Consider the following 72,089-nt stretch of genomic DNA (forward strand, 5'->3'; position numbering starts at 1 on the left):
TCTGGCTTTGCAATAATAAATAAACTTTTTTGAAAGTTTCTTTCTTATTGGTTTCCTCACTGACTCATCTGTCACACAACAGCATTGTTTGCTTTGTGAAGGTCTTTTTCATTTCTTCAGTGTAATTCTACCATGTTATTTAATTTCATGTTGTAAATTTTCTTGTTTTCTCTTATTGATTTGTTTTATGGCTTTTCATTAAAGGGAATGTACTGTAATGGTGTAGTAGATACTATCATGTACAGATGTAAGGATACAATGCAGTGTGTATCTCTACTTGCAAATCAAAGATGGACTCCCAATGAAATTGCTGGATGTATCTTGACAAAAGGATGCTGGACACTCTGCCATTGTCCATGCCTACAATGTCAGGATACACTTAAATAGCAGAATGATGGACTGAGGACTGATTGTGATGGACTAGAGTATTGTAATGACATGGAAGACATTAGTGGAAGGGAAGGGACTTGGGAGGTGGGAAGGAAAACCCTGGAGGCTATGAAACTGTATTATGGAAAATAAATAAAAAAGTTTAAGAAATGAAATGAGTGGTTAAAAGATCACAGACCTAATCTGAAACCATGTCTGGCAAAATCTTTTGTATGATTCAGAGTAAGACTTCTAGATCATGAACAAACCATAGAAATCCCTCTCTGCCTTCTCATGTTATAACTGGGAAAACTGTGGTCCAGAGGAGGATGTAAGAGCCAAGTTTCTTTCGCAGAAGGGCACATCAGGCCAGACCACATTGAGAACAGAACACTTGGCATTATATCACCTGGTGCCCGCAGGTGCACGATCTTCACATCTTTTCAAGTGCTTCTCTTTGGATTAACAGGCAGCAAAATCAGGACATCTCATTTGCCCCTAAGCATTCAAATCTCAAAGGCAGCCCCTAAAATTCTTAACTTCATTTACTCATTCATGGGAGAATATTTGCAAGTAAAATTTTTGTAGATATTTTTTTCTCATTTGTTCTTACTCCATGCAATTTTGAACAGGTTGACCAAGAACATGCAAGCTGCCAAAGAACACATATGCTACAGCTAGTTTTTTTTTTTCCTTTGTATAATGTTTGAGACAGTAACTGTGCTTAGTTATGTTAACCAAACTGTTCCTGCCTTCCAGTCACAGCTGAAGAGGGATTTGGTGAGTCCTCAGGCAATCACCATAGACTGAACTCTTATATTTTCTTCCCTTCTAAAATACTCAGTTTTAGGTAGGACAGTCACCATAGCCTGTGCACTTAAACTATCAGGTGCCAGGCATTGAAGCTGAAAAGCAGGAGTGAGCCCTCCATTTAGTATTTCTACTTCACATCCGGTTTATGGAAATCCTATTTTTTTAAAAAATCTTTTAACCTCCAGAAAAACCAGTAGTCTGTTTAATTACCACAGCTACATTTTAAAGGGTCTCTTAACTTTGACCCTAACCTTCCATATGGCTTATTTTTAACACAGCTCACACCGCCTTTTTTATCAGGCTATATTCTGTGTAAAATGTTTCAGAGCTCCTCCAGGTCAATTACAAGAGCCATTTAGTTTCTTCAACAGCAGTCTTCCTACTCCCGTGGAGCTCACTGTTGCCCACTTCCTTGTGCAGGAATGTTCTTTGTCCAATGTCCAAGTTATCTCCCTTTCCTCACTGTTCACATATCACCCCAGGGCAGGTGTATCCTGACTATCCTTTTAAATATCCATACACCTACACACACCAAATGCTCACCTATACAGTGCTCCAGTTAACTCTACAGAATATAACACTAATGCTAGATTTTCCAGGGTGTGACCCCTAGAACTTTCCAGCAAATTGCCAGGTGATGACTATGTAGTGGCCCAGGGACTGCATCTTTTTATGAAGTTTATCATTTCTTCGCATTAGAATGCAAACTGCATGAGACAGGGATTGCTTTCATGCAAAGAATAACTCAGGCATCTTGCAGCTCAACAAAGCCCCACAGAGCGAATCGATGAGAACGGCTTATGCTTGGGCTATATCAGAAAATGTCTCCTAGCTTTCTCATCATTTTTGTAGAAAGAAGTACACACGAGAGTCAAAAATCATGATTCAGCTCCATCTTTTCATGCAAGAAAGCATTCTAGAGTGTTGGACCAGAGACAATGGAGATCTGCTGATGTCTGAGGAATAAATTATTAATAATAATTAACATTACAGCATTAAAGCGAACTATAAATATTTATGGAATACTATTATCATGAAATCTGTTTCATTTATCATGTCAATCACTGACCTGGTTAGGTGGTATCACTTCTGAAGAGGACTTCCTGAAGTTCACGCAGCCTACTAATCATGGACTTGGTGGCTTCCACATGTCTCCTTCCATCAATAAGCTCTCCCAGTGAGCAGCTAAGGGGAAAGGCATAAAAAGGGCTGGCACCTTTACCCTTCAGTGTTCAGACCTGATCAGGTTTGAACTACAATGTGCTGACCTGCACTTTCCTCTTGTAATACTAGATAATCCTAGTCAAAGTTCCTATGAGAATAATACTGGAGAGTTATACCAGAAAACTAGATGCAAATGCTGAACCTCACCAATAAACGTGCAAATATTTTGTCAAAGGAGGAAATGATTTTTTAGAAGGCATGTTTTCTGCACTGATTTACAACAGTTCATTTGGTCTATAGATTTGCTCTACTAAACCCTATGCAAACAACAACACATTGATGCAGAGAAAACCTAGTACAAATGATTATGGAGTTAGCATTACTTTCTTCCAAACAGCCTGTTAAGGAAATGTTAGTAAACATTTTAAGGAAATGTTAGTAAACATTTCCTTAAAGGGCCAGACAGTATTTTAGACTTGCAAGACACAATTCTGCCATTGGGGAAAGTAATGATGGATAAAATATAAGCAAATGGGTATGATTCTATTCCAATGAAACGTCACAGAACATGTGGCCAGACAATTGGTTGCTGGCCCCTATGGTAAAGGATTCCAATCTCAGTGGCATGAATGACAGGAACCAGATACACCCAGGGTAAGTCGCCTCATTTACCTCTGTTTAAAAAATTCTTTCTTATTACAGAACTTTATATTTTCTTAATGACACTGACATAAAATACTGACAATTTTACCATGCAAATCAAAATAGACATTTGGCTCTGTAACAAGTTTGAACAAAAAAAGAATCCTTGTATTTATTTATTTATTTTTACACAACACAAATGCAGGTGACATGGTGAGTCCATCGTTTCTCACACATTTATGAATTGAACAACTGAGAATCTAAAGGCCTGTCCATCCTCTCGCTCAGTGGCAGCTGTGCACTCTATGGATCCGACGCAGCAGCAGAGGAGAACCTCAGCTTAAAGCACCAAGTGTCCAGGCATCCCTATGGACATGCTTTCTCTCCCTAAGACATGCAGCTAGACTGCTGATGCAGCAAATACCAGCTCACCTTAAGCTTCAGTGGATAAGGAAAGACATCTGGGAAACCAACATTATTCTTTTAATGTTATTAGGCCTGGAAGCCACTCTACCTCTTTATCAGATTATTATTCCTTCAATGAATTTTAAACTTTTATGTAGTTATATCTGATGAATAAATTGACTTTTGAACACAATGTTTTTTGGTTAATCTAACAGTTTAGGACATTCATTTGTTTTATATCTTGAAGAAAACAAAAAAATCTCTTATGTAGACTATTCTGGAATCTTTATCCAATTTAGAATATTATAGCAAAGTATTACGATCCGTTTATCCAAACATTATGTATTCTAAAAAAATTCCCTCAGGGTATGTAAATTCAAAAAGCTTATTTCCCATATGTATTTCCTGGAAGGGTGTTTTCACCTTTTGAAACAGGATTCAAAGGGTATTTTGAGGTTCTTGCTAATATCAGCCCTAATATTAACCAGCCATTACTGGATCCACTAAGTAGACAATAAAAACTGGTTGAACTGCAGATGAATGCTTCAAAACGAATCTGACACAATATTCACTGTCAAATTCAAAGCAACTGAAGTCTTTCTTAAAACTGTACTCCAGATAGGCTGAAGAGAGAGAGAGAGAGACTGTTAGTCCCTTATGGTAAAAACGCTTGGATCTGCTGTGCCAGGCTTCATTCTCTGCCCGTCGTCAGGAGCCTGAGGGCTTTCTGCAGGTTCTCCACGGCAGTGCTTACATCTTCATACTGCAAAGCACTGCCTGCGTACTTGCAGTACTTCTGAGCTCTGGCAAAGTCCTCAGGGGTGAGGCGGGTATCGCCTAGAAAAAGAGACGAATTATAATATGTATAGACCTACAGACAGCATTATGTTAGGTAAACGCTTACACTCAAGATTAGAGAAAATACTTAAGGTTCATAAAAACACAGGATTTTTCAATTTCCTACGCATTTTGATATTTTCTCTTTTATATTTTATTACTAATACAAGCATAAGACGTCAAGACATAATAATTTATATGAGTAAGATTTTCCTTCAAGAGCAATAAACTATCTTTTCTATTTCAACAAATTAATAGCAATAAAAAATTACTTGTATGAAAACAAGAGCAGTGGCTTGGGATTTATGCCAGTCACAGACTCTCTTCATGGAATAATACACACAGACTAAATGGTTCAGCCCTTACTTGAGTTGCAATATAAATGCAACCCTTAGGATAAAAAGATGAATAAAAAGGTTTATGTTAAAAGTTACAAGTTATTTAATTTTTATATGCTGAAAATATTTCGCATTTTTGCTCCACTATGTAAGAAAATTTTTAAGGTTTATTAATATTTCAACATTTTATAATACTAAAATATACAATGAAATAAGTAAAACTTCACACAAATTTATGCATGTGCCCAATTAAATAATTTGAATACAAAAAAAGCAACAGTATTTAACTAAATCTCACATACAAATATATTTGAATACATACTTTGAAAGAAAGAGTTGAAAACTAACAATGTTAGTTAGAAATAACCATTTTTTTAAATATTTTTGACAATCTTTACATTGTTAATTAGGGTAAAAAGGTACAAGGGCTATAGGAAAGTGGGTAAGACTATTATTTCCATATTGTTTCCTTCATATATCCGAGGTAAAGGGAATATTGAGGGAGGAGCCCCACCCAGTCTCCCACCCATCCCAGGTCCCCGATGTGGGGCATGCTCTGAGATCCTTGTTCAAGTGGTTTTGATAGTTCACCAGTTCTGAATCGCTGCCAAGCTTGCCAGTCCAGGCATGATGAGGCTGTTGAAGAATCCATTGATTGACATAGTCCATCATAGAGTTTCCATTTGTCCAGTATTTTGCTGCCAACAAACGGAGACTCTAAGGTGGACCATGTCAGCCAATGGACACTCAAAGTGTTCCTTCATCTTTGGATCGGTGAGATCGACAACATTTTAGAACTATAAAACCACCTGGGCAGAACTGTTGGAGTGTACGTGACATCAGGAGCTTGGCTCGATACTGCTGGCCATTTCCCATCCCAGGGAAGTTTTTCCTTCTGGGGCGGCTGGGAGGCTGGGTGCGGCCTTTCTCCTGGTCTCCTGCCTCCCCCCAGATATAGTAAAAAGAAATGGAAAACTTGGAAACAATAATCACACCCACTTTCCCCAGACCTTTGATCCATCCCATCCTGATCAATTATTTAAACATTATCTAAAAAAATTTTTAAAAATAAAAAGACATAAAAATAACAATACCCAGTCTGAAGAAAAAAAATCACAAAATAGTAGGCCAACTTACCCTGGGAAATTGTGTTGAAAAGTGCAGGATCAATGGTTGGAATAGTCTGTGGAGTAGGCTGGATAGTATTACTTGTTACACCTGCAAATCAGAAAACAATACACGGGCATTACGTAGCATACTTCTCAAATATATGCTAGGCAAGAACTTTAAAGAATCAAGAAGGAATTTCATCACTTGTTTTCCCGGATAAAACTTTATAATGTAGAGGCTGCCACACAAGACATGTAGGCTATGCAGTCATATGTTACACGCCTGAGGTTCTACTACCACCCTATCATCATTTCTGTTCAAGGCAGAAGTCGTTCCTAGGCAAGTGGCTTAAATGAGACCCAAGATGGCTGCCCACGTGACCTCAGCTTCTCGAACATCTCATTTCTATGCTAAAAAGCACTACCACTGGTGGTTCATGACAGTTAAAGATCACCACTACAGCCAGCAGAGGGGACAAAAAAGGCAGAAAAAGAAGGAAGTGTCTGAATTTCAAGAATTAAGACTCCATCCTAGAAAAGCTATAAACATTGCCCTCATTTATTAGCAGATTCCTGCCCTGCCCCTCATTCTGCTTCCATGCCTGCAGCCTCCAGCAGCTGACAGGTTGACTTGCCAACTAGATTCCTCATTCTCCACCTGCTGGCTACCGAAGAGTTTGGCTGTTGCTGCTCAGCTTGTTTTGTTACTACATTTTTCACACATGACAAACAACCCAATTTTGAGGTCCTCTGCTCCTGAAAAAGGAGATAGTATTACATGCATATTTTGACCACACATTTCCTACTTTGTGTTTTATTCCTCACAATTGATATTTCAATTTTTTTCTTAATTAAAAGTTAGCAATGTCTGTACAGATAATCTCTCTTTCCACTCTTTAAGTTCTTAGCCAATAAAATTACTTTGGGAAGTGGTAATTTAGCTTATAGAATGAGTTCCATTTTAATTGCACATGAAATTTCAAATTATACAGCCAAAATTTTCCAATTTCTGTGTTTCTTAACTTGAAAGAGACACAGCATGAGACACAGTGAGAGGAAGGAGCATAGGTTCTATGTGCTGTCCAGTGCCCTTATGCTGGTGATGACTTGAGTAGGCCCTAAGCAGGAGCCAGAGCTCCATCCAGATGTCAGGGTGGGTGGCAGGAACTCCTCACCCTGAGCCTTCACCTTTGCTTTTAAGATTGCATATATGTTTAAAGGTTTATCTATTTGTTTGAAAGGCAGTGCGACAAAGAAGGAGAGAGGTGAAGAAAGGAAAGGGAGAAGGAAAAGTAAAGGGGGTGGGACACACACACACCATACACAGATCCAGCCATGTTCATTCACTGGTTCATTGCCTGCAAATGCCTGCAACAACCAAGATAGCCAGGCTTGATGTGAGGAGCCTGGAACTCCATCCAGGTTTATGCAAGCGGCAGGGGCCCATGTACTGAGCCATCATATGTGTAGCCCATGCTTGGGTATTGCAGGCACAAGTAGAAGGCATCAAATGGATGAAGGATTTATGTCTTTATCAAATAAGCTGAACAAATATATATATATATGTATATACATACACACATATACATATATATAAAGTAAAGGTTACCCTCAAAAAGTAGGATTTAGAGCACAGAGAAAATTGGAAAAAAACACATGAGGAATACACAAATAACAATAGTAACATAATAGGAGAATGGGGCTGAATAAAATTTAAATATCAACAACTGAACAGCAAAGATTAACACAAGAATTAAAATACGGTGTATAACGCAGGTTAGTTTTTGATTTATGTATGCGATGAGATACATTTACATTGACAAGATTAGAATTAACACAATCTAATTACACGTGCCATTAAGATCTTTTTCCATAATAATTTTCCATTCCATGTAAAAATGTTTCAAGAGAAATCAACACACTCGTGTACTGTTACTGCCCATGTCAGACGTGTGCATGGCAAAACACAAGGAGCAAACACTTTGCCTTGGACAGTCTACACTTGCCCTCCGCTGGCTTTTCTTCAGGAAGAACTAAAAAGTGTAAATTAGTAAATACTATTCTTTCAGCTATCTTGAGGATTTCCCTTTGATAAAACTGCATCCTGGACCTTTATAAGAGAGAAAGTAAATCATTTTTAAAGTGAGTAAGAGGGGAAACACCTGCTATATTTATAAACGATGAATGTCATTCTGTTTTTTTTTTTCTGTTTCAAATATAATGGAAAAAGAATTTAGGTGCTAACTGAAAAGTCCAACATTCAAAATAAATTTTACAGGGAAATAAAGTTTATTTCATTGAAAAAAGAACAGAAGTGGCAAATAAACTGAGCCAGAGAGATTTGGATGCAAATTCTGCTCTTATGACTTTAGTGAGTATGTTTGCTCTCTTAGGATAATGATTTAATCTATTCAGACTCTCTAAACTACAGACAGTGATATTTAATATTGCTGCAATTGTAAGTGTATAAACTGGTTGCAATAATTGCTGAGATGCCACATGTGTGACCATTTAAAGTTAACAAGATAGTATGTCATCCTACTAAAGTTACAAGGTTCTTTCTTACTTATTCTTCCTTCTGAGGAGTGGGGGGCATAGAAGAAAAAAAAAAGAGACAAAGATAAGCTTATACTTAGTTAACTGAATCAAAATGAACTGCTTATGCCTGAGCATTCCTGAATGGCGCACAGCCTCCTGATAGCTACCATTATGTCATGAGTATGTATGTATTAAACACAGGAAATTATCTATTTTATCATGTTTGTTGTTCAATAAAAAAGCAATTTCATGTGGATCAACTTAATTTTGCCTTTCTACTAAAAGCAATTTCCTCTTTCATACAAATATACATAGATGCAAATATTTCTGTGTAAGTATACATATATACCTATGCAGCTACCTGCCTTAAATAATGTCCCCTGGGTAATCTTTCTGAGAAGTGAGCATCCTTTTCTCCAGATGTGATACCTCATTGAGCCACAGCATGACTTCAAATAGTTATTAACTTGCCATTAAGTGTCTTCTCCTTGGCACATAAATAGAAAAAAAGGGGGAAAAAAATAAAAGGAAAGGAAGCATATTTGCTGAAAACTAATTTTCTGTTAGTCAATTTTTTATAGTTTTTTACAAATTAAAATAATCATGAAACAATTATTTTCATTTAAGAAAGAGGAAAATCTATTCCAAAGGAGTTATCAGTTAAGTTTATGGTTTAGTAATGGATAGAAGTAAAAAATCAATACTACTTGATTAAAAAATATGTTGTATTTTCACTTGACCTTTTTTTTGAGAATGACTGTGTTTGAACTCCCGATTAAAGTTAAACTTTCAAATATAACCAAACAGTATCATCCAAGGCAAACACACTCAATTAGCTAGTTTTGCTTACATTACTCTACATTGGAAATATCAAGCATTTCTAAAGATAATTAAAATCGTACAGGTTTACTTGTAAAGATAACACACATCTCTTCCTTTTCTTTAAATCCATATGTCTGTCATGTTAACAAAACTAACTTGAGGCTTCTTTTATTGTCTGTGACTTCACTGCTACTGAGATTATAAGCTTGAAGGTTCCACTTCTGCACAGGAATGCTGACACGGAGGGCAGAGGCAGGGACCCAAGGGAATGAAGCAAGAAAAAGTCCAACCTTGCTTTTACAGCGGGATTCTGACACATCCCAAAACCTCAGTGCTCTGGAACAACTGAGGGAAGATGAAAGATAAAGAAAAAGAAAACAGAACCCAGATATACTAAAAAAGCACCTACTCTTATTACTCAAATATGAAGTTACCTATAAATTGATACATATAAATACATCTCAAACCTAAAAGGCAACTGACATTAAAATTTCGATTAAAAGAATTAAATATTTTCAGTGGGATCAAATGATTTAAGATTTTTTGCTGCATGAACATTATTAATAAGACACACATACAATAAGTCGTGCAGTTTACAACTGTACAGGGAAGCCCAGAAGCGGTCAGGTTGCAGTGTCCCACCTGTGCTATGAGGCATTTCTGCTGGAGTGTTGGCTGGAGCATGTGCACCTGGAGGAATCTGTATTCCACTATAGTTGCCTGCCGGCACACTGCCTGGGTCAAACGCCGAAGAGGTGGATGGCTGAGGTGGCTGAGTGGGCAGGGAGGCTGCTCCAGCAGCTTCACCTTCTTCACCATCTATTACATAGAAATACCATATATGATAGGTATATATAATATACATCTACACATACGCACACAGTGCCAAGTATTCTTATTGTATACACATAATAGATTTCATATGCAATTCTATTTCATGAATCTAATGAGGTTTTATCTTAATGGTTTCCATTTTTCCATATTAAAAATTTAATTGTTCCTGACATTATGATTACAATTCTTTTAGGTTTCCACTTTTTAATTACATAAATTCTTTGCAAGCAGAATTATTTTTCTTTAAATAACAACTCTATTTTATGACTGCTGCCTTTTAGTCAATAGTTACTTTGTACTTGCTATTAAATTATTATGAATGTGTGTTCAAAGTATAGTGGACAAAAGTAGAAGAATGTAATTTCACATTAAGATAACTCTTGGTATGTTCTGAAAAACACATTTTTAAAATACATCATATTATTAGGTAAATTTGAAAACCACTTTAAGAAAATTAAATTTTGATCATACATTTAATATTATATATAAGCTATTTGGAATTCATAGCGATTTAAAAATGAAGAAAAATCAAATTTGGGATATAGATTTTACTGGCTCCCATTCATTTCAACATACCATTTTCTGGTGATTATAACATTACATATTCTATGCATGTAACTGTAAATAAAAACAAGGTTACATATTCTTAAAGATGGTTATTTTGCTAGGAAATCTTGTGGACACATTTATACTCATTTTAATTTAAATAATTTTCCCCTCTGTTGGAGAATTTTAGAACTGTGAAAAAGAAGAGATTTGTTTCTTTCCAGCATAGCAAGAAGGTGGTCATTTCCAAATTACAAAAATAGCACAGAGCAGAAATCAACTCCGCCATACCTTAACTGAGAAGTTTGGCCACAAAACTGAGAAACTGTGTAAGGTACCCAGCATATAATATTTTCTGGAAGCCAAAGAAAAGGCATATTTTGTTACTGTGAAGTGTGGTGCTGCTATAATAAATTCCCAAAAATGTGGAAGTGGTTTTAAGACTGGGTAGAGGCTCAAGCATATGCTCAAAATCCAACTGTTCGAGGTGATTTTGGTGAGGTCTTACATTAGGGGGTACATCACTGGAAACTAGGGAAAAGATGACTTTGTATCCATATGCTGGCGAAGATTTTGCCTGAATTACATTCTAGTGCTGTGTGGAAATCTGAGATAAAACTGGTCATGTTTTTTAAAAAATATGTATTTATTTGTGAAAGCCCAGATTCAGGGAGAGACAGAGAGATCTTCCATCTGCTGGTTCACTCCCCAGATGGTGGCAATGGCCAGGACTGAGCCAGGGCGAAACCAAGAGGTAAGATCATCTTCCAGGTTTTCCATTTGAGTAGCAGAAAACCAAGCATTTGGTCCATCCCACATTGCTTTTCCCAAGCATGAGCACACTGCTGGGTCAGAAGTGGAACAGCGGGAATGGACTGGTGCCCATATGGGATGCCAGCACTGGAGGCACCAGCTTTATTTCTTATGCCACAATTCATGCCCCCAAACTGTGTCTTTTAGTAGAGATTCAGCAAAATACTGAAGGGACAGCTTAGTCATTATTGCTTATAGTAAAATGGAAGAAAAGTGAAGACGGGATTACTAGATAAAAGGTGTCAGAACTTGAATATCTGAAAAATGGTTAGTCCATTCGTATTGGCAAAAATCAAAAAGTCTGAAGAAAACACTAATGATGTAACTGAACAACAATATAATAGATATGATGGGTGAGATTCAAAGATTTAGTCATCTCAGCAAGAGCCAGAAATTTATATGGGAATACACAGCAGCAAAAATACTGCAGGGACTCCAGTGGACAGAAAACAAACAATAGTAGTATCACCACCCCAGTGAGTCCAGAGAGTAGAGCACTGACTCAGAGAATTATTTTCAAAACTTCACCGCTAATGAAACTTGCCCTGCTTGGAATGTGTCATGCTTTTTTTTTCCTTTCTGATTTTTCTCTTTCAAAACGGGAATGTCGACCCAGCCTATCCCTACTGAGCAACTGTGATTCTGTATTTCAGCAGCACATAATGCTCTGCACTCACAGGTTCACAGCTGGAGGGCAATTTGCCTCAGACTGAATGGTACCCACAATTCTTATCACTTACTCGAGGAAGCTATTTTGAGGCTGTTTACAGATTTGATCTTTAGACTTTAGAATTGATGTGGGAATGAACACTTCTGGGATTAACAAACTGGAGACAATGCCTTTTGTAGGAAATAAAGATATGAATTTTGGAGGGTTAAGTATGGAATAATATAGTCTGAAACACACTCCTCCAAAAATTCACAGGTCATCTAATTGTAACGTTATTACAAAAGAAGTTATTTAGAAAATAACTAAATTTAAGTCGTTTAATAAGGATAAACTGAGCTGAGTAAAATGACTGCCTCTAAGGAGAGGAAGGTAGAGGATTTGTTTCACCATTTGAGTTTAGAAATACATGAATTAAAAAGACATACAAAAGAAACATAGTGTTCTTTGTGGCTTGAAAATGCTTTATAAATTACATATTGATTGTGATGGTAGGTAGGAATGAAATATGACTGACTCCAGGAAGTATCAGGCCCTGTTCTGAAATGGACAGACTTTTCAGCAGTTTGGTTTTGATACCTCACTGTCTTACGTTTAAATTTTACCCTTCTCTTAGATTTTAGATCTGACGAAAACAAATTATACTGTTCCCTCTAATATTTTTGAGTAATGATCTACTGAATACTGATGATAGTACTAAGTCATTTCCCTTGGAACAAATACATACCATTATCTTCGTCAATTCCAACAGGGCCTGCTTGAGGTGTCTCCCCATTCTTCAAACAGTTATGGATATATGTGGCCTTCCACCTTGCATATTTTCTGTGTTTCACATTCTAAAAAGGAATACCCTCACATCAACATTAGGTATTACAAAAGAAGTGAAAACCAAGTATTTTAGATGACCAATATTCATATTTAAAAAGTTTCCCATTCTATTATGGCATCTACACACTTCTTAAGGCTTGAGGGGCTTCATGAAAAGACATTTTACTGAAGAAACAATTCTTTCCTTTATGTTTTCATATGAAAGTTTGGCAACAGAAGTAAGACAGTATTCATTCAGTAAAAATGACAATTCATCCCTAGTTGTCTTCCCTGTGGAAGAACTAAATTTAGTGGAATTGTAAAAACAACATACAGAAGATGGTAATAAGATATTGAGTTATTTTCACCAACAATGAAAAAGAAACTACGCTGTACAGTTCTAGAAAAACAAAAAGAGGAAATAATTAGTGGTAAAAACAAACAATAGATGGCAGCCAGACAAACCTGATTTTATAGGTATTTAGCAGGTCTGGATTCCACTTACTCATTTTTTAGAAAGGAGAAAATAATATCACATTGGGCTGTTACTAGCAGAATTGAAAATGTTAAAGAACTTGCTAGCTGACTCTTCTTCTATGCATTGACTTATGATACATGCTGTAAAATGAGACCAAAATTAATCTAAAAATAAGAGTAAATTTTCTTGGAGTTTTGGATGAGCCCGTAACTATTAGTTCATATTTTCCATTAATCTTCATAATCATCATCTAGATATCACCTGGGAGCATGCCCGCAATGCATAATATTCATATCTATCTTAGATCTACTGAGCAAGAGTCTGCTAGAGTAACGATTTCTAGGTGATTATTCTGAACAATGGCATTTGAGAAAACAGTTTTACTATGTTGAAAGCACCTGTATTGGAATTGGAGCAGCTTTCTGCAAAGATTCACAAGTGGTCATTCATTCTAAATATATATCACAGCACACAGACAGTTGAGTACTCTTTTAATGTGAATGCAGACACCAGTACAGACAACTTCTACATAGAAGTCTTTAAAAAGCAACACCCAAATTACTAATTTTGCCTCCCATGTCATTTTCCTATTCTTATCAAACATTTCCTTTAAAGTCAGAGGCTTGACAGAGTTCATGGGTAAAAATGAGTACTTTTTTAAAGGCATTTTTAATTTATGTACTTGAAAGGTAGAGAGACAGGGGAAGGAAGGGCAAGATATTGAGATCTTCCACCTACTGGTTTACTCCCTAAAAGACCACAACAGCTGAGAGCGGACCACACCAAAGCCAGGAGCCAGAAACTCCATACTCGGATCATGTCTGGGTGGGAAATATATCTAGGTCTAATAGCTGTGCGGTGGGGACTCAATGACTTGAGTCATTACTTAAGCTGCTCCTTGGGTGTTCACTATTAGGAAGCTGTAATTGGGAATGGAGCTGGAGTTAATTCCATGCAATATAATGGAAGGAGGCTGTGCCTCAACTGACAGCTTAACTGACAGACCAAATGCCTGTCCTTTAACCAGAACCTTCTGAGTCATGCTTGTACTCAATTTTAAAAACTCGCTCTACACATTGATGCATCCTTTTCCCAAGTTCAACTATACCCTGTGCTGCTTTCCAACCAAGCTTCTGAAAGGACGTGGTCACATACAAAGTCTTAAGCTCTTTATAATTTAGTTCACTTGTGGGTGGAGTCCAGTTTATTTCTAGTCTGTTTATTTAATATTATTATATCACAAAAAAGGCTAGAGAATTTGAATATATCTGTATTTTCTAATGGGAAAAAAAGCCAACATTTCCTAGTCTGTACCACTCTTGTCAGTTCAACTGAGAAAATGCCAAGCTCAGAGTTAACTGAGGAATACATGAGAAAATGGGGGATACAGAAGTCAAAACATTTGTTATAAAACTTCTAACCAACAACAAGAAGCACGTAAAGCAGGCAGTCAAGGAATTTAATATGTCACACTGGAAATGAATCAAATGAAAGCTGATATATCAGAAATGAAGAATACAGTGGAGCAAATTAAAAGTACAGTGCAGAGTCTCCAAAATAGAATGAAGGAGGCAGGAGAAAGAATTTCAGAATTGGAAGATATTTCCTGTCACCAGGGAAAAACAAACAAAAAGCTGGAAGCAGAGCTGGATCAGGCTAAGAAAGTATTCAAGAATATAAGAGTTATGGGAGTTGCAGAAGGTGCAGAAAAGAGAAGCTGGGTTTACAAATGTAGTTAATGAAATAATAAGGGAAAATTTCCCTAATGTAAAGAAAGAATTGGGCAACAACATGTAGGAGGGGTCCAGAACTCCCAACAGGGTTGACCAAAAGCGATCTTCACCAAGACACATGATAATCAAGCTCTCTTCAATTGAACCTAAGGAAAAGATCCTTAAATGTGCACGTGAAAAAAATCAACTGACATATAAAGGAATGCCAATTAAACTCACAGGAGACATCTCACAGGAAACTTTACAGGCCAGAAGAGAATGGAGCAACATATTTAGAAAAGCAAACAATTGTCGGCTCAGGATAATGTACCCAACAAAATCTCCTTTGTCTTTGAAAATGAAATAAAATTCTTTCACAGTAAAGAAAAGTTAAAAGAATATGCCTCTTCTAAACCTGCCCTACAAAGGATACTTAAAGATGTTCTCTTGACAGATGGAAGGAGTGGCACCCACCAAAACCAAGGGTCAGATACGAGGAACATCCCAGTAGAATAACAGCACAAGACTGAATCAACGAACAGCCCATTGCTAAAATGACAGAACCAAATTATCATACATTCATGTTAACCCTAAATGTAAACGGCTTAAACTCATCAGTTGTCATGGATTGGTGGAGGGGATTCAAGGACAAAATCCATCGAATTGTTGCCTGCAGCAGACACATGTCACTGGTGAGGATCAGCAGAAACTATAACTGTTTTTGATGTTTTTTGTTGGTTTCGTCTCTTCAAAACACTTTCTTCTGATTAAATTCTTCAATGACTTATGGATCATACAGTAGCATCATTTTTTTAGGAAGGTGCTTGATTTTCTTTTTTGTTTCTTAAGCAACATTGATTATTCAGTGGCATGTTCTTTAGCTTCATGGTGCTGTTAATTTCTTTTTTTTTTCTTCCTGTTGTTGATTTGGTTTTGTGGCTTTTCTTTTGGGGGGATGTATAGTGGCTGTGTAATGGAGACTATCATATCCAGATGTGAGGATACAATGCATTTGCATCTCTGCTTCCAGACAAAGATGGACTCCCACTGAAACCGTTTACTGTGTCTTGACAGTGGGATGCTGGACTCTGCCATTGTCCATGCCCGCAATGATGGACATATGACCGTATATTAAGAACTATGCTGTGGGAGTGATATGGGGGAAAACTCGGTGAGGGAGGAGGGAGTTGGGGAGGGGATGGGCAAAATTTCAGGGCCTATGGAACTTTATCATATAATGATAATAATAAAAAGATGTCAAATTAAAAAAGCTAAAAAAGAAAATATCATGAGTTGACCTTCATCTGAAATATGCTGAAATATGGCCATGCTCTGAAATATCTCCCAAATCCATCTTACTTCTATTCTTGTCCTGCCCCTACCATTTTCCCTATATAGTACTCCTAACTGCTGTTTCTAAAACACAAATCCACTCAAGTCAATCTTTGCCTGGTTTCTTGATGTACTTAGAAAACAATACAAACTCTAACGTTTTTCTTGACTGTTCAATATCCACTTACTGTCTATATCCCAGTCACCTCTGCCTTCCTCCTTTTCCCTCAATAAGTAAACTGACCACTACTCACTATGTGAAGTACCAGGGGTAAAAGAAGCAAACAAGTCAGACATGATGAGCATTACAGTTCAATGTGACAAAAAGGCAGTAAGTACCCTCCCTAAAATGATCCTGTTTAAGTCCCATAATCTTTCTTTGTTTTTAATCTCTTAGAGTTTATTATTTTACCATTATGAGATGGCAACATGTCCTGCTAAAAGTAAGATGACTTACTCTGGGTCACACTACCTTAGAGGTAAAGTCACCAAATTCAGGACTTTACCACACTACAATTTTCAATCCAGAGGAAATATGTATGATAATGGAAACTGGACTTGAAAAGATCAGTTACATAATGTGTATTAACAAAATATATATTTAGTAGATATACAGGGTCATTTTGAAAATAAGTGAATAAATAGCTTAGGAAGTTTTAAATTGCCTTCTTTGGTGATCTTTAAAAAATAAGCCAAATACTCCTTGATTTGAAATAATTTAATCCTAAAGACATAACGGTAAAATATTTATTCAAGCACATTAAAAAAAGTCCCCGTTGGAGATAAACCAGTGAAGTATTTTTCACTGTACCGTTTCTATGACACCCTTATTTCTGCAAGCATGTGCATATATTTATAACAAACATAATTTCTGGTAGTTGTCACTTAAAACTAACTCATGTTTTAATATGTTTTAGACTAAAGAAACATGTTTTAAGTGGAAAATTTTAAGATGTCAATATTTTTGAAATCTGCTAAATTCCTTCTGGCTGACTGGACATCCTTTTTGGGAAACAGGAATTATAAGGAGAACTTTCACTTTTGTGCCTGGCCTCTAAGTTCCTGTTTTGTAACAGGTCTTGACGAAAATCACTGACACCTGCAAGTTTCAGCAAGTGGAGTCAGCAGTGGAGTACAGGACCTTTCCTTGACATTGATTTTTACTTGGTACACTGATGAATGACAGCAATGATAGGCTATAACAGGCATTTTCAACATCAGTGTATATAAGAATCACATGAGAGCATAATAAAAATTATTTCTGACTGAAATGAGGGAAACTCTCATTTAAATCATTCTCCATTAGCAAACCAAAAAAGTTACCTTAAAAGGAATTTTTATATAAAGTGAACAAATTTCACGTATGTGAGAACAGAGTCAGGGCGCAGAGATAACTTCTTAGCCTGCGCTCCCTCTGCCTGTGCTCCCCAATGACTTCCTTCCTTCTAACTTCATTTTTTTTTCCAATTTTTATAATGGCATATTATTAGTTCATGTCACAATTACAGACTTAATACTCCATTAGGTAAAAAAAATTCAACAACTAAGAATCAGAAAACAAACAAAAAACAAAACCTCTGTTGCACCTCAAGAGTATAGACAAAGGGTGCAAACAATAATCAAATTTCAAAATGTCAATTGTGCTCATATAGGCTGCATTCACATTGCTTCCTAAGCATGTTTTACATTAGCTATCGTAATTTCTGCCTGTTCAATTTTCTGTTAAACTCACCCTGCTCTAGATTTTATCCTCATTACTCATTGCAAATACTTGAGTCCATCACTTCTACACTGGGAAATCTAATGCTTAAACCTTACTTTCCTCAATAATTCCCATCAGCATGCAGTGGTGATCGCTAGGATTCCTGCTTACTGAGGTCTACTGGCTAGCCTTTCAGCTCCTCACGCTCCTTCAAGGGTTTACACTGGCTTTTCCATGGCTCATGGCCTGGACTTCCACTTCAGTTAAGACTCCTTATCTTCTCTTTCTGCATTTTACCATCATCATCATGCTGTCAACTACAAAATTTCTTTCCTGACTTTAGGACTTATACTGAACTCAACATTTATTTCTTGTGCTTGATATAGCCAATAGCCTGCTTAACTTCAAGCCACCTACTGATCTCCCTGCACCTGACAATGAAAGACAACTCCATTTTAAAATGGATGTTCAACCTCAAACTCCTAGAGTCCTATATTACTCTCATATTCTAACAGCTAATCTCTTGGATTCTACATTCAAAGTACATTTGCAGTCCATTTTTTCCATTGTTCCTCCAGTGCAAATGCTGGTTTCAGCCAACATTATTCTTCACCCTGATTATTTAATAATGAATGCACTAAAGAAGCTCCTTTTCCCCCCACTTTTATCCATTTTAGTGAAGGGAATATTTTAAAAGCACAAGTCAAATCTTACCAATTCTGTTCATACTCATTTCCTATCAATCTCTTTCCCTCTTCCGTTTCAGGTACAAAGTCTGTTTTTTCTTGAACCAGAAAGGGCAGCAGATTATGATCTCAAAACTTTGTACTTTGGGGCCCAGCGCTGTAACACAGCATGTAAAACTGCTGTGATACTGACTTCCCAAAGAGGTGCTGGTTGGGTCCTGGCTGCAGCAATTCCAATCCAGCTTCCTGTTAGAGGCTCAGAAAAGCCAGTGTTTGGGCTCCTGCCCTCTATGCAGGAGACCTGGATGGAGATTCTGGCAGCTCGATTTGGCTTGGCTCAGCCTGGGCCACTGGGGAGTGAATCAGTGCGTGGAAGGTTTCTTTCCATCTTTCCCTGTAATTCTCACTTCCAAATAAATAAATAAATTGTTAGAAATAAGCTTAAAAAGTTGTACTTTACCTTATCTGACTGAAACCTTTGTTGGTTTCAGTATTATATCTTCTTCAAGTTTTTGCTAAAGTTGCCTTCTTAGTTGAGTTCTAAATAAGTTCAGTACCTTAGTAAAAGGTTGATTTTTATTCCTGACCAGAATTTCTACATGAAATTTTATTATTTAAACAGTACAGGCTTTGCATATTATCTGTTTCCACCACAAGAAAGTGACTCCCAAGTAGACAGAGGTTCCATCCATTGTTATACTGATAGCGCCTGCAACAGACCCTGGCACACAGTTCTGAACAAAAACATTTTAGCACAAAAATAAACAGATATTTGATTCCAGAATCCACACTTTTAACAAGTAACTCAAGTCAGTCTGGAAGCTGGTTGTCTTGTACCACATGATGAAAAACATTGAGCTGAAGTAAAAACACCTTTTACTAATGAAAGAATGTATATATTACACTTGATACCACAGTTTGCTTAGGCTTACAGGGAGGGTCAACGGACAGCATTAAGGCTGTATGGGAAACTCCTTACATCACACGTCATAAGCATACTTGTGGGTTAATAATGTAGTTCATTTATAACATTTTCCAGGTAGTCAGTGATATAAAGGTGAAAAATTTCCAGCTGGATGTTAAATTCATAGATATCTTAATTTCTCAATTCTGTTAAGCATGTTATGCAGAGTTCCATACAACTTCCAGAAACACTGGGAAGAAACATTATAGGAAATGTATGAAAAACAAATATTTTAGAAAATTATTATAATGACTCAGATATTTAAGAATTTATAATCAGAGAATATACATATTTCCTGAGACATTCTATATTTCATATTTTTCAATATTCAATATTTAACATTTTTTTGCAGCAAGCAGAATTTTCTGGAAACTAGTTTTAAAAGGAAAGTAAAAACTGTACCCCAAATTTTAATTATAATTTTGTATGTAAATTCTTAGTTTTAACTTCTCTATTTTTATCATGATAGTGGAATGCAGGCTGCAATTAACCAAAGATTCCCAAAGTACAAGCACTTACTATTTGACAGCTAATGTTCTATCGGGTCCCAGGAGCAACAATTCTGTGGTGGTGGACATCTGGGTTGTGTCCAGCTTTGGGTTATGAACGAACGCTCTTTAACAAGTAGGTTTTTTTTTTTTTTTTACATGTTTTCATTTCTTTTGGATAAATACCAGAAATAATTGCTTGTAAGAGAGTAGGAGTATGTTTAAATTTACAAAAATTTGGCAGATCTTTTTCCAAAGCGGTTATAATATCTAACATAGTTACTAGGCAGAGCATGAAAGCTCTTGTTTTTCCACATTTGATGCAGCCTTCATAAATTCTGAAAAAATATCAATGATAGGATTTAAAAATCCTCAATTATGAGTTTATTTTTAAATTTTCAGTCAATTTTGTTTCATTTACTTCAAAAATTTTCTTAGAGGTATAGACATTTGGAACTATAATGACTTTTTAATGAACGAATCCATTTATTGTATGGAAATATCTCATCCCATTTCACCTATAGTAACACATATTAAAGGGCATTTTATACATAATTCATATGACCATCTAGATCTAAATACACTTTTATGCGCACTTTTTTCATTTTTAAAATAATCTGTTTTTACATTTGGAGACTAGGCAAATAGTTCATTTAAATATGCACCTTTTAATGTTTTCATTTTCAAAATATTTTGCATATATATATTATATTGTATTTAATATTTTATAGATTAGGCCTTATAAAAAAAAAGCTTACAGCCAAGGATTACCTGCTAAATTCAGCCTGAAAACCTCTTTTAAACTGGACTGTTAATCAAGCTAGTTACAGTATGCATCGACATAGCTGTTTCTAGGTCTGTTTTTGGTTTCCTTTATTCACCTACCCTGTTTTGAATTTATCTAATATATACGTACAGTTGCAATAATTTTTATTTTTATAGTCATATATATTTTAAAGAGACGAAAAACAGTCTTTGTAAATTTAACTCTACCATAAGCACTTTATTTTTTTATAATTATCTCTATAGCCAAGTTTCCATTTCATTTAACCTATGATTAAACTTCAAGTGTCTGTCTTCTTTTTTGTGTTTGGGTTCTTTTATGGGATTCCATTTGCACGTTAGACTTCCAAATATAGCAGCAATAATATACAGTGCTTTTGTATTTTTTATTTTATCTTAATACAAAATGAATATTTTAAATACTTCCAATATAGCAGCAATAATATATAGTACCTTTGCATTTTTTATTTTATCTTAATACAAAATGAATATTTAAGATTGATAGGTTTAGGACAGTTTCCATTAAAACCTTTCTTAAAAGATACATGTTTATTTTATTTGGAAGACAGAGCTACAGACAGGAGAAATACAGAGAAATAGATCTTCCATCCCCTGGGTCACTTCTTACATAGCTGCAAGGTTCAGAGCTGAGATGATCTCAAGCCAGAAACCAGGAGTCTTCTCCAGGCCTCTCACCTAGATGCAGGGGCCCAAACTGGGCCATCCTCCACTGCTTTCCCAGGCCATAAGCAGGGATCTGATCTGAAAGTGGATTAGCTGGGACACAAACATTATGGTGCTGCAAGTGGAAGCTTAGCCTACTCTGCCATGATACCAGCCCCAGTTTCTGTTGAATTTTAAGTTTTTGCTAACAAGCTCTCTAAATACAGTATACAAGAGCATTATTAAAACATTATTTATTCATTGTGATAGATAGAGCTATGCTTAAGCCTCATGTTATAGGCTAAATCAGCAAGGCAGAAAGAGGAAAAAAAGAATACTGCCCTTCCTTGGCTCCCATCTCACTAGCCAGTGCTAAGCCACACTCAGCAGCTGGCACTCAATCTGGGTTTCTCACATGGGTAGCAAGGACCTGTGTCTTCCTGGGTGCACCTGAACCGGAAGCTGGACTCAGGAAGAAAGCTGGGCAGGCCAAAAGACATCTTGACCACCAGGACAAATGGCCAACCAAATTTAATATTTAGATTGAGCTACATAAATTTCCTGTTGTGTATATCAAAACTATTCTAATATCAGCAATGTCATACAAATTAATCTAATACATTACTCATTTTTCTAGCCGAACAAGTACCATATTTTGTTAAATTTCACCCTAATTTCTCATTTATCTGAAATACTTTTAAAGTCTTCATTTGTTTGTCCTAGTTTATGAAGGGTCAGTGTCACAAAAATTTCCTGACTGTTCTCCTTAATGCATCCCTCATACTGCCAGGTGCTTTCCATCAATGAAAAAAAGCAGCAACTAATATGTTTTAAGCACTTACTGTATGTTAGTTAATTTGCTAAATGTCTTGTATGAGATTTTTTTTTTCCATTTTATCCCCAGGAAAACTTGGCAAACAGGTATTACAGTTCTCTTTGTCTTACAGCTGAGGAAACACTTAGGAACTGGTACAATTCTGAAGTAAGGCCTGTACCTTTAAATACGTTACACTAACATCTACACAACAGTACTTCCTTCACTCACAACTGATTACACACAGTTCTGCACAACTATAAAAAAGTGAATCTATGTCACATAAAATTGTAGGGTCTAGTCCTCTGCCTTCAAGTGTCAAATCCCACACGGGTGCCAGATCATGTTCCAGCTACTCTGCTTTCCCACCTGCTCCCTGCTCGTGGCCTGGGGAAGCAGTGGAGAATGACCTAAGGCCTTGGGAACCTGCGTCTATGTACGAGACCCGGAAGAAGCTCCTGGCTCATGCTTCAGACAGGCTTAGCTCCAGTAACTGCAACCATTTGGGGGAGTAAACCAGCATATGGAAGATTTTTTGTCTCTGTCTATAATTCTCTGTAAAATCTTCCTTTCCAGTAAGAAAAAAAAAATCACAAAATTCCACACCAATTAAAGATACTACTATTCTTGTATTTACTAATAAAATGATGATCATGTACAGAACATGTGCTTTCATAAAGTTTCTTCCATGTTGCATGGTTTTCCAGACTTGCACCAAGATGTTGCTTAGCTCAGAGCCTTCTTGTTCAAATGTATACTCTTCACGACTTACAGACAAATTACTCAAGTGAATCAGCGTTTCGGTATTTGTGCAACGCTGTCCTTTGAGGATGAAGTCCTGCAGCAGAGCACAAATACAGCTACATTTTGAACAGTGGAATCAGAACATGATCCCACAACCAATACTGGTCTATCCACTGTACAGAAATTTTTAAGGGATATAGAAAACTTGAGATTTTTGAAAGTCTCATTTTTTATATTCATTAATTTCTTACTGGAATTTCTATTTTGCACAAAAGACTGGATATTTAACAATAACAACAAAAGGGCTAAATCTTCATTAGTAGAATAGTTTTCCATTGTAATTCAGAGTTGAAAATATTGAACAGGATACATCTACAGTGTTAGGCAAACAGCAGACACTACAACTGGATCCTTCCTCCATTTTGTCATTCAAATACCACATACTAGCATAGTTATTTTGTTACTTTTTTCAAGTTAGAACACCAGCTCTGTAAGAGTAGAAAAACATATTCACATGTTTCTTCTAAATTAGCAGAAACTCAGTAAGTGACATAAAGTAATACAAATAGAGGCAGCACTGTGGTGTAGAGGGTTAAGCTGGACCTATGACACTGGCATCCCATATGAGCACGATTCGTCTCAGCTGGTTCACTTCTGCTCTAGCTCCTTATTAATGGCCTGGGAAAAGTGGCAGCAGATGGTCCAAGACGCCTGGGGCCCCGTCATATGCATAGGAGAACTGATGAAGAGCCCTGGCTTCAGTGCTGGCATTGTGCCATCTTGGAAATCAATCAGTGCATGGAAGATCTTTTTCTCAGCCCCTCTCTCTGTAACTCTGTCCTTCAAATAGATAAACAAATCTTTAAAAAAAAAATAAGCAGTATTATATTTCACTTCTAATTTTCACACTTCCTAATTTAGCAGTATTAAGCCTGAACAAAATAATGAAGAAAAAATGCCAATTGTTTTTCAATCACTATTAATGAAATAAATTTAAAATTAAAAGCATGAAAAGATTTAGATTAAAAAAACTCTTTAAATCTGTTTATACACAGGTCTTCAAGTAGTATTATGAAAAAATTACATATGAATCTCATATATTTCTTTGCACCAAAACCATGGTTTGGTTTATTTATTTTTTTACCTCCTGTGTTACTCTTCATTTATTATTTTTATTGGAATGGCAGATATAGAGAAGGAGATACACAGAGAAAGATCTTCTGTCTGCTGGTTCACTCCCCAAGTGACCACAATGACTGGAGCTGACCCGATCCAAAACCAGGAGCCAGGAGCCTCCTCCGGGTCTTCCACGTGGGGGCAGGATCCCAAGGCTTTGGGCCATCCTGACTGCTTTCCCGGGCCACAAGTGGGGAGAAGGATGGAAAGAGGCACAGCTGTGATTCGATCCCAACGGGTTCCTGATGTGTGCAAGGTGGAGGCTTTCGCCACTAGGCCACTGCACAGGGCCAAGTTTCTTCATCTTCTTTTAAGATTTATATACTTTATTGGAAACACAGGTTTACAGAGAAGGAGACACAAAAAGATCCTGTATCTGCTGGTCCTTCCCCATGGCCACAACTGCCAGAGCTTAGTTATTCAAAGCCAAGAAACTGTTCTGGGTTTCCTAGCTGGGTGGAGGGTCCCAAGGACTTGGGCCATTCTCACTGCCTTCCCAGACCATGAGTAAAGGGAACTGCAAAGGAAGTGGAGCATCCAGGACATGAACCCGTGCCCTTATGGGATCCTGGTGTTTTCAGGTGAAAGTTTAGTCAGTTGATTCACTGTGCCAGGTCCAGGGGGGAAATCAATAGTGCAGAGCGGCCTAACCTTCTGTGCTAAATGCTGATCCCAACAAACTTCAATCCAATTTTTCTTTTCTTTTTAAATTAACTCATTTATTTCATGATGCAGTTTCAAAGGCTCTGGAACTTTCTTCTATTTTATTACAATAAACAATCCAAATTTTCTACAAAGTTCCTGGCATACCCTCATCGATTATGCTGAGATGTTACTATAGGAAAATAAAATAGTTATGTTTTACATTTAGTTTTACACACCTGTTATTAACTGAAAGCAAAAGGGAAAAACTACTAGGAAATGGATCAAGAAAAATGCTAATGTGGGAATGACTGTTTTGAAGACCTATGTAACTGTGAACTAGTAGGAACACTATTTCTAAGTACAGAGAATGAAAAATTAATTATAACAATGTTTGAAATATCAAAAAATCACACATTTTAAACTCCAATATTTCACTCAGTGTAAAAATCTATATTTAATGAAAAACATCTAAGAGTAATACGAGACAAAGTATGCCCTTCAAGCATTTGTGCTGCATTGTATTTTGAAATGTTATAAAAACAGTGTCAACATATCCACTGTGTAATATTCATATTGTTATGCAGTTAAAGGTGGAAGCCTTGAAAGAATGCAGAAATTCATGCAATGGCTAGAATAATGTAGCTAGGACTTGATGATAAGGCATAACTTATAACATGTAGGCTAAAAACACAAGGCTCCCCAAGGTGATGACTGAGAGGTGGTGGGCAGACTTACCTGTAAGCAGGCATTGCAGGTGTCATATGAAACATTACAGAAGGCCTGAAAGTCTGGGAAGGGAGCCTGGGCCTGCACCGCAGGAAATAAAAGGTCCCTGTAGATGGGATGTGGAGTGGGAGAGTTGGCAGAGGAAATACTTCGCCTGCAAAACCATTTGGTCTGGCCTGCCAAGGCAACTGCAGCTGGCACCTGAAACTCAGCACATCTACAGCAGGCTATTTTTAAGCTCATAATTGTACATGGCCCGTGAATAATGTTATAAATATACAAACGGCCCTTGGCAGAAAAAAGTTCCCCATGCCTGCAGTAGATTCATCAATAAAATGACAAACAAGAATGGACTGCAGGTAACAGGAGCTCAAAATAGGAAGATAAATAAGTTAAGGAAACTGTGGAAATCTAGTTTGTGAACCTTAGACCTTTATGAAAGGGTTATATTTCATATTATTACAATTTTTTGAAGATTTATTTATTTATTTGAAAGTCAGAGTTAGGGCCTGGCACTGTGGCCTAGTGGCTGAAGTCCTCGCCTTGAACGCCCCGGGATCCCATATGGGCGCTTGGTTCTAATCCCGGCAGCTCCACTTCCCATCCAGCTCCCTGCTTGTGGCCTGGGAAAGCAGTAGAGGACGGCCCAATGCTTTGGGACCCTGCACCCACGTGGGAGACCTGGAAGAGGTTCCTGGTTCCTGGTTCCTGGCTTCGGATGGGCACAGCACCAGCCGTTGCGCTCACTTGAGGAGTGAATCATCGGATGGAAGATCTTCCTCTCTGTCTCTCCTCCTCTCTGTATATCTGACTTTGTAATAAAAATAAATAAACAAATCTTAAAAAAAAAAAAGAAAAAAGAAAGTCAGAGTTACAAAGAGAGGGAGACATAGGAGCACAGAGCAAGAGAGCTCCATCTGCTGGTTTAATCACAGATGGTCTCAGAGGGCAAGGATGGATTGGGCCAAAGCCAGGAGCTTCTTCCATGTTTCCCATGTGGGTGTAGAGACCCAAGCACCTTGGCCAACTCTCACTGCTTTCGCAAGTCTTTATCAGGAAGCTGGATCAGAAGAGGCGCAGCCAGGACTCGAACTGGTAGCCATATGGGTGGACAGCATCACAGGCAGTGGCTGTAACACTGGCCCTGAAAGGGCTGCTTTTTAAATAAAAAGAATTTGATCACAACACTCAAAACCACTGATAGGGACTGTTATACAGAAAGTATCATGTATTCAGACTGCTTATGCCCACACTCATTGGACCCAGGCCACCTGACCCTTTATTCTTCCTTGCATAATAATTTTGCTGCCATAATTTTCAGTTCTTTTATTTTTTTTTAAAAATCTTTATTTATTGGAAATGCAGAGATCAGTTGATCAATCTATAGACAGATACACAGATGGCTACAGAGTGACCTCCCACTCTGCTGGTTCACTGACTAGAAGCTCACAATGGCTGGGCTGGGCAAGGCACGCCCGAAACCAGGAACTGGGAACTCGATCTGTGTGTCACACGTGGGTAGCAAAACTACTTGAAATAACACCGGTTGCTTCCCAGTATTAGGAGGAATTGGGAGTGGAGCCAGGACCATGGGTCTGTGTCTTAGATACACACAAAAGTAGTTTCCCTAAGCAAGCAGAACCAAAATGGCAGCTGTATGCCTTTGCAAACTGACATACTACTTTGTATTATCATGATATTTTGCTCTGATATCTTGAACTTCTGTCAATTTCTGTAACTTTGCTTTTCTTATTCACTTCTTTTTGCATTCCTAACAGAGGTTTAGCAAACATGCTTACGTGACCAGTCCCTCTATCTAAACAATGACTACCTGAAGGGTTTGTCTAATCTTGCAATTCTTGGTCTTCTACTTTGCTGATTTTTTACCCCCAGTCATTTTTGTAAGTTTCTTGGTCTTCTACTTTGCTGATTTTTTACCCCCAGTCATTTTTGTAAGTTTTCCGGTTGTTTCATTGTTGATCTCATAAATGCACTTCAAAATTTAATAACCGCACCTCAATGCATTACCTTTTACTTAAGTTGAAAACAACACACATCATGTATTATCTTAGATTCTCCATCTTTCATCTAAAGTCAGAGCATTCATCACAGTTCCTCTGCCATTTTGCTTTTAGTTCTCTTACTCCAGCTCACTCCAGATTCCTATCATAGGAACTACAGTTCTTGGCTAAAAAAATTTCACTAACTGAGGGCTATATTGTCTGTATAACCTGTACTGTCTATATAATCTGGCTTACAATTTTTTTTCTATTCTGAATTTTCACTATTCTTCACCCACCTGGCATCCTTAGAACATGCTTGTCTATGCCATTTCTGTGTCTCCACGTATCTAGCATAGTGCTTTATGCTAGCAAATCAGAAAATCAATTTAGATTGTAGCCAATAAGTACAGATGTATAGTCTGCAGAGTTCAGTTCTTTCTTCTACTACTCTATCTAAAGAATATCTGAGAGTAGTAACACTCAACTGGGAATTGGTCTACAAACTAGAAGGCATTTTTAAAAAAATATATCAGGTGGTTCCTGATTATCTCAGTACCCAAGGAATGGTCCAGAACTGCGTGGACAAAAGATGAGCTAAAACCTTACTTATTATGTACGTTAGGTCTATAGACTAACTTTATTCTACACATAAACAAAAAGCATTGCTCAGTTTTGACAAACACTACATTGTTTTACAGGAATGCATATATCTCAAAAATACACTGTACTTTTATTTGGTTAATCAGCATTCTGAAAACAATCCTACTGCAGAAAGAAATCTGACTTATTCAAGTCGCAAATACAACAAGCTTGTACCAATCTCATTTGTATTAATCTTTTTCTAGATTTATATCGTATCTCAACATGGAAATGCCTGTTTTAGTGAAAACTACATTAAATCCGAAGTAGCAACACTGTCAAAGTCTCAATTTGTCCAGGTGAAAAATGATTAAGCATTCTATCTTAGTAATGAAAATCATGTATCTATGTAAGTCTCATGCACCTTACAAAGGGAAAAAAAATCATAACCAATATCTGACTAGAAATGAAAAAAACAGAAACGAACAAAATTGTTAAAAAATTCTCTGCCTCTGATACGTTTATCAAATAATATATAGTAACTGGTGCAAGGAGGATTATGTCTATAAAACAAATCAAACATTAAGCCTGTGCTCTCCAACAGAACAGTTATACATGCGCAAAATATACACTGCCCCAAACTGAAAACAGTACTAAAAACAGTATGGTCTTTCTGCTTTTTCAAAACATCTGGTGAAAACCTGAAAATTACATTTGCCTGTGTTACATATCTGATGAACACGCTGCTCTAAGTAATAAAATTGATAAATAACATTACTGATCTGAAGCTAGTAAGACAATAAAGAAAATATTCTTACTTCATCAGTGAGCTCTCCAAACACTGTTATGACATCTATTAAAAGACTTGCAGTATAGAAGGACTTAATCATGTTTCTGGAAGAGAGCAGGTATCGTTTAAATAAAAAACATTAAAATGTAGTATCAGTCATACAACTACAGTTTAAAAAAATTTATAAAAACATTCTGAAATTAACCTAAAACAAAATTAGATTCCAAGAACACAATAAATATCCGTTCCAAATCTGTAATCCAGAGAAAGTAACACAACTCACATTTAAGAGTCTATGGTATGCTTTTGATTCTAGAACATACCCACCTGAGTCCATATCAAATCTTAACACAGTCCAATGCACTTAAATATCACTACAATGACAAATCATTTAAACTGTCCATGGGGGTTATTTTTAAAATCAACATTATTGGGTTAGGCTATGATTCTGGCTACAACCAATGCTAACAGTTTATCAATGTTAGAAAATGATTAATCAGGGTATATTTATTAAGAATTTACTATTTCAGTAACTTTAATTTCTTTATGTTCTTTAAAAATTTTATTCATTTGGTTTTCTTATTTGAGAGGCAGGACAAGAGAGACAGACAACATGCACTGATTCACCACCCCAACGCCTGCAAGTGGGGAACTGGACAGCCATCAGCTTGAGCCGACATGCTGCCTCCTAGGGCACATACCTGAGGAAGTGGGGAGACAAAGCCAGGATTCGAACCTCCGCATTGTAAGCAGTGACTTCACATTAACCTAAACACCTGCTCCTCAGTCATTTCCTATAAACTTAAGGCTTACAATTATAATCCCCAAATGATGGGCGAGAGCAGCGGAGTTTCAAGCAGCTGGTCTAACTTAGGCTACTGGTAAGGCAGCCAGCTGGGAGACTCAGCTTTGTGTGCCTGGCTCCTGGTCTTAGTCTTGGCCTAGTGCTCTGGATGGCCTGCAGGCATTTAGGGAAATATCCCTCGATGCCAACGGAAGGCAGGCAGGCAGGCAGAAAATTTACATCAAGCAAGAAAAAAAGATATTCAATTTTTTTAAAAAAAGGTAATTCCAGTCATACAGTATCCAATCTCATCAGTTTATTTTCTCTCCTTTTACTTACTTGTGAAATCGCCCAGCACGATCTTCATTGTCTGCATACAGAAACATTTTCAGAGCATAGTTCTCCAAATGGGCACAACCAACTATTTCTTGAGTAACAGCTTCATTATCACCCAACTGTTTCTTAAGCTAAAATAAAGTCAGATATCTAGTTCATAATTTGGGAATATGAAAAATGACTGCTTTAGTACAAAGCTAAAATAATTATTTAAGGAAATTATTATACATTCATTTCAATATGATGCCACTGAAACCTTGCAAAAATTAAGTTGCTCTGCTTTAGCCTTTAAAACAAATACCAGTGCTCATAAAATTTCAAAGAAGCAAATTCATAATAACCTGAGTGTAGAATTTGGTGCTAAAGGCTATAATAATTAAAAATAAAACATAATATATATACATAGCATTTATATAAAAAATCATAAATGTTTTATAGTCATGTTTTCTTATCCAACATACTATCAAGTAACCTAGAACTGGAAGCAGAAAATTCTTTCCCAAGCACATACAATTTCAAATATTAATTACATTTGTAATCAGATCTTAAAAAGGGCGGGGCAGCACTGTGGCACAGAGGGCAAAGCCACTACATGCAGAGACAGCATCTGACATGGGTGTCGGTTCTAGTCCTGGCTGCTCTGCTACCAATCTAACTCCTTGCTAATGTGCTTGGGAATACAGTGGACAATGGCCCAGTTTCTTGGGTCCATGTACCCAGGTGGGAACCTAGGAGCTCCTGACTCCTGGCTTTGGAGTGGCCCAACCCTGGCTACCGCGGCCATTTGGTGAGTGAACCAGCAGATGGAAGGCTTTTTCTCTCTCCCTTTCTGTAGCTCTGTCATTCAAAGTAACAAAGTAACTCCTTAAAAAAAGAATAGAAGCATTGTGTTACATCTTAAATAGGACCTGACAAAGTGACACAATGAGATTCAATGCTAACAAAAGAGAGAGAGAGAGAGAGAGAGAGAGATTCAATGCTAAGTGCCATACAAAATGACAAGCTCAGAACTAGATAATCATGGATTGCAAAATGTAGGCAAATGTCTCAAATCAATACGCTACTTATAAATTTTCAGTTACCTATCTCTTTCCTAAATATTTTAAAAACAATAAGGTTCCTTCTATATTCAGACTGGAATAAAATGACTTTCCAAAATACCAGTCATCAGTATCAAATCACTGTTTAAAAGTTTTTTTTTTAATGTTAGAAAGTAAAAAATAAACTGGAAAAATTTTAGAATTTTTCATAAAAATCAGCAAACATGTTTATAAACATGAAGAAATCATTTAAGGTCCAGCAGAGATTTAATGAGAAAATATTTCAGCTCATTTATAAATGTAGTCATACATTCACAACGGAGAACAATCTGAGCTCTGTCCTACCCAAAACTATTATCTTAGGTATTATTAATGTATTGTGAAATTAATAAAGAGTTTCATTCTATGTGTCCGCCTACCCCAACTCCATCCTCGCAAAAAGAGGATATTTATATTGATCATGCATCCTTAGAAACGTCACTAGAAGTAGAAGGCTAGACAGGTTATGGGCCGCTGCACTCCCTGTGTGATACCATCAGACTCTCTTGAAAGGTTAGCTACAGAAAAGGACAGGTGTTCTCACTCAGTAGCACTGTCCATGGCTGCTTACTACAGTCACGCAAAGAAGTTCTGCCTTGGGATATGTCTTGATCTGATTAGTAGCCAACCAACCAACCAACCAACAATGACCAGAAAATAAACAAAGTTCTGGACTGATGATTAGGTTTTTACTGTGTCTAAATTTTATGTATGTCAACAAATGTTCCTCTGTAAGGGACATTTGCATCCACAACACAGTGCCTGAGTTTGAGCCTTGGCTTCCCTCTCCACTGAATCTTGCTCATATGGAGCATGGGAGACAGTGGATGACAGCTCAAGTACTTGGCTTCCTGCCGTACGTGGAGGACCCAGACGGAGTTCCTGGATCCTATTTTCAGCTGGGCCCTAATTTCCAGGTAAGAACTTCTTCATGCACTGACTCCCAATCCAATTTTCTGTCCCTAGGCATCTTCCACAGTGACCTATGATATTACATCAGTCTCAAGATGATGACTGTTCAGTCACTTGCCACATTCCTAGGAGGGGAGGCTGTCTGAGTCACAACTCTCTCAGCCTAGACTAAAAGAGGAAGAAAGGATATGCAACTGGTATCATTTCCTCCATGATCTTTCACTAAGTAAACAGCTAATTTCACTAAAAAAGTGGATCATTTGATTTTTTCTTAAGAGTGATTTAGAAATTTCCAAATCAGTCATCCATATGACTGCATTAGGGAAAGCTTGAAAGAATTTGTGAAATGACGCAAAAAGCCAGCTCAAATAATGTGGAATAATATACTTGCAAATGTGAAGGTAACTGAATCTGCTTTAATTCACATTCAGGACTTGCTTGGCAGTATGGCATAAATAAAGTGTGTCTAGTTTTTCCTTAGGAACAGTATCACTGTTGCCAGGAGCAAAACATAAAATGACCACACATACATGTAAATAAAAATGGCATTTTAAGCATAATCAGAAAACAAATGATTAGTGTTTAACTTACAGCTTCTAACTGGTCCATTAATTTTAATAAAAATTTACGACACTCAGGAGTTTTACTATCAATCTTCATTCCAGTTTGCATGGCATATAAACGACCTATAAAGAAAACAAAAATACGATGATTTGAACAATTTAAAACATTATTTTTCTATGACTGAAGGTTTGAAAATATTTTGCCTAGTAAATAATTTAAAATGTACATAAATTTAAAATAAAATGTTTTAACACGGAATTATTTTAAAAGAGTTATTGAGAGAGGGAGAAAGTGAGATCGTGCTCCTGCTGGTTTACTCCCCAGATGGTGCAACAGCCAGTGCTGTGTCACACGAAAGCCAGGGAACAGGAGCTTCTGCCAAGTCTCCCAGGCACTTGTGCTATCTTCTGCTGTTGTCCCAGGCTACCAGCAGAGAGCTGAATCAGACATGGAGCAGTCAGAACTCAAACCAATGCCCATAGAGGATGCCATCATTGCAGGAGGTGGCTTTAAAAGCTACGCCAAAACACCAACCCCTAAAATTAAAAGTTTGACTGTGTTTATACTTATAAATAAAATAAATGGACACATTTATCTAAAAATGAAAAAATATCCAACATAACAAAATTTTATTAAGGCCTTCTCTCCCAGTAGTATATTTTAAAGAAGAAATAAGAGGCTTATGTAGGTCCTAAGCTGTCAAAAAGACCTATAATTTTTTTTAAAAGATTTATTCATTTTATTACAGCCAGATATACACAGAGGAGGAGAGACAGAGAGGAAGATCTTCCGTCCGATGATTCACTCCTCAAGTGAGCACAATGGCCGGTGCTGTGCCCATCTGAAGCCAGGAACCTGGAACCTCTTCCAGGTCTCCCACATGGGTGCAGGGTCCCAAAGCATTGGGCCGTCCTCTACTGCTTTCCCAGGCCACAAGCAGGGAGCTGGATGGGAAGTGGAGCAGCCGGGATTAGAACCAAGCGCCCATATGGGATCCCGGGGCTTTCAAGGCGAGGACTTTAGCTGCTAGGCCACAGCGCCGGGCCCCAAGACCTATAATTTAACTGGGGAATCAGGGCACTCCAAAAAACCCCAATCACCTGTAAAAGAACATTTGCCTAGTCAAATAAATGATATTGATAAAACAGACAATGTGAGCTGTGATAATAGAAAAAAATTGAGTTTATAGCAAGAATTCACTTTTTTGATATATGCTATTTCTAATAGTTTATGTACACCCTCTCTAAAGATACTTTTTTTTTTAAAAAGATTTATTTATTTTATTACAAAGTCAGATATACAGAGAGGAGGAGAGACAGAGAGGAAGATCTTCCATCCGATGATTCACTCCACAAGTGAGCTGCAACGGCTGGTGCTGTGCCCATCCGAAGCCAGGAACCAGAAACCAGGAACCTCTTCCAGGTCTCCCACGCGGGTGCAGGGTCCCAATGCATTGGGCTATCCTTGACTGCTTTCCCAGGCCACAAGCAGGGAGCTGGATGGGAAGTGGAGCAGCCGGGATTAGAACCAGCGTCCATATGGGATCCCGGGGCGTTCAAGGCGAGGACTTTATCTGCTAGGCCATGCTGCTGGGCCCTAAACACACTTTTTATCATACAAAATATAATTTATTTTTTTAGATATTCTTAAAGTACTTATTTTTTAAAAACGAGCCATTGATTATATAAATTTAAAATGTTATCTCAAATATTAAAAAACAAAGAGGAAGGAGAGAAGAAATGTACCATTGTATTTTTATAAATGTACATAATTACAACTATGAATTACATTAAATCCATTGATTTTACAACATCACAATAACTTTTTTTAATTGTTTTTGATAGTGTAGTTCACAAAGGGGTTTTCCTTCCCCTTCCTCCAACTTCCCTCCCCTCCTGTCTCACAATAAGTGTCTTTCATGAATTTTCCCAAGTTCATCATGCTGCTGCTGAAGTGTCTCCTGTCAGTTATTTTGTTGTGAGTTCATTCTTGTATCCTATGGCCCTAACGTAGGCACAATGAGGACTAGATCTTCATTATTTATGGGCAGTACCCATAACAGTGATAAAAGGGACACTGAGCATCTCACATAATTATAAACAATCAGCCTCTTATGGATGGTTTATATATGCCATCTTTTTAAGAAAAAAAAATTAGGGCACGGTGCGGTAGCCTAGTGGCTAAATCCTTGCTTTGCATGTGCCAGGATCCCATATGGGCACTGGTTCTAACCCTGGCTGCTCCACTTCCCATCCAGCTCCTTCCCTGTGACCTAGGATAGCAGAAGAGGATGGCCCAAAGCCTTGAGACCCTGGCACCTGTGTGGGAGACCTGGAAGAAGCTTCTGGCTTTGGATCAACTCATCTCCAGTCATTAGAACCAATTAAAGAATGAACCAGGATGGAAGATACTTCTCTCTCACCTCTCTGTACATCTGGCTTTTCAAGAAAAATAAATAGTCCTAAAAAAAAAGTTGATTGGAAATACTCTCATTGTTCTGTTTTGATAGCTGCTCTTAGTTTAAATGGAAAATGTACCCTACTTAGCAAATACTTAATACATTTGAGTAGTCAGGATAACACAAATTCAACAATGAGGTACCACTTTCAATCTTCAGATCTACAGAGAAAGTCCAAGAGTGAAATACTTCAGCCCTCAGATTCACAGAAATTTGACTTAATGTCTACTGTCTTCTAGTTTAGGGGAAACCGGTTTTTGTTTTTTTCACAGCAGTAACTATATAGTAGTACTTTGTACTAGAGAACTATTTAAAACACCTCTCAGAATGAAAAAGGCATACATCTACCACAGCCAAGTGAATCACCTCTTGAAGCCCACCCAGTGTAATTCTTGTGTGTGTGCACCAGCAAAAAACAACCGCATTATTTTTAATGAAAGTTTCAGAACTCCAGATGCTTAGTTAGAGTAGTATATACACACTGTGAACTACTAACTCTAATGCTGCAGGCTTTATTATCGAATATGAGAGATGAACTGCAGATAGTATTTATTCACACCATTGATAATACCAATTACCACTTGAGCTTTCACCCTCCCACTAGGGGAGTAATTAGGATTGTCTGGTTAGTAAGAAATGTCTTCAGCTGTTGTTTTAACACAACTGTTTTTATCTGCTAAATTTTTAAGAAAAAAAAAAAAAACAAACAAAAAAACGAGGCAGAGAAAGGAAGACCTGCCCTCTTCTGGGCTGCTTGCCAAATGACAGTGGCTGAGTCTGGGCTGGGCTGAACCTAACTACTTGAGCCATCATTTCTGCCACGCAGGGTCTGCAGTGACAGGAACATGTCAACAGAAGCCTGAGACAAGAGGAAAACCCAGGCAGTCCAATTTGAGATGTGGGCCTCGTAACCAGGCTCATCGCTCACCTCTATTTCTTTCTTTTTCCTTTTTAAGATTTATTTTTGTATTGGAAAGGAGGATTTACATAGAGGAGATAACCTAACTTAACCCTTAACCCAAATCAACGTTTAAAAATTAACTTATTTGGGCCTGGCGGCGTGGCCTAGCCTTGAACGCCCCGGGATCCCATATGGGCGCCGGTTCTAATTCCGGCAGCTCCACTTCCCATCCAGCTCCCTGCTTGTGGCCTGGGAAAGCAGTCGAGGATGGCCCAATGCTTTGGGACCCTGCACCCGCGTGGGAAACCTGGAAGAGGTTCCTGGTTCCTGGCTTTGGATCGGCGCAGCACCGGCTGAATCATCGGATGGAAGATCTTCCTCTGTCTCTCCTCCTCTCTGTATATCTGACTTTGTAATAAAATAAATAAATCTTTAAAAAAAATTAACTTACTCGTATCAATTCTTTTTGCAGTTCTAAAGTAGAAATCTAGTATCTTATCCCCCAGTCGAGTCTTGTCAAAGTGCCCTTGCTGGCTTGCGTTTCTCTCTAGGATGCAATGCTCTACTGTGTATTCATTCTCTGTCTCCACCCCAGCTAGAATTAAAACTCCATTACAGGGATTTTTGCTTATTTGGTTAGCTGATGTATCCCCCAGCGACTAAGATATTCTCTGAAAAAACATTTCTGATAAATACATGCAGCCAAAGAATGGCTCATTCTGTCTCACTGATTTAAATGTCACTTTCACCATTCATTATCATACATTAAATCTCCATGGGATAACAGATCCCAGTTCTGGATATTGCCTAACTGTTGTTAGGCTACTTAACGATCACTGTGTTATTTAAGAGCCTTGGAACAGGGTTTAGTATCTGTTGGTTCCTTTAAGGATTTCAATCTCTAATGAGGTTCACCTACTAAAGTCCTCTTTAAAAACATGTCAATACACTCAAGATGCAGTTACCTATTTATTGGATCTCTGTGTTTTAAATTCTGATAATTCTATTGATGGAACTACTTTTCAATACTGAGGCACTGAAGAGCTATCTTATGTTATAGAAACTGAAGTTTTAGCTTATGAATGCATTTATTTTCTCACACCAAGTTTAAGAGTTCCATCTGAGTTTTATTAATAAAAAAAGAAACTTCAGTATTCCTTTATTTGATCACAAAGATGACCAAGTCTGTCTTCTCCTTCTTGTAATCAGATATATTACAATATGAAGCTGTCTTGCTCTTTTCCCCATCCGACTATGCCAGGTTTTAATCAGTCACCTTGGCTCAAACAATGGCCTAATGTATAGTCTGACTCCTTTCCCATTTCAAACCACTGTCATTTATTTTCTGAATATTTATTTACTTGTAAAGTGGACGCAGAGAGGGGGAGAAGCACAGAAAGATAGAGAAGTGTTGTATCTAATGGTTCACTCCTCAAGTGGCAGCAATGGCCAAGGCTGGACCAGGCGGAAGCTGGGAGCCCAATGGGTGGCCCACGTGGGTGCAGGGATACAAACACCTGGGCCATCCTCGAATGCTTTCTCAGGCACCTGAACAGCGAACTGGGTGGGAAGGGGAGCAGCTGGGATTGAACTTGTGCTCAGATGGGATGCTGGCCTCACAGGCGGGAGCTTTACTTGCTATGCAACAACACTGGCCCTTACTATTTTTCTTTTGAATTGTTAATTTTCTGCTGTAGACAGCTTTTTCCTACAACTGTCGGAATTCTTTCCCAAACTGCCTCTGTAAGAGTTGTCCTCTTTCTACACTCTTAGGTTACATTTCTTTTTTCTTTTGTAAACTGAGTCACATGAATTCTTTAGATAAGTTATATAGGCAACAAATATCCTGCCCAGTCCTTGTTTTAAAATAGAGGTTCAAAATATTTAATATACTAAAAACTACCGTGACCACCACTCCTTTGTCTTTCCTTCCAATCAGCTGTAAGCTTGGAAACTTTTTATTTCAGCGAGTTGAAACTCAGCTGCATTTATATTATTTTTCTGGTTTTTACTAATGGCTTAAAATTTCAAATTTAGTACAACTTTCGCTTCTCTCTCAAGTTATTGCCATCTGCTTCAAAATCACGTAAGTGGAATCCTGGTATTCTTTAATGATTTATGACTTCTCTTCCTTAAAGCATTTACTTTTTCTATTTCCTAAAAAAACTGATTTTGCTAAGATCTCAGCAAAATTAATTTTTTTAAAGATTTATTTATTTTTATTACAAAGTCAGATATACAGAGAGGAGGAGAGACAGAGAGGAAGATCTTCTGTCAGATGATTCACTCCCCAAGTGAGCCGCAACGGCTGGTGCTGTGCCCATCCGAAGCCAGGAACCAGAAACCAGGAACCTCTTCCAGGTCTCCCACGCAGGTGTAGGGTCCCAATGCTTTGGGCCGTCCTCGACTGCTTTCCCAGGCCACAAGCAGGGAGCTGGATGGGAAGTGGAGCTGCCATATGGGATCCTGGCGCGTTCAAGGCGAGGACTTTTAGCCGCTAGGCCATGCTGCCAGGCCAGCAAAATTAATTTGATGACTGAACTCTACTACATATTTGAACTTTAAGGAAACCTTGGAATTTTAATTGTGTGTTGCCTGTTAGCTCTGTTAACTACAGTAGAGCTTGGGTCCCACACAACTTCATGGTCTTGGCATACTTGCACTTGGTACTACTAACACCACACACTCTTTGAAACAAGGGAGTAAATCATTTTTCAGCCAGTGTTATCTTGCACTTTAAAAAAAAGAATCTTCAAAAAAGAAAAGGATTCATTTTTACTTGAAAGGCAGAGTTACAGAAAGAGAGAGACAGGTCTCCCCTCTTCCGGGTCACCCCCCAGATGGCTGCAATGCCCAGAGTTGGGCCAGTCCAAAGCTGGGAACCGGGAACCGTGAGCTGCTTCTATAGGGGCCCAAGATGCTCTTCTGCTGATTTCCCAGTCCATATGTAGGCAGCTAGGTCAGAAGTGGAGCAGCCTGGATTAGAACTGGCACCCACACAGGATGTCAGCTCCTGGGACAGAGGATTAGCCTGTCTGCACCATCACGCTGGCCCCTATTTTGCACTTTGTATAAAGCATACCTAACTCAAATGCAAACACAGTGTCATGCTACCAATTCTTATCAATCGCATGCCTCTAATAATTTAATGTACTCTTCACCTACTGTCTTGTCATTCTAAAATTAAATTATCATCTCAAGCCTCTATGCCAGGAAATAATCACTGAATGCAATCTCCTTTTCTTCTAATATTCAACTACGCACATTACCACACACTTCCAGTTTACTGGCCAACTTGGGATTTTTCTTTTGGTGTTATGTGTATTTAGTCTTTGCAATACAAAGGTATCTCTAGGTAATAACAGCTGTAAGTACTGAATCCCGACCACATGGCTCAGTGGCTAAATCCTCACACTAGGATCATATATCAACACTGGCTCATGTCCTGGTTACTCCACTTCCCATCCAGCTTCTTGCTTATGGCGTGGGAAATCAGTATAGGATGGCCCCTGGGCTCCTTGTACTCACAAGGGAAGCCTGGAAGAAGTTCCTGGCGCCAGGTTTCAGATTGGGTCAGCTCTGGATCTGAGGCAACCTAGCAAGTGAAGCAGTGAATGGAAGATCTTTCTGTCACTCCTCTCTGTAAATCTACCTTACCAATAAAAACACATAAATCTCAAACGAACAGACAAAAAAATCCTGCATTATTTCTGAATTAGAAAGACTGAGAACAAAAACTTTTTTTTAAGACTTATTTTATCTTTATTGGAAAATCAGATATACAGAGAGGAGGAGAGACAGAGAGGAAGATCTTCTGTCTGTTGATTCACTCCCCAAGTGACCTCAACAGCCAGAGCTGCGCCGATCCGAACCCAGGAGCCAGGAACTTCCTTCAGTCTCCTGAACAGGTGCAGGGTCCCAGGGCTTAGGGCTGTCCTCAACTGCTTTCCCAGGCCACAAGCAGAAAGCGGGATAGGAAGCGGGGCTGCCGGGATTCTCGGTGCATTCAAGGTGAGGACTTTATCCACTAAGCCACCATGCTGGGCCGGGACAAAAACTTTTTATTTTTGAATTTCTTATGCGGCTTGTAAGTACCTAGTAGGGAAAATATATCACAACATACATTCTCTAAAACCTACAAAGTGAAAAGACCTTTATTAAAATCCATTTATGAAAATTAGTAAGCCTTTTTGGCATAAGGGTGAAAAAATCACTTGAATATAGTATTCTGTTTTAGACAAGCAATTTATTACAGTGGCAGCAATCTGATAAAAAATGTTTTACACAAAAATATTTACTAAAATGTATAGCTAAAATCATCTATACTTGGTTTCTTTTTATTTATTTTTGTGATTAAATATTATTCGATGAGTAATGAGGCATATTTGCAAAAGGATTAAACACTTTTCAACCTGATGGACCATATCAATCAGTGGACCACCTCATCGAGCGAAACTGGCAGTGACTCATAACTGGAGAACTATTAACTCCACTTGAGCACATATCTCAGAGCATGCCCCACATCCGGGACTTGGGGTGGGCGGGAAACCGGGTGGGGCTTCTCCCTCAATATCCCCTTTTACCTCAGATACATGATGGAAACAATATGGACATAATAGCATTGCCCACCTCCCTATCCCCCTGAACCTTTTTTTTTTTCTTCTCTTTCTTGATTTTCCTTCAACTATAGTTAACTATGTAAAGATTGTCAACAACAATACAATAAAATGGATTATAAAAAAAAAAAAAACAAAAAAACCACTTTTCAACCTGACTTTATTGTAATATGAGGTATTTAGGAGACAAACATTACTAACCCCTAAGGTATGTAGAATTTGGTTTCATGGAAACTGAATAGTAACATTCTAAAATTTCATACTTATTAATGAGAAATTAAAACAAAATAAATGATAGAAAGATGCAGAAAAGCAGCTGTAAAGACTGATGCTGTAATGACTGGTTAAATAAATGTGATATTCAAATAGTATGCACTGATATATACTGATGCTTAAAAGCAGACTGGTTCCCCCCCTCCAAAAAATAAAAACAGAACTGAGTATGCTACCGTAGTTTGTTGGCTTACTTATTTACTTATCTGGAAAATTTAAAGAGAAGGGGAGACAGAAAGAAAGACAGATCTCCCATTTGCTGGCCAACTCCCGAAGGCCAACCCAGAACTGGGAGCTTCACCCAGGTTTTCCACGTGTGTGGCAGGGCCATCTTGCACTGCTCATCCCAAGTTAGGAGGAGCTAATGGGAGGCAGGACAGACAGGACATGAACTGGTGCCCATCTGTGCTGCATTGATATATGTGAAATTTGTCCACTGATACAAATACATTAAAAATAATAAATGAAAAAGGTTTCTGTAGAAAAAAAGTTGGCCTCCATCAAATATATGCTTACAATGCCTTTTATTTCTGTGACACAGTTTCTCCAGGATTCAGTGTCAAACATCACTGCAAATCAAGGAGACTGAAATCTGTGCATGCAGCTTCTTACGGGCTGAGACTGGAGTTTGTTCTGAGTCTTACACCGTTCACCTTCAGTGTCAGGAAAAGCTTCCCCCTCAAACTGGAATTTGGTTTGGGAATCACCTAGGCAAAGCTGTTCCTTACTAACAACTCTATACTTGATCTTAGCCAAAGGCCTAGAAGCAATTACTAACAACTCTACAGAGAATATTGCCAGAAGTGATAATGTGTAAATATCTTCCAAATGGTTCTTATGAATACTCAGGAGTCATACATAATTACCACTTTACAATCAATGATTAGGTGCACCTATCAATATTTTTTATTTAAACTTGTATACACATTCACACATAACACGCATGCCCACGTGCACGCATGCACACACACACACTTCTGAAAGGGAAAATTCACTAAACAGGAGTAAAAGCAAGACATCAAACAATAATGACCTTTGAGACACAGCAACAGAAATCACCCAAAACAAAGAGGAAAAAAATTAAGAAAAACAAAAAGATTCAAAACCAGTCTTCCAAGGTATGAAAAATATCATATGTGCCGAAAAAAAGAGACTGAATAAAAATGTGCTGAAACAAAAAGTAAACAAACCAATTAAATTTTTAAACCAGCATAAATTTTTCTATTTAAAGATGAAAATAACGCTTATTTTACGCAACACAAACTAAGAATATCGATGGGCAGCAAGTCTGTGTAAGAAATAGCAAAGCTCTACAAAGGGAAATTGCCAGATTGCTTTTTAAAGATTTATTTATTTTTATTGGAAAGTCAGATACAGAGAGAAGGTGACACAGACAGGAAGATCTTCTGCCCACTGGTTCATTCCCTAAGTCACCCCATGGCCAGAGCCGAGTTGATCTGAAGCCAGGATGTTTTCTGGGTCTCCCTTGTGAGTGTAGGGTCCCAGGACTTTGAGCCGACCTCAACTGCTTTTCCAGGCCACAAGCAGGAAACTGCATGGGAAATGGAGCAGCTGGGATTAGAACCGGCGCCCAAATGGGATCCCGGTACATGCAAGGCAAGGACTTTAGCTGCTAGGCTATCACACCCAGCCACAAATTAACAGATTTAAAGCTCAGATTTATAAAAAGCAGCTAAGAGTGTTAACAGTGGCAAACAAAACACAACACAACAGCAACAACCACCACCACCTTATTCTCATATATAGATTTGTTTCCAACAGAACAGGTGACTACTGGGCAGGCACCTGGCATAGCTTAAGACGTCTACATTCCCTATCGGGGTGCAGAGGTCTGAGTGCTGGCTCCACTTCTGATTCCAGAATGGCTAAGTAGCTGGCTTCCTGCGAACTCTGGGCAGACTGGCACTGAGATTTGGACTCCTGAGGCTAAATTCAGCTTGGCTCAGTGTAAGCTCTTATGGGCACCTACGGAGTGAACCAGAACGAAGAGCTGTCTGTTTCCTTTAAATAAATAAAAATTTGAATAAAAAAAAATGCATTACAATGTTTAAGCATATGTGTAATTATGCATCATAACAATAGCAAAAGGACAAGAGAAAATAATCATTCATATGTGAGGGTGCATATTATAAAACGATAAATAGACTGAGGTTAAGCAGTACTTGGTTATAAGCACTAGAGCAACCATGCACATATACAGAGGAATATTTAATAAGCCCACATTGGAAGTACAATGAAATTATATACGTTCCAATTATTAAAAGAGCAGAAAAAGGAAAATGAAAACATAGAACAATTGAGGTATGCAGAAAACCAATAGCAAGACAGTAAACTTAAACAAACCATTAATAACTAAATATGAACAACCAGTTAATTGTGTCTTCATAATCTCAGCTAACATGTGATACAATGTGGTAACATATATAATACACTATATAATGCAATAGAAACATATATTAAGCACCATTTTAGCTCTTACTTCTTCCACTTAGCAAAATGCTGCCGAGTTTCTTCAGGCGGCTGTATGTTTTAGTATATTGTTATTGCTATGCAATGATCCAATCATTCCATTGTAGAGATGTACCACGATCAATTAATTTAATATGAAAATCAGGAAATTTTAATTATATCTAGCTTCTGGTGACTACAAACAGTCACTGCAAAAAATATAAATGGGTTAATTATTCTGCTAAAACAAATTATCATAATGAATAAAAAAAAAGATCCACCCTTTTTTGGGTTAATATTCCAGTAAGCTAAATAACAAACACTAATGATTATGGTTCATACACTGCTGTAGTCATTTTAAAGTAGAAAACAAGTGAACCCATCAAAATATTAATGAAATGAATATTAGTATCCTTAGTCTATTAATAAAGAAATTGAAGTTCACAAAAATGAAACAGACCAAAGTCTTGCAGTCAGTAAGTGTTAGGATGGACTTCAACTCAGGCAGTCTAGCTCAAGAGTCATCTCATCACGACATCTCTTTATTTTGCACACAAAACTTACATATAACCACAAATTTTGTATCATCTGTTTGCACTACTTGATTTTTATGACGTGGGAAACTGCTGTAATAAATGTAAAATTCCTGAAATAAATGTAACCTCATCGTTTCCACATAATACTCTGGCAGGGTATTATTATTATTATTATCATTTTACAATGTTATCACCTCTTTCGGGCAAATTCTAATACACTAGACTACCACTTTAAAATGCCCACTATTTGGGGTCTTCATGGAATTGCCTTAATTGTGATCCTCATTGATGAAGACCTTTATTTCATAAAAATATTATTAATCCAGCTCTTTTATTGTTTGCTCATTTTTTTCTTCATAAGAAACAGAGGCCCAAGGATATTAGCCAGTACTTGAAGCCAATGAACAGAAATGTTTACAGAATTTAACTTTTAATCACTTTAAAAAAAATGATGCTCACCAAACAAAGTGGAATGGAAATATGGCAAGTATTAACAGCATTTACAATATATTCCAAATTTTCTCTAACAAGTTAGCTCAGCATTCCTCAAGAGCAGCAACAATGGTAGTATGCCTCCTGACCAGGCAGAGGAGGTGGACTTCCTAATTTGCATTTGTTACACAATGCCCAGGGGAGTTATAGCAGTGACACCCTAACATACCCGGTGATCCAGACCACAGAGAACTGGCCCCAAGGCTGCTGGTAGTGTTTCCAAGGGCAAACAACAAACAGGTTTAAATCAAAACTCCCCAAACTGAAAATCAACAACAAAAGCCATGGGGATGGGGGGTTGGGGAGGAAGTAAATAATTAGAACCCAAAATGGACATGAGTGAGAGCAAGAGCCTAATAAGCATGGTGACTGCAACTTGCTACACACGATACTGTCCTGGCTCAAGGAAGTCTCACCTTCCACTCTCAGTAACCACATTCAGCTATCGTGCAAAAACTTAACAAAAGTTTCTTACACTTCCATAGATGCCAAAGAAAGGAAATTCAAGGACATATTACTGACTCAACAAACTGTCAGGGCCTGTGCTTCGGTACGGTATGCTGGGCAGCTTGCTACCCCAGATCAAGTCCCAGGTACTCTGCTTCCAATCCAGCTCCCTGTTCACATGCCTGGGAACACAGCACAAGACAGTCAGGCACGTGGCCCTGCCACTGCTGGGGGAGAGTTAAAGAGTTCTGGACTTCTGGCTTAGGCCTGGACCAGCTCCAGCCCTTGTGGCCACTTCGGGAGTGAGCCAGTGGATGAAGGATGCCTTTCTGTTATACCTCCAAATAAATAACTCAAACACACACTCACACCCCAAAAAACCCCACAAATCCTTTTCAATTTAATTTTTCGATAAAATGTCAAATAACATTAATTACCCTACTCAGAAAAAGAGAACACTAAGATGTCTATTCTCCCAAAGTAAAACTCACCTTTGCGTATTTGTTTATAGAAAACAGGAGTAACAGCACGTCAGTGGTGAACCAGTGGTCCAGCTGCCTGTGTGTTTATTACCAATGTGTCATTACTGTCCTATCATATCCTAAGAGGAATTTACAGTTTCCGGAACTGCATCTAACTAACTTTCTCAATTTAAATAACTAAGATTGCCTTAAAAATATTTATAAACTTTCAATGAATGTCTATTACTTTTACAATGTCACCCCCTAGAGGAACAAGAAATAAAACTTGAAATTATGTATGATCTTTTGGATTCACCTTTATTTATGGCCCTGAAGAATCACAATCTTTACCATAAAGAACCCACTTCCAGCAGGGACTCCGTGCATTTTCTGGCTTTGCTAAAGGGGCTGGGGAAGGAGGCGGAACTTACAGACACGCTGTTAATAACAGGTCACTGTCCTTTATTTCCGTCAAGGAATTTTCCCAGATTATTTCACTGGCTTTTCACCTCTTTCTGCATCACCAATTCAACTAGTCCCTTTCCCTCATCCACTCTGCTGCTCACTCAATTGATTTTCTAATTACTGTCTACTACCAACCATTTTTCAATTGAACAGTCCCCTTTGACATCTGTCATTCAGGCCTGAGGTCCATTACTTAGTAACAGAAGCGAGATAATCCGTTCTGAATTTCAGTTCCACTCATCAGGTAGGGATTGAAAACACAACACAACACAACACAACACAACACAACACAACACAACACTCTCCAAAATCAATCAGGTGCAGGAACTGGTTAAAATAATCCAGACCTAAATGACATAAAACCTCACCATAGGGAGACCCGATGGCCCCTCCTCATCCTCCCACATTCTAATGAACGAGCCTTAGCAAAATCATGCTCCCCTGCATCATGACAGCTGAACCACAGTACAGGCAAAGACGCTTTCAAAAGTTTGTGAAACATTAGAATTAAAAATAATTGTAGTTTGGTACCCAAACTTTTTGAAATTATTTTTTCCATGACTTTTAATGACCCTGTATACATACCACATGGGATACAACTGAGCATTCAAACAGCAATAAGCTAACTTGGATGAATATCCGGCGGTGTAAGTGTGTCTATGCGGGCGTGTGTAGACAGGTATGACTTTACTGGCATAGCAGGTTTTTAAATGATGAAAATTTTGGAATTGGAACACAGGCTAGTTTTTGCCAGGAGATGGCAGAGGGACCCTAAGTATAGTTATGAAAGGAAAACACCAGGAACCATTCTCACAAACTTGAGTATCCTGATAAAACTGCTTACAACTAAACATATAAGCAGAAAGAACGAGGAAGTGCAATATCGGCAGATGGTATCAACGCCCAAAAAAAAAAAAAATTATCACTGAAAGTTGCTGGGCAGTCACAAAGGATTCCACTCTATTACTCTGACAACTAAATGGAGATTTACAGTAACCTCAAGACAAAACAAAACAAAACAAAACAAAACAAAACAAAACAAAACAAAACAAAACGGGCCCAGAGTTGTGCAGGTCAAGCTGCCTCCTGTCACGCCAGGGCTCCGTACAAACACAAGCTGGAAGTCCTAACTGCTTCACTTCTGATTCAGCTCACTGCTACTGCAACTGGAAATCAATGGCAGAAGGGTGGCCCAAGTCCCCAAGGTCCTGCACGGAGCTGGGAAACCTGGAAGATGCTCCTGGCTCCTGGCTGTGTCTGGGGAATAAACCAACCAATGCAAGATCTCTGCCTCTCTCTGTAACTCTTCTTTCAAATAAATAGGATCTAAAAGAAAGTCTACTGAAAAAAAGAAAAAAAACCCAATCTGATGGGATTCTTTCTAGAGATGGAGTGATACTTCAAATATAAGGATGCTTACTATTTTGCTATTACTACAAAAAGTCCAGAGAAGCAAATAATACAGGTCTGGGAACTTGCACAGAAAGTCAGAGGTAGTCTGACATCTTACTTCAACATTCATTCCTGATTTAAAAGGAAAGCAATATACCCAACGACTTAGAAATATAGGAATAATAGTTTTAAAACATGATGAAACACTGAAGAATTCCCACTAAGGCCTGAGATTTCATTTCTGGAAATCATACAAATATTAGAACAGGGGAGATACAATGTGCATATCATATGATATGACTCATGACTTAATTTAAAACCTATCATGAACACAGCATTGTAATAGGTTTTAAAACACATAGTACTGGGATTTTTTACCGAATTGGAATTCTTTGCACTATGTTTTTCTATTGAATAGTTACCATATTTAACAGCCACACATTACAGCATATTTCATTTATTCAGTCAACAGATAAAAACTTATAGATATTCAGCAAATCTTCACAAAGTACAAGGATTATCAATATAATATAAACTCCTTGCTTTTATAACAACATATCCTAGTGCAGTATTAGTCTTCAGTTCAGGCCTGATAATCTACAAGAATGAACAGCAAAGGAAGAGGTAAGGCAGTTTTATCATTCGGGAATAGAACAGCTCTTCAGTGATGCTACAACTGACGGATACGTACACACACATGAGAGACTGGAAGACAGAATTCTTCACTCTGGTCCTTTCATATCCCTACTCCACCTTCGCCCCAAACCGGCGTCTACGATCCCTGGATCAAATTCAAAATGATCGCAGAATGGCTCACAACTCCTCAGATCTTTTCTTGAGCAACTATTCTTGCAAAAAGACAAACTTCAGGTGACACCCTGTGTCCCATATCCATAAATTCCACTCTCTTTCCTCTCATCAGAACACAATATCGTAACTTCTCATGTCCAGCATTCTCGAACAAAGCCTTTAACTTCTCCAGCGGATTTTCCTTCATCTTAGCCAAATGGTGATAGAAAGCTCTGGCTGACAAGGGAGGCTTCCCAAACACCAGCCATGGGAATCGTCTCTCTTCTGGTCACCAGGGGGGTCTTCCCCCTCCACCCTTTGGAAGAGCTGCAGCCATGAACACGTGCCTATTGGAGACTACACTTCTCCTCAGTAAAGGAGAATGCTAATTGTGAACAGGGTGTGGAAAAAAAAACTACTTTGCTATCCTGATCACAGGAGGTATGTCAGGAAGATCATCAGTATTAGGAAGGAAAATAAGGAAACTGAGACTTTGGAAATTAATTCCTTTAAATTTAGTTGTTCTTGTTTTATGTTCAGTTTCAGGATGATTTTGATAGTCTCCCCCACCCACTGCTTTCTTTCAATCCCACTGCACAGGTCATTTATGTTTGTACTTTCAATCCTCCAGAACACAGGTAAATGAGAGCAGTTACAGTAGGCAATGTGCTAGTTTCTAAACGTCTCCTATACTAACAGCTACAACACTTAACGCATACCAGGGAAACATCAGAAACTAGCAATACTCAGGCCCAGCACCTCAGGCTGGCTGCATCAAGGCATCCGCAGGGCTGGGAAGGCCCCGCAGGTGATGCCAACGGAGACCAGACACTGAGAAACCAAGTACTCGGAGTTCTTCCTTTGGAAAGCAGATACAATAAATGAAGCTCTTAAATGTAAAGAATAAAGATACTCCAATCAGTTTGAACTGCATGGGTTTCCCTTGGTTAGCACACAATCACAAGGAAGACCCCTCTGAGCAGCGCTCTTCTGCACAGCAGGTGCAGAGCCACACACAGTGACTAGGGGAACAATAAGGCAGCAAGCACAAGCAGATAAGTATGTGCTGCTGAATATCACTACTAGTAAGAAACTATCACAGATAACTAGGCCAATTTGAAAACAAAAACAGAAGATACTTGGACATTAAAAAACAAAGTGGAAACTCAGAAAGAGGGTAAAACAGCATATATAAAGGTGGAAGCAGGTGCAGACAATGGCACAGGGTGAGCCATGGGGAGGGAGACAAGGTAAAAAGCTCGGAAGAATTAAGTGGGGAGTGAAAAAAAACTTCAACATGTTAAAGTCTATGAGAAAACAGATGATAAAAGTAACATGTGAACAAAGTATAATGGAGAATTTTCCAGAATTGATGGAGATATCTACTACAATTTGGACATAATTTGGCTCCCAATTTATGTTAAACATCAGTCTTATGGTATAGGTACTGAAAATGCATCAACTTAACCCAAGCACCCTTGTGGTGCTTGGAAGTGAGGCTTTGGTGATCAGATCAGACAGGGCCACTGCGGTGAAGCCTTCATGCCTGAATTGCTGTGGCAGAGGGACCCACATCACCTCAGGCCTCTGCCAGCAGGAAGGACTTGACAGGAGGCCACACATGGGGGGCCTCTCTGCCTTCAACTGTGAACCTCCAAAACCACGGTGAAAAACGCAGCCTTTTCTTTTATAAAGTTAGGCTGTGTCTGGGCCCGGCGGCGTGGCCTAGCGGCTAAAGTTAGGCTGTGTCAGGTAATTCAATATGGCAAGGAAAGGCTGGTTAATGCAATAGCCACCTAGATATTAAGAGCCCCAAGTCCCCACAGGTACACAAAGAGAGGGTTGTGTGTGTGCGTGCCCCATGACATAAAAGCCTAAGCCTACGCCCGCCGCACTGCCCATCTGGGTGTCAGGTTCTGGTCCAGCTCTCTGCTCATGACCTTGGCAGACCCAGTGGGTGCAGGCTCCTGGCTCCTAGCTTTGGATCAGCTCAGCTCCGGCCTTTGCAACCATTTGGGGAGTGCCAGTGACTGCAAGATCTCTGTCTCTTCTCTCTGTAACTGCCTTTCAAACAAAAATAAAATTTTCTTAAAGCCTCAAACCACAGACACACAAAAAACTTAGAGAACTTTAAGTAGAAATAGTCAAAATTAAACTATAAGCAGGAAAAAATTAAAACTAAAGTTATTAATGTATATACATATAGAGACACACACACCCCACGGCTTAGGAACCCAGAAGAAAGCAATAAGGAAGACAAGTAAGCTGGCTGCATTTTAAACTTAAGACCTTTTGAATAAAGGACTTCTTAGAGAAAAAAAAAATCAAACCCACAAACTGGAAGACTTCGCAACATATATAAGGAAGAAATCGTGTCCACACTGCTAAGACCAGACAGTGCAATACAAAAGACAAAGCGATAAACAGGCACTTCAAAAGGGGAGGCACAAATGGTTAATTAACATATGAAAAGATGTTCACCCTTATTAAGATTCAGAATTGTAAGCTTCTGCTCAACTGGGGCATCATTTCACACACACGCCAGACAGGCAGAAATTACAAAGTGTAAAAACCTCAAATGCGGTGAGTGAATTGTCACTGCTGATAATTTGATTATTCCTTTAAACTCTACATGCACAATATATAGTGTTTTCTAGACATTTTTTCACAAAAATTTTACTAAGGACTATCTAGACTTGGTAATTAACATGTTCATGATAAAACATTGGGCATCAAAAACCACGTGACAATGGGCTGACAAGCCTGACACAGCCTAGACAAACCATCGCCAACTGTCTCATCCTACAAGGTTGGGCAGCCAAGATGGCAACTTCAGAGAAATGTTACGGGAAGAAACGTCCCACTCCTTTCCTTTTAAATAAAAGAAACTGGGACAGCTTAACAGGAAAATGGCAGAAATGGGAGACACACAATGCCAACACGGGAAGTCAGGGGTCCCCTGGACGGTCAGTCAACTATATAATACTCTCCATGAAAAGGGATTCGTTTGGGACAGGAGCAGGCGTACCAGCTCACAGTTCTTAGACTGCCTCTTTGTCCCTGTCGAGGGACTAAGCCCCTGGTTTCAGGCCGTCCACACACAGTGGCCCTCCTGCTCCTCCTAGCCCACACACCGCGAGCCCTGCCTTTCACGCCATTCCCTGCTTGAAGATCAACTCACTGACCTGCTCCGTGGCCAGTCTGAACCGTAAATGTCTCTCCACACTCCTTAGTGCTAATCATGTCTGGTATTCCCGCATCTCCCCTCCACCCCTCCACTTTCATTCGTAACCTTCTAACACTCTAAATGTGCTTATCACGGTAAGTTTAACACACTGCAGCTCCTGCAGCCGCAGGCCCGGGACACCAACTCCACGCGTGTTCAACCAACCAGGAGCGGTCCCTGCCCCAGGAACTGCAAGAACAAGTGTAAGAGAAGTGATACTGTGAGAGAGAACAGAGAAGCACCAACTGACTGAATACGGAAGACACTTTTCCAAGTGCAGGAAAACGCGTGACATTCCGCGAGCGTGGAGAGCAGGGAGCATGGGCAGTCTGGTGTAGTTGGAGCGTGGGGTGCGCGGCAGGGGCACCGGGTACCAGGCTTTCCAAAGAACCTTAATGACATCTCTTCAGCAGAGGACAGGAAAACAACCACCAAGGACTTCGCAGCCGACTCATGGTCCACTGGTGCCCTGTTTTATTTGCAGTCAAGTTACAGCACTGGATATAAAGTTTATATGAAACTATGAGAATCACTCCTTTGATCGCTGTTTAAGGGACACATCTTGGGCAGGCCAGTTTTCATCCACGCGTGGACTGCGTGTAGCACCAAGCAGGCATGTTACTCTTTAACCGTCTCCACTGCGGGGGTACGGGTGCCCCAGGCGGAGGCTGCGGGTAACAGACACCCCCTCCCGGCCCCGACACCGAGGAGTTGTGCACGGGTTCGCCTCCCGTCACACGGTCAGCCTGCATGCTCAGGTCTTCGGCCCCTCCACCTGCCTGCGGTGCACCTGGCTAGAGACGCGCACCCATCACTGCCCTGCTCGGGTTCTCCGCCCCGGTGTGAGAGGAGAGGTGGACACCACCGCCCGCGCGGGGACCCCGCGATGCTGGCTGTGCCGTCAGGGTCTGTGAGCGGGTCTGGGGGTCCCCAAGAGGGCAGGGACGTCTGCGCAGCAGGGTCTGGGGGTCCCCAAAGAGAGCAGGGCTGGGGGACCCCAAGTGCTTCCGGGAGGGCAGAGGTCAAAGCCTCAGTGCAAAGCCGGGGGTGCCGAGCAGACAACCCGCCAAACACCTGGGGGCGGGGTGAGGGGCCCGGAGCGCGGCGACTCGACCAGACTCACAGTAATAGGCCACCACAGGGTCCCGCTTGTCGTGCTCCTGCGCCGTCCGCAGGTGATGCTGGATGCTCTTAAACTGGGGGGGCAGCGGGGGCAGCGGGGCGAGCGCGGCCATCTCCACGCCAGGAAACCAACACTTCCTACTTGCGCGCCGCCGACACTTCCGCTTCCGCCCGGCCGGTCGCGCGCACGGGCGCTCTTCCGCGGCGTCGCGCAGGGCAGCCGGCTACGGGGGCCCGATCGGGACATCCGCGGGCTCTGACCGGGGGCGCCCGGAACCCACCTGGGTGCGGAGACTTGGGAGCTTCGCGGAGCGGAGTACCGGCGCCCTCTGCTGGAAGGATGAGGACTCGTTCTCTTTGCCTTTTCCTTCTGTTTGTAAGAAAAAGATGGAAAAGCTCTCCCTTCCTGCTTTGTCATTCTGTCTTGCAAATAAATAAATCAGTCAAAAATTTAAAACAATAATATTTCTGACTAGGAGAGAGGGTACAGGCGTGAATAGCCTTTGGCATTGTTCAGGAATGATTAATTCCAGTTTGTAAAATATCAGCAATATCAAGTAGAGGCCTTTTGACATGAGACACATTGATTTCACTTCTCGGAAGAGGAGAAAAAAAAATAGTGCGCTTACAATTACCTTTAAATGTTGACATATTGATAAAAGAAGTAGACCTTTTCCAATCTAAACATATTCAGATAAATAAAACTTGAGAAAGAGGGCCTATGTTCTGAACTGGTTAATACTTCAGTGAATGAATCACCTGTGGATTGCTTATTGATGTATAATGATTAACAACTTGGAGATGTATTAAACTCATTATCTTGTTGATCCACAGATAAGAGTTCTTGGAACTTACCTATTTTTGTAAGAGTTACTTTTTGTTTACTAGAAAGATGGAGTGACAGGGAGAGGGGAATTTTTTTTTTTCCTTTTTAAGATTTATCTTTTTATTTGAAAGGCAGATTTAGAGGGAGATAGAAAGGGAGAGATGGAGAAAGAGACAGCTTGTTTTTGCTAATTCATTTTCCAAATACCTGTAGAAGCTACTGTTGGACCACTTAGAAGCCAGGAGCCAGGAGCCAAGGGCCGGGAGCCAGGAGCCAGGAGCCAGGGACCAGGGACCAGAAGCCAGGAGCCAGGAGCCAGGGACCAGGGACCAGAAGCCAGGTGCCCGGGGGCCAGGGGCCGGGGGCAGGGAACAAAAGCCAGAAGCCAAGGGCCAGGAGCCAGAAGCCAGGTGCCTGGACCAGGAGCCAGGGGGCAGGGACCAGGGACCAGGAGCAAGGAGCTAGGGACCAGGGTCCAGGAATCAGGAGCAGTCTCAACACTCAATATGCTTTTTTTTTCTGTTACTTGTATTTCCATTAGTCTAACATGTCACTGAGAAGTTGCTGAACTAGCAGAGAAATTAATGAAGGAGACTGGGATAACCAGAAGTGTCTTCCTTTTCTCCTGGGAGCTTCTCACATGTTATCGTCTCATTCTTGACTTTCAACCATGGTTGCTTCAAACTCAGGAGGTTTCCAAAAGATGGAACTCATGTGGAGGTCACACTCCCACACATTCCGATTTTACTGTTTTGGTTTGGATCCTAAATATCGCCATGAAGTGTTAATGGTACATCTAAGGTTGAAGACCAGTGTCCCAGGAAGTTCACAGGTGATGAGTCAGCTTTCTGCAGGTTATTGCTTTGGTCAAAGACTGCACAACCTACTATTGCGGTGAAGGTCAGGAGAAGGGAATTCTGTTCTCCTTTACTGGGCCACAGCTCAAATGAATAGCTGGTTAGCGTTTGCTGAACTTCTACTGCGCACCATTCATGTTTCTAGGGGCCTCGCCTTCTTTCAGTCAGTCTTCAGTGTAGCCCTGGGAGGAGGCTGTTCTCACGATCACTATTACATTCAAGAGAAAAACGAGACATAGCATTTAGGCCTCTCATACAACGGCACAACCAGTAAGGATTGATGTTCAAATCTTGGGATTTTGGTTTCAGAGCTTATGCACTTAGCCATTATTGCTTGACCATGACATCACTGTAGAGCAATATATTCTTATAATTTGTTTTTGCTGTACCCCATCTTACTGTGCCTGAGAAGCAATGATCTTCTTCTTGGCGAAGGCTGGGTCTTCTTGTAATTGTTTAATCTTTTTATTTTTTTTAAAAAAAGATTTATTTTATTTTTATTGCAAAGTCAGATATGCATAGAGGAAGAGAAACAGAGAGGAAGATCTTCCGCCAGTTGATTCACTTCCCAAGTGGCAGCAACAGCTGGAGCTGAGCTGATCCAAACCCTGGAGCCAGGAACTTCCTCCAGGTCTCCCACATGGGTGCAGGGTCCCAAGGCTTTGGGCCATCCTAGACTGCTTTCCCAGACCATGAGCAGGGAGCTGGATGGGAAGTGGGGCTGCCGGGATTAGAACTGGCACCCATATGGGATTCTGACATGTGCAAGGTGAGTACTTTAGTCACTAGGCTACTGCACTAGGCTTGAAATTTTTCTTTAGGACTTTAGCTAGCCTGTTCATTTCCCATGGGCATACATTTAGGGCAGGGAAGGAATAAGAAATGAATTGTGAGTATTGGGTTTTACTCCATGGGCACACATACGTGACCCCTTTTTTGAGAAAGTGATTGCTACAATGGACAGAAGTACAGAGTCACTGTCAGCTTGATGGCACATTACAATTGAAATTTTGCTCTGAAGCAATGCAGGAACAATAGCGATTTTTTTTTCAGATTTTGCTATGAATAATGTATCATGATGTTTTACTGTAAATAACAATGTAAATTTTTCTCCTTCTAGCTTTGACCAATGTATTTAAAATTTTCATTTGCAGGGTCAGCGTGTTGATGCAGTGAGTCAAGTTACCACATTTCAGATCTCATATCTGAGTACTTGACTGTGTCCCAGCTGCTCTGTTGGTGGTCTGGCTCCCTGCTCCAATGCCTGCAAGGACAAAGGATGATGACTCAGGTGCTTGGTCTCCTCCCACCTCTATGGGAGACCTACACCTGTGTGGGATTTCCAGGCTTCTGGATTGGGCCCGGCACAGCAACAGCCACTGCTGCTCTTTGGTGAGTGAACCAGTTGGTGAAAGAGCTTCCTCATTGCTGTTCAACTTACTCTGTTATTCTGCTCTTCAAATACACAAATAAATAATAAATACACAAATAAAACAAGTTTTCCTTTTACCAGGGAGAGAGAAGAGTAGTGGGAGAGAAAAAGTTCATACAACCAGTGGTTTACTCTTCAGTTGTCCCCAACAGATCTGGCTGCGAACTGAAGCCGGGAGCTTGGAAACCCATCCTGGTGTCCCGTGTAAGTAGATGGATCCCAAGTGTTTGAACCATCACTGTGCCTTCCCAGGGTCCACATCGCCAGGAAGCTGGACTAGGAAGTGAAGCCCAGACTCCAACCCAGGCACTCTGCTGATGCCATGATCTGCTGTCTGTCACTGACCAGTTGTTGGATGACATCACTGCCCAGGATGGGGCTTGACTCTTGGCCAAGGAGGGATAAGAAGAGATGTTCCAGGGCACAAGGCCTATAAGAAGAGGACAAGACACTTCAATCGACAGGGATCTTGATGATAAACCCCTGTTCCATGTCCTGAACTCCATGTGCACCTGTGATCATACAAGTTTCTGTTCAACTCGTGGTCAGAACGACTTTGGTGGCAAATGAACCATAGTGTTACATGTCTGTAATTATGTATTTTGGACACTGCGTATTTGGTAATATCAGGAGAGTCACATCTTGTTTGTTAAGAATCACTCCAAACAGACATTGGAAGAGTGACAGAGAAGACCCTGAAGATGTGGCGAGGCCCATCTGCCCCACCTGTGATTGGGGCATGTGGAAACCTACAAGTTTGGGTTTATACTCTCATTAAGGATATTTGTTCTTAGCATCTTTGAATTACATTCACACATGTTTTGAAAATTTGCAATATGTGTGTGGAATGGCTTTTCTGGTGTCTGGCTTGTCCTAGTACCTTGTGCTATATTATACTTGATAACAGATTTTAGTAAAAAATTTGATATGCAGGTTATACTGATCTCATTTAACAAATAGACACTTGTTCCTTTTTTTTTTTCTTTTGAAAGATTTTACTGTTATTGGAAAGCTGGATATACAGAGAGGAGGAGAGACAGAGAGGAAGATCTTCCATCTGATGTTTTACTCCCCAAGTGAGCCTCAACGGGCCGGTGCGCGCCGATCCGATGCCGGGAACCAGGAACCTCTTCCAGGTCTCCCACGTGGGTGCAGTGTCCCAAAGCTTTGGGCTGTCCTCGACTGCTTTCCCAGGCCACAAGCAGGGAGCTGGATGGGAAGTGGAGCAGCCGGGATTAGAACCAGCGTCCATATGGGATCCTGGAGAGTTCAAGGCGGGGACTTTAGCCGCTAGGCCATGCTGCCGGGCCCACTTGTTCCTTTCTAATTGCTAACATATTACAATTTTTTCTTCTTCAGTAATTGATGCAATTCAATTAAGGAATAACTTCAAGCTGAAGTTTTCTTAGTGGAAAATCTTTGGATTTTAAATTTTGTTTATTTAATAGACACAAAATACCAATGTATTTTATACTTGTTATTTGTTCAGGTTTTAATAACGTGTCTTTCAAAGAATTTTTCACTTCATCTACATATCAAACTTACTGCCATAACTTTCTTCATTCTGTTTCTTATAGTTATGCAATGTCTTGCTAAGCTGCTTTTTTGTTTATCATATCAGTAACTTTCGTTTTATCTTTTTATTATCTTAAGCATTCTAGCTAGAAACACAGCAACTTTACTAATATTTTCAAAGAATAAACTTTAGTTGATTTTCCCTATTGTCTTTTTATATTTTCAACTTTTTTGATCCATTTATTTAAATTTTTTGATCCATTTATTTAAATTTTCTCTTTTGACTTCTTAAATATAAGAAGCACAAGAATTTTATATATTTCCCAGTATAATATTTAGAACTATTATTATCCTTCTGAACACTGTTTTAATACTTTTCATAATCTTGATTGTTTTGAGAGAGAGAGAGAGAGATCTTTAATTCTGGGATTCACTTCCCAAATGACTCCAATTGCAAGTGCTTGTAGCAGGCAACTTGATCAAGAGTGGAGCAGCCAGGACTTGCGTCCACATGGGATGTTGGCTTTGCAGACTCTGATTTTACCTGCTGCACCTGCCTTTTAAGTTTCTTTCGTAATTTCTTCTTTGAATCATGGTTCAGAAAAAAGTATATTGATTTTTTTAAACACTGGGACATATTTCTCATATTTCTCACTTTATTGATACTTCATTTGGTTCCATTGTGATCAGTGACCATACTCGGTATCTTTTTGTTTTGGTCAATGTTCCACCTTCACTTGAAAGCTATGCATAATATGTTATTAGGTAGGATATGCTCTATTTACCAGTTAATTTATATTGATTATTAGCAACAATTATCTCTTCTGTATCCTACTAGAGATGTGTTGCAGTATTTCTGTGTAAGTATTTCTCTTTTCATCCATCAGGTTTTGTTTTATGTATTCTGATGCTCCGTAGTTGCTGCCATACACATTACAACTGTTACAATTCCTGATGAAATTGTACTTTAATTTTGTGAAAAATCTTTTTGATCTTTGACATATTCTTGAGTTCTGTCCTATTAACATATTTCTTTCAGCTCACTGATTCTTGATACCTCATGATATCTTTTTCCATTTCTTAACATTTAAAATATTTGAATATTTAAAGTCTTTAAATACCTAAAACTATTTAAAATAGGGTCCTTATTAATTATTTGATCTGCCTTAAAATACTTTTACACAATTTTGTTTTATTTAAGTCTCAAGAACTTATATATTTATTGTAAGTGTTGATATGCCTTATTATTGTACTCTATTTGTCCAATCTGTTTTTTTTAAAGGTTTATTTATTTTATTACAAAGTCAGATATACAGAGAGGAGGAGAGACAGAGAGGAAGATCTTCCATCCGATGGTTCACTCCCCAAGCAACGGCCGGTGCGCGCTGATCCGAAGCCGGGAACCAGGAACCTCTTCCAGGTCTCCCACGCGGGTGAAGGGTCCCAATGCATTGGGCCGTCCTTGACTGCTTTTCTAGGCCACAAGCAGGGAGCTGGATGGGAAGTGGAGCTGCTGGGATTAGAACCGGCGCCCATATGGGATCCCGGGGCGTTCAAGGCGAGGACTTTAGCTGCTAGGCCGTGCCGCCAGGCCCTGTCCAATCTGTTTTTATTCTTTTTGTCTTTTCTGCCGTAATTTTGGATTAACTGAATATTTTATGATGCTATTTTATTACTTTTGTTAGCTAATTAGTCAAAATTTTGTTGCTGTTTTACTAGTTTTACATTTTATAGTGTACATCTTTAAATTATCAAAATGTATTTCAACTGATAATATATGTTTAATATGTTGTAAGAACCTTGCAATATCATATATTTACTCTTGATTTCATTAGCCAAAATCTAATCCATGTTATTATTTTTAAGAGTCATCTTGAATTTAATTTATCAACTGTATAATTTCCTTATATATTATAACCTATATTTTTTCACTGATTTAATTTCTTTTTCTTTTTCTTTATTTATATTTAAATTTTTGCTGATCTTTCCATATTTGTTTAGGGCACAAAGGGTCAAGGGCACGAGGAAAGTGGGTAAGAACATTGTTTCCACATTCTCTTTTTTCCTTTCTGTGTCTGGGAAAAGGGGAAAGATTAAGGAGAAGCCACACCCAGACTCCCTCCCATCCCAGGGTCTCTGATGTGGGGCATGCTCTGAGGGCACTGCTCAAGTGCTCAAGTGCTCAAGTGACTTTGATAGTCCAACAGTTCTGAACTGCTGCAGATCTTGCCACTCCAAGCATGATGAAATCTCTCCAAAATCTATTGGCTGCCACAGTCCATCTTAGAGTCTCTGTTTGCCTAGATATTCACTGCCAACATTGGCTGGGGTAGTTGATCAATTTGTTCAGTCCTCCATGCTCTGTCATTGCACCAGGTGTCCTCTACAAGTTCTAATGTACGGTTGTATCCCCCATGTGCAACTAGATCTACTCTCCACTGTTTCATCTAACACCCTGAGGAGACTCAGCTCTGACATAAGCACTCGACGGTTGGACCATTCACCCTGCAATTTCCTTCATAGTTGGAGTTCTGAGTCCACTGGTTCAGTTGGGCGATCCCCAAAGAAACCTAATTTGAGGTGATTTCAGACCTGATTCTTGTGTGTGCTTGCCAATACAGAATCCAGGAGCTGCAGCCTAGTCAGAGCGACTCACAATATCCTTCACCAGGCCTGCCCCTGCCCCAGTTCCCATGGTTGCCAATATGTACAGCATGGTCCAGTCTGTCCCACGTCCCATTCATCTCTCCTGAACCTATGTCATTATTAAATTGTTTTTGTTCTTCACAGTTTTATTTTAAAGTGTTTTTCTTTTTCTGCTGTGAAAGTCATAGTTACAGAGAAGGAAGGGGGAAGATAGAAAGGAATTTTCCATTTGTTGGTTCTTTCCCTAGCTGGCTACCGCAGTTAGGGAAGTGCCAGTCTGAACCTAGCAGCCAGCAGCCCCAGTGTCCACATGGATACGAGGGACCCATGTACGTGGCCATTTTCTGCTGTCTTGACACAAGGCACTGAGAATAGTTGCTGTTTGTAGCAGCCAGCATGGAAAATCTCTTCATAAAGGTGCATCCTTTGACAATATCTAATTATAAAGACTAAATCAGAATGTGAGTAGATCAAAGTGATCATCTAAGAGTGGGCAATGATATTAATGGGCATTTAAACAACTATGTCTACCCTGAGGGAAATTCAGAGAAGCAGTTGAAAATAATATGCTTCTGTTGTCCGTTTTTTCCCCCTTGGACACAGAGATGCCCTCCTTCCTGTGAGAGATGCCCTCCTTCCTGTGAGAGATGCCCTCCTTCCTGTGAGAGATGCCCTCCTTCCTGTGAGAGATGCCCTCCTTCCTGTGAGAGATGCCCTCCTTCCTGTGAGAGATGCCCTCCTTCCTGTGAGAGATGCCCTCCTTCCTGTGAGAGATGCCCTCCTTCCTCTGAGAGATGCCCTCCTTCCTCTGAGAGATGCCCTCCTTCCTGTGCACAGAGCCATTCCTCTGGAACCTGTGAATCAACCAGTATGAAGATAGAATTTGACATTTTGAGAATAGTGGAAACATAGGAATTTTCAACCAGTGAAGGGATATGTGATGCATCACTCATAAAGAAACTGCCTTAATAATGAGCCAAACTTAAACTCTTCAATAAGGACTACACTGGTTCTGTCTGGCAAAGCTTAGAAGGAAGCAGAAAGGATCATCTGTTTTCACATAACTTTGCCCCAGAACAAAGATTAAGAATTTTTATGATTAGGAAAATTTACAGCTTCCATCATGATAAAATCTACAATATTTGACATTCAACCAAAAATGACTAAACTTTGAAAAGACGCAGGAAAGAAAATATAATGACAATATGTGTGTTTGTGGGAAGATGGGTGGGAGAAGTCCATCTCAGATTTAGGCAATAAAAGCATCTATTGTACACAGAGAATTTAAATATAATAACATTTGCTTAGCTATATAAGATTAATGTTGTGTATTAACACTAATGATTATGTAAACATTGGACTGTAATATTTTTTCTCTTCAGAGTGGGCTATTTTCACAAGTTGCTATTATTTTGGGATGCCATATCCACCCAATAGGATATGATCTCAAAAAGATATTACATCTCAATTATATTTATATTTAAAATTTCAGTTCATTACATGTTAAATAGTATATCTTCAGAAGCATGCTTCTCAACTTTTAGGCTGAAAAAAATGCAATGATTATAAAAATTTATAAATCCAAAAATCCATAATGTTAAACATAGGCTGAAGAATGAAAAATGGAAAGAAATGAAAATTTAACTTTTTGACTGACTCCTGCGTTAGACAGGCACCAATATGACACAGGAATGCAAAGATTTTAAATTACAGAAAGCAAATATGATAGTTGCTGGTAGGGCAAGGCAGATAAAAAGAAATACAACAAATCAATATGAAATTGTTTGTAAAATAGCTTCTCAACTATTAAGGAAACCTAACTTAATATAAACATAATTTTCCACTTCATTAATCTTAAATATAGAATTCTTTGCTGCAGAATATCCTTGGGCATAGTGATGTTTTTCTTATTTTTGCAGCAAGAAAAAAGGACACCATGTATGATATTATCCATTGCATTTAATGTTTATTTTCCATTTATATTTCCATACCATTTCATATTAAAATTTTTACTACAACAGGATTCCCACATTAAAATATAACTTTTAATTTCTTCAAGTTAGTGACCAAAATATAGATTCGTTCTTTAGTAACTACTTTACAACCTTTGTCCTTAAATGAGTCATATTTTACATGGATGCAAAAAATAATTTCATCTTCATAGCTAAAACTGCAAGGCCTTATGGAAAAGAAACAGGAAGATCTGATGTCTAGTTGGTATGACTTTGGGCACATAAATTAATCTGCTTTAATATTAATTATCCATTCTGTACAAGAGAGATAATAAAATTTTCTCTGGCCACAAAACACTGTGATTAATTTACTGTATGTGAAAGATCTATGTGAAAGCATTGTTTAAAAATGAGTTTACATTAGCTCTGTGTATCTAACCCAATAAAGCAAGTGACAAAATTAAAGCAGAATAAAATGTTTTTTCAAGGAAGTGTACCCTAGAACTTAGCATTATCTTTTACAATAGACACAAAGTTCAGACATACTGAAATAAGTTTAAAGAACAGTTGTGTTTGAAACTGTGATACTCATTGAATAAGATAAAAGTAAATAAAAATAAATTATAAATAAAGGTGGCATGACAGCAGTTAAAGAACCCTTAGTCATTGCCTAATTAGGAAGCATGATCTTCTAAATATGATTTCAAAAATTTCAGCAATACATAGTATCATGGTAATTACAGTAAATGTATACATCGCAATGAGAAAAATGGTCTTTTCAAAGTGTTCTGGAACCATGCATTTTATAATGGTCAGTTTCCCCCAAAGAGATTCAACATCACACTGGAAAAGGGGTTTTACTTGGAAACCAAAGAGGTGAATCTGAAGCCAAAACGCTATTACCTCTAAGCTGATTCTCAATATCACTGAGAGGATATAGATCATAGTATAGATGGGCTTTTGAAGAATGCATTCTTGGTTGATGCTTTTACACGCAGCATAAAGATGAAAAATAGCTCCAGGAACCAGGACAATCACCAGTTACAGTGCCCAGAACACCTAAAATTGTCAGAAAGATCTTAGAAAAATTAATTTATCAAGGTGGAACCAGAGGCACACTAGAAACAATTTACTGATTCTCAATAGAGGCTAACTCAAAAATTCTGCTTTTGGGTCCAGCTGGTGCAGCAGTCATGAACAGAGTCAAATGCTTATCAATCACTGACAGTTACAAAGTGCTGTATTTTGGTAGTTAGTATCTTTCTATTTAAAAACACAGAGTATAGTGATAACCTCCACAGACAATAGAATGCTAGAATTGGAAGAAAGTCTCACAACACTGTTTATGATATTAAACAAACTACACAATTATCGAGATAATAACTTGGAATATACTTTATCTCATTATGACATTGCTATCCAAAAGCTTAAAAATATGTACCGTTTGTAGAGTCGATTTTCACAAACCCACAGGAAAACTTACCTGGGGAGTGATTGGTCGGAATTGGTTGTAACAGAAGAGGTTGACTTCTCTTCTGTCTGGGTCACAGCTGAAGTGCAAAGCTTCATTCCCATAAACTGCAAAGCCTAGCACCCCGAGGAAGAACATCCGGACAGAGCCAAAGAAAAGGGTGTGGAATTGGCCAGTCACAGTGGGAGGTTTAACCTGGTATGGTTTTAAGTTAAAAAAAAAAAAGACTTTAGAACGAACACATTTTAAATGCTATTTTGATGACCACATTAAAAAAACTTAACAAGATTTAAATCAAGATCATCAACTCAAATACAAATCGTGCATTACAAGAATTGGCATCCCCCTCTTCACTCATTTGAATTCTGAAATGCAACTTCTGACCTGTCAAATGTATAATTGTAGGAATATTTAAACAACTGTGAATTCAAATAATATCCCTTATGCTGACCATTTAGCAGAAAATAAAGTTTTTATAATCTCAGAATCATCTGTTCTTTTTTTAAAAAAATTAGATAACATATCCATTATTAGCCTCAGTATACATACTGTCATTATAGAGCTTGTTAATTATTACTAGAGCTTTGGTTCTACTCGATAGTTATGCAGTTAAAAATATAAATTACTGTAAAGCACAAACAACTGAACATTCTTCCTGAGTTTTTCTATTTTTTTTTTTTTAAAGATTTATTCATTTTATTACAGCCAGATATACAGAGAGGAGGAGAGACAGAGAGGAAGATCTTCCATCCGATGTTTCACTCCCCAAGTGAGCCGCAACGGGCCGATGCGCGCCGATCCGAAGCCGGGAACCTGGAACCTCTTCCGGGTCTCCCACGCGGGTGCAGTGTCCCAATGCATTGGGACGTCCTCAACTGCTTTCCCAGGCCACAAGCAGGGAGCTGGATGGGAAGTGGAGCTGCCGGGATTAGAACCGGCGCCCATATGGGATCCCGGGGCTTTCAAGGCGAGGACTTTAGCCGCTAGGCCACGCCGCCGGGCCCGAGTTTTTCTATTTTTAAAGTCAGAGTATTTTGAACAATGTGATTGACATTTATACGATTCTGCACACGTGTGAGGTACATGTGCCTCACAGGCAATTCAGCTTGAAAGAACACAGGCAAGGCTCATACCATGGCTTTCCTCTGTTTCATACTTACACATCCTTCATACAAGTTTTTGATGTAATTTAGAGACATGTCTCAGGAGATGTTTCTTGGCACCCCTATGGGTTAATTCTTGACCCACATTGTCAGTTTCCTTCTGCCAGGAGCAAACTCCAGTATTCTCTCATGACTTTTACAGCAGAAAACTGAGCGATGCAGACTCTCTCCCCTCCTCCCGTTCTTTCTTTCTTTTCTCTTCATAGATCTGTGGAGCCCCAGCCAACTTTCCTGTCTCTGTCCCGAAACAAAGCAGAAGCAGAGGGCATATGTTCAACCTAATAATCCTGTCGCCTGCACTGTCAGCACAGCCAGCCAGCTAGCCAGCCAGCCAGCTGGGGGTGCCAGCAAAGCAAGAGGACAGTCCCACAAAGATCCTGAGTGCTCCACGTCCCTGCTGTCACCCGAGCATCAGCCATCAGTGAATCAGTGCACTGTTCAAGTTGAAGTTTTCTCTGAAAATGTCAGAGTAAAAAATTTTTTTCCAATTATGTGTGTTCTAGGGGATAAACACATGAGAAATATACCCAGTCCCTTCTTGTTTATCCTCATGGAATAGAACTGATTTCTGAGAAGTTTAAGAAATCTAACACAGGCCATGATAGCTGTTACATCATTAAATGTAACTGATCGGTTGTCACATTTGTCTCTTGCGGAATGATCACCATCAACATGAGAGGCTCTGCAAGTATATTTCTGTTCTGAGGAAAAACACAAGCTTGCTCAGAGCAGGATGTAGCACAGATCATGTGCACAAAGTATAATTTATTTTGTTCTTTAGTAGACACAGCTGCTGATCAATGTTAGGGGCCCTGAGGACTAGCAAGCACCAAAGCAGACAAATAACTACTTCTAAGTGGTAAGAAGAATCTTTAAAATGTGTACAAAGTACGCATGATGACAAAACAATGCATTGAGGCCGGGGGGCCTTGGGATGGGCATGTCTAAAGCCTGGAACACACACGTCTGCTACCACGTACACACATGTGGTGAGCGGCTCCTGGGAGGCCAGTGCGCCATTTGGCGCCAGGCTCCGCCTGCTGGCCGCCTGGCAGGGAAATTCAGGGATTTTGTTTTTTTGATATGCTGCTTTGGTAGCCCATGCTGAACCCACAGTGCTTTGGGGACGTGAATCAGTCCTAAAGCTTCTCAATGGCAGTAAATCTTCCTCTGAAGAACCTGTAATCACTTTATAATGCAGACTATCAAGCACCAGTTCATTCAAGAGCCAAGATTCTGGGCTTGTCCAGCAGGATGTCCCCATTGCCTAACATGATGAGAGGTCAGCAGAGTGGTCACAGTAGGCAGGACCATGACATTGACTGGCATTCGAGAACCATATCCGGGAGTAGAATGTCCCGGGGATGTGTGGGCCAAACCCCGTGAGAATTCTGACCCCACTGGATGGCTTAGGAGAGCTGGTGGGGACAAGGCAGGAGTCGCGACAGGCTACAGGATGTGCTGAGCTGACCCAGAGCAACCACTGGCACGCTTAACACTGGCTGGGAACAGGCCCGGATGGGGAGCTAGGGGGAGGCCCTGGCTGGGTGGAGTTTCCCACTAAGGGACGCAGGAACTGGAATGGGGCTGCATTCTGGTTGGGACACAGTTGTAATCTCCCTTGGCGTAAGTGTGGACTGGGACTTGACACACTGAACCAGGTTAGACTGCAGCACAGTTTGGTGTTCTGGAGGACCAGAGTAGATGTGGGACGGACTAGGCTGAGTTTCAACCCCAACTGAGCCATATATGAGCTATATGTGGGTATGGACGAGCCATGGCTGGGCTGAAACTTCTAACAGCAGGAATCAGATTGGGTTGAAGGCCAGTTAAGAAAAGACGCTGCTCCTGCTGGGGCAGGTGGAGAAATGAGCAGTGCTGGCTCATGGACCTGCTGGTATGCGCGAAACCTGACACCAGGATGGAGGAACCTGAGCAGCTCCTCTGACAGGACACTGACCCTACAAATAAGCGCAGGAAGCATGGAAGTAAATAACCCAGAAGAGGTTATGGAAAGTGTCCCACTGGCATACACTTGGCATGGGTTGAGGGTGGACCAGGCTGAGTCAGTTTGCGTCATCCACTGGCAAGTCCAAGCGCTGGAGTTGAGTGCGGGTCGAGCCAGGTTTGGTTGCGACAAAAGCAGTACACAACACAAAATGCCAAGGCGAGGCTGCCTGTGCCTGTTAGGAATGCAGCACCCAACCAGCACACCTCCCATTGGTTTGGGTGAGGGCCGAGTGTGTGATGGGCAGAGACAGGATGGACTGCAACACTCATTGGTTTCGGTGGAGGTTGGGGCTGAGAATAGAATCAACCCAGCGGTTGCAACCACCAGCTGATCGGGGTGATGGGTTGAGGCGGACACTGTGCTTGCTAGTACATATAGGAATCTGGTCTGGGAACACCTCAAAGTTTCTTTGAGGAGCCCCTCAATCGAAATGGAGGAATCAGAACATTAACCAAGAAAAGATGGAAGATGGAGTAGGTCAATCAACCGCCTCAGCTATATGTTGGCAGCAAAATGCTGGACAAGGGGAGACTCTAAGATGGACTATGTCAATCAGTAGACTCTGCACCAGCCTCATCGTACCTGGAATGGCGAGATTGGCAGGGACTTATGACTGGTGAACTATCGGAACCACTTGAGCAAGGATCTCAGTGAGGTATAGAACCCATTGTATATAAACTAAAATTGAAATGTCAATGAAGTAGACACAAGAAGTGGTTAAGAACTCGCATTTATTTTTAGCATATTGGTTACTCAATGCTATGTCAATTACTTCCATAACATTATACATTGTTGCTGATAATATGTTGGGAGCTTTTAATTGATCGGGATGATACTCTGCTGGCTCTACCTTCAGACCAGAGAATGTCTCCTTAAGAAGCCGTTGAACTTAACTGGACAATAAGATGCTGGACTCTGTTTGGTATATGCTTGCAATGAAGGAATCTCAACTGAACCTGAACTGTGGTTATGCAACAAGGTGGAGGAATCCACCATGGGGGGAGGGTTTGGGGAGGGGTGTGGGGAATCCCAGCACCTATAAAACTGTGTCACATAATACAATGTAATTAATAAATAAATTTATTTAATTAAAAAAACAAAAAAACAATGCATTGACTTTAAAAAAATTTTACCAATGTAAGCTTGAGCTACATTTTTTAACATGCTGAACAAGATTAGTTTAAGATGCTAAAAAGCATCAGGTATTACTTTGAGAAGTGCTAAAATTGAGGAGTTAAATTGGTGTGCATCTTGGGTGGATGAAATTTGAAATTATTGATGCTGCATGAAAAGTTTATGGGGACCATGCCCCCCCAAATTTAAAAATTACAAAGGCATAATTTACTTAGAACATTAAGACTGAAGTCTAAGCTGTTTGTGATTTATATTATAACTACGATTGGCTGAGATATGACACCTCAAGCAAAAGAATAAAAGATACAAAAGTCTCACTGGTCCGCTAATAATCCTGAAAACGTTAAGAAAAAGTGACTGGGAACAATCAATGGGAATATAATCTGAATATAATCTGAGAGCTGCTCTGTAGTCTTCCGTACATTGCTAAATAAAGGAAAGGATTCTCTGATCCATTATTTCAAAGCCCTATATTCTAGGCTTCTGGTTCTTAGCTGAAAGTATCTTCCACATTTTACTCATTTTTTTTTTCATGTTCGAAGCTGAATGCCTTCCTTAGACTGCTTTCCAGAAAAAAAAAAAGAACTTTGGGGAACCAAAAACTTTCGAAAATAATTTCACTCATTTCTGGTCCGTTAAATCCAAATTTATATTTGTTTTGTGGACGCAAGACTTAATTATTTTTATTTGCATTCTACCTATTAGCTTTAACAACTTAGTTTGAAAAAGCAGCCATACTTTAAATATCTCCTCTATCCTTTTTTTACATGTATATATATATATATATATATATATATATATATATATACACACACACACACACACACATATATATATTTCTATTTTGGATCTTGTTTTTTTGAAATCATGCTTTCGAAATTCTTAGAAATCTTTAGTAGATTTGGGATGATCATTAGTCAAGCCAAATAATCAATGTATTTACGAAAGTGTGCTCAACATCATTAATCACCAAGGAAATAAATCGTTCAGATACCATTTCCTAGCTCTTTTTAAAAATATTTTATTGGAAATGTTAATAATATTTATGGAAAGAAGAGACAGAAATATTTTCCATCTGCTTGTTCTGGGTCTCTTGCACAGGTGCAGGGTCCCAGTGCTTTGGGTTGTCCTCCGCTATCTTCCCAGGCCACAAGCAGGGAACTATATGGTAAGTGGAGCATTACCCCTAAGTCCCTAAAAGTAAATATTCATAACGAGATACAGAAAAATAAGCACATGTGTACTATTGGTGGGAATGTAAATTGCTACACTTGTTATGGAAAGCTGTACAAAGTTTACCCCCAAAACTAACAACAGATGTGCTTAATGACCTAGCATTTCATTTACCCAAAGGGGATTCAACCAATATCTGCATTGCCACCTTTACGGCAACATTATTCAGATTCAGCATTAGCCAAGCGTGGAAATAACCAAAATGTCCATCTTTGAATGACTAAATGAAGATATAGAAATATATGTGTTAATCAACTTTTCATTGTTATGAAAATTACTGTACAAGTTTCTCTATGAAGAGAAGTCTATTTAGCTCACAATTTTTGGAAATGTAAAAGTCCAGATAGCATAAGGCTGGCTCTGGTGGAGTCCTCTCTTGGCTACATCAGCTCATTACAGATAGCAATGGTAGAAGCAAGTGCATGAATGAGCAACCAAGTCTTGACAAGAGTAATATTCATGAGTCAGGCTCAAGATTTTTACTAACACCTTCTTGCGGGAACTCACACTAAGAGACCAACCTTTCCTTCTGAAGATGAAACACTCAGTGGATCCAAGGGTTTCCCATTAGAACCCTCCCTTGAAAGATTCCATTGGGGCCCAGCAGCATGGTCAAGTGGCTAAAGTCCTCGCCTTGAAAGCCCCAGGATCCCATATGGGCGCCGGTTCTAATCCCGGCAGCTCCACTTCCCATCCAGCTCCCTGCTTGTGGCCTGGGAAAGCAGTTGAGGATGGCCCAAAGCTTTGGGACCCTGCACCTGCATGGGAGACCTGGAAGAGGTTCCTGGTTCCCTGCTTCGGATGGGCACAGCACTGACCATAGCGGTCACTTGGGGAGTGAACCATCGGATGGAAGATCTTCCTCTCTGTCTCTCCACCTCTGTATTTCTTTGTAATAAAAATAAATAAAAATCTTTAAAAAAATAAAAAAAGAAAGATTCCATTGGTCTCCATATCAGTGTGGCCCAAGTTCATGACAACAGAATATTTGAGGCAGACAAAAGCATTTAAACTGTAGCACTTCCAAGTGTGCATATGCACAAATACACATACAAATACACACACTCTCCAAAATCATATTCAGCTTTGCAAAAAGAACAAAACTAGCCATGTGTGACAACATGAATGGAAAGTGAGGTCATTATGCTAAGCAAAATGAAAGACCCAGAAAAATAATGTATGATCACACTTTAATATGAAATCTAAAATTGTCAAATCCATAGACTTATAGAGGAGAATGGTGATTTCCAGGGGCTATTGGGAGGGGAAAGGGAAATGGTAAGATGTTGGCAATAGGCTACAAAGTTTTGATTATGTAAGAAGAATAAACTTGGAGAGATTCAACATGCAGCATGTGATATTGTTAACAATATTTTATTACAGACTTGAAATCTGCCAACATAGCAGATATTAGACACACACACACACTTTAAGAAGTCACAAATAAGTTAGTTTGTGGTGATTGTTTCACAGTGTACATGAGTGTCAGAACATTGTGCTGTACGCCTGAAATGCTGCTGTCAGTGATGCCTGAAAAGAAAATTAGGTTGAAAAGTTAAAAAAAAAAATAATGTACATGTCTTATCCTAGAGCTATACCTTTTCCTATTCTTGTGCTTAATTGTGCCCCCAACTTTTTCATCCATTCAATAAGTTATAAGCATTACAGCAGTATTGTGAATATGTAAGAAAAATGTAACGCCTGCTTTCATGTGCTTAGGTCACGCATGCATACGTACACTTACATGTGGCTATGCTGTGCCTGCGATGAGGCATGGTTTATATGTAATCTTTCAGAGTATCATCACCTAGAGTCTTTGCTGATTTTGCATCTGACGGATGAGGGGAGATGATCTGTATGTGTTTCTTCTCGTTTGTTCTTTGATTCTAGGGAGTTGACCGTTAGTCACAGTGATTTACCTTTCTCCTCATGAGATAACCAATGAGTACTGAATGGGTGGAGCAGAGGTCAGTTTGGGTATTCACAGTGGCATGTGTCCCATAAGGGCAGCTGAGTCAAGACAATCTGCAAAGCTGCCTTAATTCATAAATCACAACCCTTAACCCATTCACATCTCACTGAGGTTTCTGACCAGCCAAGAGTGTATTTGTCTTTCCCAGTGAATAATGTATGCTTTCTGGAATGGAATTGGGCATAGATTAGTTAAAAGGACCAATAATCAATGAGGTTATTTTGGGTTAATGTACTTCCATTTCTTCAAAAGGAAAGGACTGCACACTATTATCTTTAAGTCATTTCACTCTCCTTTGATTTTATTGTTCTATGTATTTAAAAATGCTTGTAGACCTTTGGTATTTATTGTCAGGTATTTGAACAGTGCCAGAAATCGTTTAGTGATAAAATGAAAGGTCTATTTTTCCTTGTTTTCAATGAATTTGTATTTCAAATACTTTCAAACTTCCTGATTTCGATTTGCATAACACACATAGCTCTTTCTCCCTTTTATACTTCAACTACATAGCCAAGCTTCACTGTAGAATCCTTTTGTAAACCCAGGATAGCTCAGTTTGTGGTACCTTCCTACCACTACTAACTGTTATTTTAACACTACATTCACTTTGGTAGCTTCTGCTTTTCCATATGCATAATGGGGTTAAATGTTTCTTATGTAACAAGGCTGCAGTGATTAAATGAGAGGGTGTGTGACATAACATCTTACCCATGCCTGATACATAGCTGTTTTTTTTTTCAGCAAATAATGTTTTTAAAGAACAAGCCCCTGATGCAGCGGTTGAATATCATTTGGAGTGTCCCTATCCCGTGTTCCAGTTCTTGGGTTTGAGGAGCTCCTCTTAGAATCCAGCTTCCTCTCACTTTTCATTGTATAACACGGCAGATGATGGGTCAAGCACTTGAATCGTTGTCACCCACGTGGTAGATCCAGGCTCGGAGTCAGTCTTGCTGAGCCCCCAGCAGCTGTAGTCATTTATTGAGTGAACTAGCAGATGGAAGCTGTCTCTCTCTCTAACTCTATTGCAGTATCTCTGCCTTTCAAATAAAAAAGCATAAAATCAGCAAGAAATAACAATGTTATTGTTACTAATAAAGTGAAACTTATCTTGTGAAACGTATTAGAAGGTTGCCAAATAAGTAAATGTTTGGGTTCCACAGTTAACAAACAGGTATTTGAATTACTTTGTAATGGAAATAACTTTTAAAAAATACCCAACAACTCTAAGCCTCATTTTAATCATCTCCTTGATGTTTGCGGAGCTGTGTTCAGCAACTTTTGGGAAAAATCAGGCGCTATTTCTTCAAACACTTTGTTGTTTCCTCCTTTTCTTCTTCTAGGACTCCAATTAAAAAAAATATGTTAGACTGAATGACCTAATACCAGACCAGTTCCTATTACCTGAATGTGGTTTCCACTGTGATGATGTTAAAGGTGGGACCCTTAAATGGTGTGTAAGTTATGATGGTTCTGCCTTCACAAGTGGATCAACATCATCACAAGAGTGGGTTGATTATCGTCGGAGCGAATCACAGATATAAAGTACATTTGACTAAATTTCTTCTC

General features: G+C 39.2%; 2 protein-coding genes across 2 annotated transcripts; both read right to left on the reverse strand.

Annotated features, from left to right (window-relative positions):
- Window positions 1–3,131: 3,131 nt before the first annotated feature.
- Window positions 3,132–52,478, reverse strand: VTA1 (vesicle trafficking 1). The gene is made up of 8 exons (XM_004587281.3): window positions 52,313–52,478; window positions 32,692–32,786; window positions 30,113–30,240; window positions 29,018–29,093; window positions 12,625–12,733; window positions 9,680–9,856; window positions 5,706–5,786; window positions 3,132–4,230 (listed from the first exon to the last, which is right to left on the reverse strand). The coding sequence occupies exons 1-8, from the start codon at window positions 52,422–52,424 to the stop codon at window positions 4,085–4,087; spliced, it is 924 nt and encodes a 307-aa protein (XP_004587338.1). The 5' UTR covers window positions 52,425–52,478; the 3' UTR covers window positions 3,132–4,084.
- Window positions 52,479–62,202: 9,724 nt separating this feature from the next.
- GJE1 (gap junction protein epsilon 1) lies at window positions 62,203–64,209 on the reverse strand. The gene is given in 3 exon segments (XM_004587280.2): window positions 62,203–62,598; window positions 63,023–63,205; window positions 64,171–64,209. Coding segments are annotated over 3 exon segments (618 nt in total).
- Window positions 64,210–72,089: the final 7,880 nt, after the last annotated feature.

This window comes from Ochotona princeps, chromosome 1, assembly GCF_030435755.1.
Source record: "Ochotona princeps isolate mOchPri1 chromosome 1, mOchPri1.hap1, whole genome shotgun sequence".
Lineage (NCBI taxonomy): Eukaryota > Metazoa > Chordata > Mammalia > Lagomorpha > Ochotonidae > Ochotona > Ochotona princeps.

Coding starts and splice junctions, on each gene's coding strand:
- VTA1 (XM_004587281.3), bottom strand. CDS start 52,424: ATGGCCGCGCTCGCCCCGCTGCCCCCGCTGCCCCCCCAGTTTAAGAGC. Junction 12,734..29,017: donor TTGGAGAGCTCACTGATGAA/GTAAGAATATTT, acceptor ATTCCTTTTTAG/AATGTGAAACACAGAAAATA. Junction 9,857..12,624: donor TGGAATTGACGAAGATAATG/GTATGTATTTGT, acceptor TCTATGTAATAG/ATGGTGAAGAAGGTGAAGCT.